At 33.0% G+C, this 62341-nt stretch overlaps 6 protein-coding genes across 10 annotated transcripts in view; 4 read left to right on the forward strand and 2 right to left on the reverse strand.

Annotated features, from left to right (window-relative positions):
• Positions 1-16809: 16809 nt before the first annotated feature.
• LOC111470486 (putative two-component response regulator-like APRR6) lies at positions 16810-18654 on the forward strand. Its single transcript, XM_023116040.1, has 4 exons — positions 16810-16895; positions 16973-17542; positions 17645-17718; positions 17792-18654. Exons 1-4 carry the CDS (start codon positions 16817-16819, stop codon positions 18545-18547), a joined length of 1479 nt encoding a protein of 492 aa, XP_022971808.1. The 5' UTR covers positions 16810-16816; the 3' UTR covers positions 18548-18654.
• A 3317-nt stretch (positions 18655-21971) lies between these two features.
• On the forward strand, positions 21972-29304 carry LOC111470463. Its single transcript, XM_023116017.1, has 9 exons — positions 21972-22326; positions 22480-22557; positions 22962-23669; positions 23833-23935; positions 24836-24936; positions 25099-25273; positions 28204-28374; positions 28446-28546; positions 28691-29304. Exons 1-9 carry the CDS (start codon positions 22057-22059, stop codon positions 28748-28750), a joined length of 1767 nt encoding a protein of 588 aa, XP_022971785.1. The 5' UTR covers positions 21972-22056; the 3' UTR covers positions 28751-29304.
• A 1162-nt stretch (positions 29305-30466) lies between these two features.
• LOC111470462 (receptor protein kinase-like protein ZAR1) lies at positions 30467-33216 on the reverse strand. Its single transcript, XM_023116016.1, has 2 exons — positions 31676-33216; positions 30467-31413 (listed from the first exon to the last, which is right to left on the reverse strand). The coding sequence occupies exons 1-2, from the start codon at positions 33084-33086 to the stop codon at positions 30737-30739; spliced, it is 2088 nt and encodes a 695-aa protein (XP_022971784.1). The 5' UTR covers positions 33087-33216; the 3' UTR covers positions 30467-30736.
• Positions 33217-36662: 3446 nt separating this feature from the next.
• LOC111470464 lies at positions 36663-41507 on the reverse strand. Its single transcript, XM_023116018.1, has 6 exons — positions 40762-41507; positions 40130-40341; positions 38697-38985; positions 38498-38583; positions 38317-38408; positions 36663-37525 (listed from the first exon to the last, which is right to left on the reverse strand). Exons 1-6 carry the CDS (start codon positions 41083-41085, stop codon positions 37293-37295), a joined length of 1236 nt encoding a protein of 411 aa, XP_022971786.1. The 5' UTR covers positions 41086-41507; the 3' UTR covers positions 36663-37292.
• Positions 41508-45694: 4187 nt separating this feature from the next.
• LOC111470493 lies at positions 45695-46283 on the forward strand. The gene has a single exon (XM_023116056.1). It carries the CDS (start codon positions 45817-45819, stop codon positions 46255-46257), a length of 441 nt encoding a protein of 146 aa, XP_022971824.1. The 5' UTR covers positions 45695-45816; the 3' UTR covers positions 46258-46283.
• Positions 46284-59070: 12787 nt separating this feature from the next.
• Positions 59071-62341, forward strand: part of LOC111470492 (chaperone protein dnaJ 15-like) — a 32734-nt gene continuing 29463 nt past the window's right edge. For 3 of the 5 annotated variants that reach the window (XM_023116054.1, XM_023116050.1, XM_023116052.1), the window contains exons 1-7: positions 59072-59178; positions 59420-59592; positions 60553-60676; positions 60924-61006; positions 61082-61193; positions 61283-61387; positions 61534-61584. In XM_023116054.1, coding sequence (XP_022971822.1) covers positions 59462-59592; positions 60553-60676; positions 60924-61006; positions 61082-61193; positions 61283-61387; positions 61534-61584 — 606 coding nt within the window. In that variant the 5' untranslated portion in view covers positions 59072-59178; positions 59420-59461. Of the gene's footprint in view, positions 59179-59379; positions 59593-60552; positions 60677-60923; positions 61007-61081; positions 61194-61282; positions 61388-61533; positions 61585-62341 lie in introns of all 5 variants that reach the window. The other 2 variants (XM_023116051.1, XM_023116055.1) reach the window with 2 other exon arrangements.

Below are 62341 nucleotides of genomic sequence, written 5' to 3' on the forward strand. Positions count from 1 at the left end.
AACATATAAAAACAATTGGAGTAAATCAAATAACAGAAAAACTTATATAAAAAAAATAAATAAATAGAAGGATTATAATTACAACTCCACTTCATTTTATTTTTAGTTTTAATCATTTTTTAACCCAAACTTTCTTGGAATATTATTTGATCCATTAGTTCAAACCCTAATTTAATCTTATTTATTCGTTGATTTTATTATTTATCACTATTCAAATTCAAAACCAAATTTATTTTTATTAATAGCCTAATAGAAATATTAAAATTAAATAAATTTAAGAATAAAATAAAAATTAAATTAATAAAAATATGTGAGCGCTTTATCTCACAATTACTCCAAACTTTTTAAGGTTTTAAATTACTAACTTAAACTAAAAAAAAAATTAAAAAATAGCCTTCATCGTTAGTACTCTTTTTAACTCCTTAAAAAAATTCAAAAATATTCATATGATTAATACTATATTCAAAAAAATACTCATGAAATTTTAAACGTAGCATTAACATCTTCACCCTTGTAAGAAAATTTTAATTTTTTGTATCTTCTATTGACATCTCATTAATTATTTCCAAATTTTTAAAAATTCAAGGGTACGTTTCAAACATTATTTAAAGTTTAATGATATTTTTGAAACTTTTTATTGGAAGTTGAAGGGTATTTTTAAAATACAAATGATGAAAAGTTTTTTTTTTTTTAATTTAAGAGTACTTTTGAGATTTTCTTAAAAAATTGAAGGGGATTATTAAAACTTATTAGTTTAAACAAAATAAAAGTTAAAAGAGAAATTTTATTAATTTTAAATGAGTGGAAGAAAAAAAATTTAAATTAAAATAAAAAAATTAAAAGAGTTTTGAATCTCAACTAATTTTTGAATAGCGTGGGATGAGAGAGAAATCAAGAGAGATCTTGGAATAGGGGCACGACAAACCCTATTGAGGTGAAAGTTAAAATGTAGTTCAATCAGTTCATCTGGCCATATAATGCTTCATTTCAAAGTGAGAGAGAAAGCAAGAAAGAGATAGAAAATTGTGAGATTAGAAAAAGAGAGTAGATGAAAATGAGAATGAATTGAGTGGAGGGTACACCAATGGGGTATCCTCCCCCTTCCTCTCCTTTTGTCCTCTATTCTCGGTTCTATGGTGATCATCACAAAAAGTTAGGCATTGTTCATCTTTATCTATTTAAAAATTGGCATAATATGTGCTATCTCACTCTTTTTTATACTTAGATTCGTGTAGCCACCAAGTATTCTTCTTTAAACTCAAACTCACCCCCACAACTTCCTACTTTGTCATTGCCCTGTACGTGTTTGATGAATGTCTCACCTCCCATGTTGTTTTTGGGAGCGGTAATGTAAGGTGTTGCCCATTCAACCTCATCTTTTGCCTTTACCAATTATTGGAAGCTCTCAAATTTAAGGTCTTACTTCCTTCTCTTTTAATGCCTTTCCATTTCAGATTTGTTCTTTTTCATTCCTTCTTTGTTCTCATCTATTTATTCATTGTCACTTGATGAATCCCCAGTTTCACTAAGCACCAAGCACAGTTGTTGACTCTTTGTGTGTCATCTTCTGTGTATGTGTCTTTGCATGTTAAGCTTTTAGCTTTGCCTCTACTCTTTTTGTGTTGTTCATCTCTCTCCCCCAAAATTTGCCCTCAACTCCTCTCAAAACTAAAAGTTTGTCTATGCTCTTTTTAGGTTGTTTATCTCTCTCCTCCAAAATTTGCTCTCTTAGTTTCCTTCAAATCTAAAAGTTTAATCTCCTTTCTCTCCGACTCTTCAAAGAAAATTTTGGAGGAAATGGGTCATTGGGTATTGGCTCAGTGATTCTCTCCCTAGTTTTGTCAAAAATCATCATATCTTGGTGGTGGATCATGAAACCTTATCTCTCAAGCACTTGAGTTCATTGCTTAGGTAGCAGTCTTACAATGGTACATAGTATCATAGTATTTCCATTAATCTCTTTCACCATCCTAATTTTAATTTTTTTTAAGCAACTGTCTAAAGCTAATGTTATGCTTCTTTTTGGTTTTTTGTACCAGGTAACATGTTGCAATCCTTAAAAGAAACTCCATGCATTTTAGTGATAGATGTATGATGGGGTTTGAGCTTATGAAATTATTATGGATCGATGGTGTGATCTATCAACAACTTCCCAAATAGAAAAAAAAAAAGTGTTCACTTGATTTCTTAACTATTTTATTAGTTTTTGATAGTTGTTGTGATGGTTTCAGTATTAGGATATTTTCTTAATCTTTTTCTGAAAATTAGAAATAAATTCATAGCATAAAAGGATAAGATATGAATGCATTTCTTGTTTATGTGTATCTTATCTATTATCTATCCATTTTCTCAAAGTATAANTTGGAAAGAGGGTCAGAAGTAACCACAAGAAGACTGAGATGAAAGTCAAATGTGCAGAGATCAGTTCATCGCTGCAAGGCACTAGTTTCAAAGTGAGAAACAAAGTCATAAAGAGACAGAAAATGGTTAGATTATAAAGAATAAGGAGATGAAACCGAAGACTCGAAGGGGAGGGGTGTGTACCCTCCCCCTTCTTCTACCTCTATCCTCTGTTCTCTATCCCTGTACCGTTATGTTATGGATATCATCACAAAAAGTGTAGCCTTATTCATCTTTATCTATAAAAAATTTGGCATAATCTATATTGCCTCCCTAGCATTTCTACTATTCAGTGTATCCACCAAGTATACTTAGTTGAAATTCAAACTCACCACAACTTACTACTTTGTCATTGTCATTTAGGTGTTTGATGAATGTCCCCCTCCATGTTTTTGCTCTTGACAGGTGTTGTCCATTCAACCACATTTTTTGCCTCCTCCGTGTTTCAATTCCTTTTGGAAGCTCTCAAAGGTAAGATCTCACTTCATTTTTTTTTAATGCCTTTCCACCTTGGATTTCTTCTTTTTTATTCACTATTTGTTTCTTTTGAAGCACCCATGTTTGTGGTGGACGTAAATTTCAATTTCAACTAAGACTCTTTTAGCTCTGGGCTACTCATATCTATTTAGCAATTGTTTCTGCATGTTAAGCTTTTAGCTTTGTTTCAGCTCTTGTTGGGGTATTCATTTCTCTTCTCCAAAATTATCTCCAGCTTCTCTCAAATCTAGAAGTTTAATCTTCGATCATTGGGTCCTTGTTTCTCTCCCTAATTTTGTAAAAAATTTTGGGGTGGATCATGAACCCTTGTCTCTGAAGCAAAAGAGGAAAAAGATTTTTATCGAAAAAGAAAGGAAAATGTTAACATAGAGGTAAAGTCATTTTTGCTCAAGGAGAATTAGAAATAAATTGTGAGTATATATGAATCCCTTCTTTGTTTAAGTTTCTACCAGGCCAATTATCTATCCTTTTTCTCAAAGAAATAAAATTATTATAATTATTATAAAAAATTAAATAATTAATTACAACATCACCGTCTAGTCACACCCAACCAAAACCACAAATAAATAGAAACCCATTACAATGATCCTAATCCAAAGGCCATGATCCAATAAGCCAAACTCCAGTCCATCAACTTCCCAAATAGTGGCCCAAGCCCATGCACACCTTCATCTCATCACAACTATCCGGTGTCGTCTAAGTTTCATGTGGCTCATGTACGTCTTGCATCAACTTGTGTGACTCGTTGTAGTCATCTATGACTCGTTGTAGTCATCTAACTTTCAATCATCTCGGTCCAATTATTTGAGCTTGAGTTCAATTAATTTTACAAAATTAGATTTAAAAATTGGAGAGAAAAATTGGATTTGATTAGTGTTGAACTTAATTGAAGCACAACAAATGAATCTGCATTTAAAAATACTCATTAAATTTTAAAAGTAGTATTAATATCCTTTCCCTCTATAAGAAATTTTTAATTTTTTATTCACTGTAGATAGTGGGTCAACATCTCATAAATTATCTCCAAATTTAAAAAATTCAAGGGTATTTTTAAAATAAGAAATTAACAATTTTCAAGAGTATTTTTTTTTAATTTAAAAATATTTTCGAGATTCTCTTAAAAAATAGAAAGGTAACAACAAAACTTATTTGTTTGAACAAAATATAAAGTTGAAAGAATATTTTTATTAATTTTAAATGAGTGGAACCGATAAAGTTAAAAGAGGTTTGAATCTCAACTAATTTTTTTACACCATTAGTTCAAGATTTGAATTAGGTGGGAGGAGAGAGAAATTTTGGAATAAGGGTTAGAAGTAATGGTTCAAAGTGCATAACAATTCATGTATTGCATAAGTTTCAAAGTAAGAGAGGATGCATGAAAAAATAGAAATCGATCATTGCCAAAGCTCATGGAGGTGTATCCGTATTTGGAGGAGTAGGTGAACGTACTCGTGAAGGAAATGATCTTTACATGGAAATGAAAGGAGGAATTCGCCCGAGGAGGGGCTCGCGTGAAACAGAGGACCCTGGTTCCTCTTCCTTTACCCCATTGTCTTCTGTTGTATGTCTTTGTCCTCTTACCATTATCTTTGTCCTCTTATAGTTATTGTTATCATCACAAAAAGTAGGACCTTATTCATCTTTATCCATCCAAAAATTAACATAATATATACTGTCTCACTGTCATTTTTACTTAGATTAGTGTACCCACCAAGTATTCTCCGTTGAAACTCAAACTCACCCCACAACTTTCTACTTTGTCATTGCCCTTTTCGTGTTAGATGAGTGTCCCTCTCCATGTGTTTGCTCCTCATATTGCAAGGTGTTGTCCATTCAACCCCACTTTTTGCCTCCTTGTTTCAATCCCTTTTGGAAGCTCTCAAAGGTAAGATCTTACTCCTTTTTCTTTTGATGCCTTTTCATGTCATTTTTCATTCACTTTTTGTTTCTTTTGAAACACCTATTTTTGTAAAATATAAATTTCAATTCCAACTAAAACTCTTTTAGCAATAGGCTCCTCTCATCCATGGAGCAATTTGCAGCTTCTCTTCTTACTTTTTCCTTGATGAAGCCCCGTTTATTTAACTAAGCACAGTCATTTACTTTCTTCTTCTTCTTCGTCTATGCCTGTGTATGTGCATGTTGAGCATTTAGCTTTATCTCTTCTTCTTTTCTCCTTTTTGGGTGGTTCATTTCTCTCCCCAAAATTTGCTCTCCCAGCTTCTCTCAAACTCTATGAATTTTTAAACACAATTTATTTCATATCCATAAATAGTTTTTAGAAAATTTCATAAATTTAATATAAATAAATTCATAAAATATTGGTGGTAAAAAAAAAAAAATCAAAATATGAAAACTTAATAACATATAAAAACAATTGGAGTAAATCAAATAACAGAAAAACTTATATAAAAAAAATAAATAAATAGAAGGATTATAATTACAACTCCACTTCATTTTATTTTTAGTTTTAATCATTTTTTAACCCACACTTTCTTGGGATATTATTTGATCCATTAGTTCAAACCCTAATTTAATTTTATTGGTTGATTTTATTATTTATCACTATTCAAATTCAAAACCAAATTTATTTTTATTAATAGCCTAATAGAAATATTAAAATTAAATAAATTTAAGAATAAAATAAAAATTAAATTAATAAAAATATGTGAGCGCTTTATCTCACTAACTAACTAAAAAAAATTATTTAAAGTTTAATGATATTTTTGAAACTTTTTATTGGAAGTTGAAGGGTATTTTTAAAATACAAATGATGAAAAGTATTTTTTTTTTTTTAATTTAAGAGTACTTTTGAGATTTTCTTAAAAAATTGAAGGGTATTATTAAAACTTATTAGTTTAAACAAAATAAAAATAAAAAGTTAAAAGAGAAATTTTTTTAATTTTAAATGAGTGGAAGAAAAAAAATTTAAATTAAAATAAAAAAATTGAAAGAGGTTTGAATCTCAACTAATTTTTGAATAGCGTGGGATGAGAGAGAAATCAAGAGAGATCTTGGAATAGGGGCACGACAAACCCTATTGAGGTGAAAGTTAAATGTAGTTCAATCAGTTCATCTGGCCATATAATGCTTCATTTCAAAGTGAGAGAGAAAGCAAGAAAGAGATAGAAAATTGTGAGATTAGAAAAAGAGAGTAGATGAAAATGAGAATGAATTGAGGGGAGGGTACACCAATGGGGGTATCCTCCCCCTTCCTCTCCTTTTGTCCTCTATTCTCAGTTCTATGGTGATCATCACAAAAAGTTAGGCATTGTTCATCTTTATCTATTTAAAAATTGGCATAATATGTGCTATCTCACTCTTATTTATACTTAGATTCGTGTAGCCACCAAGTATTCTCCTTTAAACTCAAACTCACCCCCCACAACTTCCTACTTTGTCATTGCCCTGTACGTGTTTGATGAATGTCTCACCTCCCATGTTGTTTTTGGGGGTGGTAATGTAAGGTGTTGCCCATTCAACCTCATCTTTTGCCTTTACCAATTATTGGAAGCTCTCAAATTTAAGGTCTTACTTCCTTCTCTTTTAATGCCTTTCCATTTCAGATTTATTCTTTTTCATTCCCTCTTTGTTCTCATCTATTTATTCATTGTCACTTGATGAATCCCCGGTTTCACTAAGAACCAAGCACAGTTGTTGACTCTTTGTGTGTCATCTTCTGTGTATGTGTCTTTGCATGTTAAGCTTTTAGCTTTGCCTCTACTCTTTTTGTGTTGTTCATCTCTCTCCCCCAAAATTTGCCCTCAACTCCTCTCAAAACTAAAAGTTTGTCTATGCTCTTTTTAGGTTGTTTATCTCTCTCCTCCAAAATTTGCTCTCTTAGTTTCCTTCAAATCTAAAAGTTTAATCTCCTTTCTCTCTGACTCTTCAAAGAAAATTTTGGAGGAAATGGGTCATTGGGTATTGGCTCAGTGATTCTCTCCCTAGTTTTGTCAAAAATCATCATATCTTGGTGGTGGATCATGAAACCTTATCTCTCAAGCACTTGAGTTCATTGCTTAGGTAGCAGTCTTACAATGGTACATAGTATCATAGTATTTCCATTAATCTCTTTCACCATCCTAATTTTAATTTTTTTTAAGCAACTGTCTAAAGCTAATGTTATGCTTCTTTTTGGTTTTTTGTACCAGGTAACATGTTGCAATCCTTAAAAGAAACTCCATGCATTTTAGTGATAGATGTATGATGGGGTTTGAGCTTATGAAATTATTATGGATCGATGGTGTGATCTATCAACAACTTCCCAAATAGAAAAAAAAAAGTGTTCACTTGATTTCTTAACTATTTTATTAGTTTTTGATAGTTGTTGTGATGGTTTCATTTAATACTATGTTAGGATATTTTCTTAATCTTTTTCTGAAAATTAGAAATAAATTCATAGCATAAAAGGATAAGATATGAATGCATTTCTTGTTTATGTGTATCTTATCTATTATCTATCCATTTTCTCAAAGTATAATTGGTTTGTTGATTCATTTGTGGGACTAATTACAGTAATATCATTCAACTTTAAGCTTTTGTTTTTCCTTTTCTATGAACTTAATGTGCATGACATGATTTTATTTTTTTATTTTTTATTTTTTATTTTGTAATCTTCAATTACGACCACTAGACTAGGATGTATTGCTCTATATAGCATCAATAAGACGACTCTAGAGGTAACTTCTTCTTGTGTATTTTATGAAATTCAGTTCCCAGATATACATCAAGCTGATGTAGCTCAGCAACTAGAAGCAATGGAATTTAGTGGCACGTCAAAAGGGATTCAGTTAATGTCAAAGAACATCGCTTTACCTGATTCAACTATCTTGGACAATATTGTTGCAAATTTAGGAAATGAAGGAAGGCAACCACAATTAGTAGAATATGATTATCTCTTAAATATTTTAGAAGATGATCCACACGACTTTGGCAGCGACTTTAATCTAAGTGATGTAGATAAATACAGCGAGTGGCTAAGGAACATTGTTCTCGAAAATGGAAGTGGTCCAAATAGCTTTATCAATAACAATGCATAAAACTTTCGAGTTGAAATCAATCAATAAATATGTATGTTTTACTTCTGCAATGTTCTCAATGTTCTTAAAAATCTTCGATAAACTAAAAGTTAAAGATTTGTTCTTAGCAACAGGATGAAGGGTCTTAAGAAGCAAGATAAACTGTTTAACCCTCAAACCAAATATATATGAGATCTTCAAAATTGAAGAGTCAATCTCGAGAACAAAGAGCATATGTTTCATTAAAAAAACAATATATATATATATTTAAAAATATCTAATAAAAAGATATATGCAAAAATATTTTCAAACCATTCAAATATATAAAAAAAAAAAAAAAAAATTATTCTGGAATTCAAAATCATAAAATAGTTATAATTATATTTTATTAAAAATTCAGTTAAATAAGTAAATACAATTTATATCTGTTAAGGATATTTAGTAATAAATTATAGTTAAACATATATATTATATTTGATATTTTATTATAAGGCAAATATTAGATATTTGCCTTATTATCATAGGTATCTTTCCATTGTTATTTCCATTTATTACTATTTTCATATCCTTGTAATTCATTTGATTATAAATAAGATAACTCTCACACCATTTAGGAGTGGTGGATTAATCAAACATTCACAATATCATATACATTAATTATTTTTTAACCCACACTTCCATATATAGAGGAAAAGAGTTGGATCCATCTAAAGATATTGTAATTACTTTGAAATATTTTTAAAAGGTTAATCCTATTGTTGATTTTTTTTTTTTTTTTTTTTTTTAAGTTTTAAGTGTATTTTTGAAAAAAAAATTTAAGAGTATTTTTAAAATTTTCTTTAAAAAATCTATTTTTAAAACTTTTTTTAAATAAAAAATAAAGTTGAAAGAACATTTTTATTAATTTTAAATTTAAAAGAGGTTTGAACTCAATTATTCTTTATGGTGTGAGACTGAGAGAAAATTTAGTAAGAGAACACCAATCTAGTTCATGGCCTATTAGAAGTAGAAGGCGCTCTGTTGGGATTGGGATCCTCACGAACAGAAAAAGATTGCAGTCGATTTGATAATGATCGAGTGACATTGCTTCTTCGGCCCGAACCCAGGAATCCCTTAGATATGATACAAAATGGATCTTGTTCTATCGTTGATCAGAGATTTCTTTATGAACAATACGAATCGGAGTAGTAAGACGAAAGAATGAGGTGGAAGTTAAGGGTGCCGTACAAAGGGTTACCAATGCATGTAAGGCCCAATTTCCAAGAGAGAGACACCTTCCTCTACCTTTGTTCACACTTGGTGGGGTACCCTCTCCCTTCCTTTAACTTTGTCATTTCTATTTAAATTGGTGAAGTATTCTGCACTTTCAATAAGTAATTTCTAAATAAATTTGAGAATAAAATAAGGACTAAATTAATAAAAATACTACTTTTCATAAAAAAAAAATAATAATACTCTAGACGTTAAATAACAATAGTTTAAAATATAGTTGATAGTTAAATGATGTTTCAAAAATATCATTCATTAATACACTTCATTTAAAAAATAGTCATGAAATCGTAAAAGTAGCATTAACACTCTTCCCCATTTAATTTTTTTTATTATCTATTAGCTTCAAATTTTAAAAATCTCAAAAGATACTTTTGAAACATTTTTTTTTTGTTAATTTAAGGATATTTTTGAAAAAGAAAATTAATATTTTCCTTCCCTACTCGCATCAACCCTATATTTTTTTTTTTTTAAATTTAAAGTATTTTTTAGATTTTCTTAAAAAATTGAAGGGTAACATCAAAACTTAATTTTTTAAACAAAACAAAAGAGTAATTTTATTAATTTTAAATGAGTGGAGCATGAGGAATAAAAAGTTAAAAAGGTTTGAATCTTAACTAACTTTTTATACAAAATTATGAGTGGAGCATGAGGAATAAAAAGTTAAAAAGGTTTGAATCTTAACTAACTTTTTATACAAAATTAGTAAAAGATTTGAATGGTGTAGGATAAGAGAGAAATCCAAAGAAATCTGGAAATATGAGGATAGGAGCCATAAGCAAGTTGAAAGTCAAAGGTTCATTTCATCTCTGCATGTAATGTCCAAGTTTCAAAGTGAGAGAGAAATTGTGTGAGATTAGAGAGGAATGTTTCAAAGTGAGAGAAATTGTGTGAGATTAGAGAGGAATGTTTCAAAGTGAGAGAAATTGTGTGGCCCCAAGTTTCAAGGTGAGAAATTGTGTGAGATTAGAGAGGAATCTGGAAAAGGGGTGGAAGTATAGACGGAGGGAGGTTAGGTTGACTCAATTTATCATGGCATGTAACCCACGTGGAGAAATTGAGAAAGGGGCGAAAAACACGTGAGAGAGGAATATGGAAAAATGAAACAAAACGGCTGAAAACACATGAGAGAAATATGGAAAACTGAAATGAAAGGGTCGGAAATACGTGAGAGAGAAATATGGAAAACTAAAACAGAACGGTCCAAAACACATGAGAGAGAAATATGGAAAAGGGACGAAAACACGTGTGAGAGAAATATGAAAAACTGAAATGGAAACTGAAACACCTGAGACACGTGAGAGAGAAATATGGGAAATGAGTAGGAAACACGTAAGAGAAATATGGAATGGGCCATAAATAACCCAAAAGAGATTGAGGTGAAAGTCAGAGATGCATGGAAAAGGAGCCACCCATTAAACTTTTGGGTTGAGTAAAAAAAAATTCTTCAACCCAACCAAATCGATATACACCTCTAATATTAATAACTACACTTAATTCTATTTTTAGTTTTAATCATTTTTTAATCCAAACAATGTACACTCCTAATTTAATCTCGTTATTTATACCTAATCAAATTCAAAATCAAATCCATTTTTATTAATAGAAAATTGAAATATTAAAATTAAATAAATATTAAATTAATAAAAATATGCTAATATTTTATCTAAAAAATACTCTAGTTTAAAAGTTTAACTAACAACTTTAAACTAAAAAAAAAAAAAAAAAAAAGTTAAGAAATACTCTTACCATTAGTTATGATCTATGGACATCTCATAGATTATCTCTGATCTATCTATTAACATCTCATAGTTTAACTCTGAATTTTTAAAAATTTAAGGGTATTTTTGAAACATTTTTCGAAAGTTTAGTGATATTTTTGAAACATTTAAAAAAAAATTAATGTTTTTCATCTAAAAGTATAGCACTTTTTTTTAATGTAAGAATATTTTTTAAATTCTCTTATTACTTAATATTTTAAACAAAAAAAAAGTGTATTTTAATTATTTATTTATTAATTTTGAAAGAAAGAAGTATTTTTTATTAATTTTGAATGGGTGGAGTATTGTAAGTTCATAAAAAAAAGTTAAAAGATGTTTGAATCTCAACTAACTTCTTTTTACATAATTATTGCAAATATTTAAATTGGGTGGGTGAAAGTCAAAAGTGAAGAGTCTATCACATGTGACAAGAGTTCATCACATGTAATGCACATTGGCTAATTGTTAGGAGGCTGTGTTCCACGTTGGCTAATTTAGGGAATGATCATGTGTTTATAAATAAGAAATACATCTCTATCTCTATTGGTATAAAGTCGTTATGATAACTTATACTTAAAGTGGACAATATTATATTATTGTAGAGATCTTGATTCATGACATGGTATTAGAGTTACGTCCTTAACTGAAGTCTCTACTTTTTTTATTTTATTAATAAATTCAAAACAAAATTAATAAAATTAGTTTTTTTTTTTAATTAATTTTGAGTTTTTGATTAATTTAAGTTAACAGAAAATCGATTTTTTTTTTCTCATTTCAATTCCAACTATGACTCTTTTATTCGGGTACTACTCTCATCCATTCAGCAATTGTGAACTTCTCCGGTTGCTTTTGACTTACGAAATCCCGCATGATCTCTCTCTCTCCTTCGTCACCCTGTTTCACTAAGCACCGAGTCTCTCCCTCTCCTTCATCACTCCCTCTCTTTCATCATCTGCGTTTGACTCTCGCTCTCTTTCATCATCTGTGTCTAACTCTCTCTCCCCTTCAACATTTGTGTCTACTAACAAATCGTCTTCTTCGTCATGTGTGGAGCTTTTAGTTTTTTCTCTTTTCTTTTTGGGTTGTTCATCTTTTTCCCTCAAATTTATCTCAAATCTAGAAGTTTAATCCCCCTTTCTGACTCTCTATGGGATATGGAGAAAATGGGTCATTGGGTCCCTGATTCTCTCCCTAGCTTGGCCTAAAATCTACCTATCTTGCTAGTAGATCAAGAATCCTCGTCTCTCAAGCACTTACTTCATTACTTGAGCTAGATAGCATTTCATTAATCTCTTTCACCATCCTAATTTTAATTTTTTAAACAATGGTTTAAAGTTAAAGTTAATGTTAATTTTCTTTTTATTTCCAGTAACACATTGAAATATGTGAGTGTAATCTTCAAAGAAACTCAATGCATTTTAGTGGCAGATCTATGATGGAGTTTGATTTTATGAAATTGTTATAGATGGTTGTTAGGGGTGTACATTCAACCCGACAACTCGGACTAACCTAACCCAAACTATAAGAGTGGGCTCGTTGGATTAGCATTTCGAGTAGGGTTGGATTCATTTTTCTGAACCTGAACTGAATCGATTCGGTTTCGGATTCGTGGGACAAAACCTTCGAATTGACACAAGCTAAATAAAAATATGTAAAATATATTAAGAAATTTTATATATTAATGGGTTTGTTAAAGTGATACTCTATATTTTATTTCTTTTATATTATTATTATTTTTAATTTCTTTATTTAGTTTCTTTTAGGTATATATATGTTTTTTTTTAATTCCTTTTATATTATTTTGTTATTTTATTAATTTATTCTTTTTAATTTTTTTGTTTAGTTCTTTATATGTTTCTTTTTATTATTTTTTTAATTTCTTTTATATTATTTTGTTATTTTATTATTTTTAATTTGTTTATTTAGTATATATATATATATATATATATATGTTTCTTTTTATTATGGGGTATAATTTCTTTTATATTATTTTAATTTAGTTATTTAGTTTCTTTTATATACCTCTATTTTAAAAATACTTTAATATTTTATACTATTTTAAAACCCATTCGAATAACTAACATACATTTTTTATTATTTTTAAATAACTATCACACTTTTATATTATTTAATTTAAGAATATGATTTTGGATAAGTTTATTAATTAGAATTTATACGTATATTGAAACAAATGTCTATAACGTTAAATGTTCATAAATATATATACGTTTATAAAATATATATATATATAAATAATTTTAAAGTACATTTTAAATTCCAATGGGTTTATTATCTATTAATTTTAAAATATATTTTAAATTCTAATGTATTTATTATTATTTGTTGCAACATTATTGTATCCAAATTTATATATATTTTTATTTTTCTAATAGTTTAGGATTCTTTAAAATCACGTATAACTAAACATATTTAATTAAACTAATTTATTGTTTATTTAATTTCAGACCTATCTTTCATTTTTGTTACTCTAACCAAGGCCCATGATCCAATAACTCCAGTCCACCAACTACCCAAATAGTTGCCCAAGCCCAGGCACACCTTCTATTTTCATGTAGCTGGTCGTAGTCATCTAACTTTCAATCCACTTGGTTCAATTGTTTCAATTTTGGTTTAGTCAATTTAAGCTTTTCATGTCCAATTCAAATCTATTTTAAGTCGGTTGATTCATTTAAGTTTAGGATATTTTAGATCAAAGTAAGTTTGATCCAAGACTTTTAAAAATTAGGTTAGATGAATTGTTTGACGCATAACTCTACTGATTAAAATTATTTCGTTTATTATATATGATTTATTTGATATGTGTATTTTCATTTATGATATGATGTAACTTTATATGATTAATATATGTTTATATCAAACACCCTGAACTAAAGATGTTGTACAAAGTATGATAGAAAGACTTTGAGTACGAACACAAATCATCTGAGACGTTGTATGATCATGGAGTCATGAATTACTTCTCCAGTCATGTACTGTACGATTATTCAAATTCCTTTCTTTTCTATCGGTTTCAAATGAGTGAGTATGCGCTAGTCTATAGACAAGTCTAAGGAATATGCTAACGAGCTCACTCAGTAGGTCCAGGTGTATGTGTGTGGACCGTGTGTCAAAGACATTTATTTATTTATTTATTTATTTTGACTAAGTTGATAAACTAAAAGTTAAAAATTTATCATTGATTGAAAAGTCATAGGAAGCTAAAAAAACAGTTTGACTTTTAAATCAAATATATATATATGAGTAAGAACTAAAAAATGTATTGACTTTTGTCCAGATATTTTAAAATAAAAAAAATATTGGTGGTAAAATAAAATAAAAATCAAAATATGAAAATTTAATAACATAATAAAAACCATTAGAGTAAAACAAATAAAATAAAAACTTATCCTAAAAAAGAAAAGAAAATGTGGAGAAGGATTATATTAACAGGCAAACTTAATTCCATTTTTAATTTTAATCATTTTCTAACTTGCGTTTTCATTGGATATTATTTATAGAGGGAAAAGGGGTTGAATCCATAAGTCAGACTCCTAATTTCATTTTATTTATTAATTAATCTTATTATTTATCTTTAATCAAATTTAAAATTAAATCGTGACAAATTTAAGAACCAAATAAAGGTTAAATTAATAAAAATACTTCTAGAGTTTAAATAGTAATTTTAAATTTATAAAAAGTTCAAAAATATCCTTACATTAGTATTTTATTTCAAAAATAACCATGGTTCAAAAATATCATTCATTAATATTATTCAACTTTTTTAAAATGTTAAAAAATACTCTTATAATTAGTACTATATTTTAAAAATAATAATTAAATTTTATAAGTAGCATTAACACTCTCCACCTTTATAAGAAAATTAAATTTTTTTTATCTATGTCACATCTCATAAATTATCTCCAAACTTTAAAAAATTTAGGGGTATTTTTGAAACATCTTTAAAAAGTTAATGATTTTTTTTTTTTTTTTTTTTTTTTTAAGTTTAAGGGTATTTTTTAAAATAAAAATTAACTATTTTTATCCAAAAACTAACATTTTTTTTTAATTTAATAGTATTTTTTGAGATTTTCTTAAAAAATGAAAGAATAACTTATTTTTTTCAAACAAAATACAAAATTTGTGTGGAGACATAAAAAGTTAGGTTTCTAATCTCAACAAATTTCTTTATACAAAATTAGATCAAAATTTGTTTGAATGGATGGGATGAGAGAGAAATGGAGAGAGATATGGGAATATGGCCAGATGTAAGGAAAAGCGAGATTGAGGAAAAGAGAGGAGGGAAAGTCAAAGATACAGTGCAGAGTAGTTCATCCCTGCATGTAACGGTGGTTCAAAAAGAAACAGAAAATTTGGAGATTAGAAAAAGAAAAAGAAAGGAGATGAAAACGAGGACCGCGAGGGTAGGGTACTCTCCCCCTTCCTTTACCCCTTTGTCTTATGTCCTCTTACGGTTATGGCGATCATCACAAAAAGTTGCATAATATATGGTGCCTCACTGTCACCTCACTGTCACAGTAGGATACTCACCATGTATCCTCCATTGAAAATCAAACTCACCCAAGTTTTTTTTGTCACTGCCCTCAACGTGTTTGATGAATGTCCCCCTCCATGTTTTTACTCTGATAGTGCAAGGTGTTGCACATTCAACCCCATCTTTTTCCCTCCTCCTTGTTTCAATCCCTTTTAGAAGCTATCAAAGGTAAGATCTTACTTTTCTTTTAATGCCTTTCCATTTCTTTCTTTTTTTCATTCCCTCTTTGTTTCTTGTAAAATACTCAATTTTGTAAAATTTGTATATAAATTTCAATTCCAACTAAGACTCTTTAGCTATGGGCTACTCTCATCCATTTAGCATTTGCCAGCTTCTTCTCTTGCTTTTGCCTTGTTAACAGCACCCTCCTTGACTCTCTCTCTTCTTCATCCTCTTCATCTTCTTCACCTCCTTCATCTCCTTCTTAGGCCTCTTGCATGTTGAGAATTTAGCTGTCTCTTCTCCTTTTAGCCTTTTGGGGTGGTTTATCTCTCTTCGCTCTCTCAGTTTCTCTCAATCTCCCTCCTTTCCCTCTCTGGGAATTTAATCTCTCTTCTTCCAGACTCTTCTCCGGTAAATGCAGAAAATGGGTCATTGGGTCCCTGATTCTCTTCCTAGCTTTGCCAAAAATCTTCATATCTTGGTGGTGGATCATGAAACCTTATCTCTCAACCACTTGAGTTCCTTGCTTAGGGAGCAGTCTTACCATGGTACATAGCATCACAATATTTCCATTAATCTCTTTCACCATCCTAATTTAATTTAATGGTCTAAAGCTAATTTTATGCTTCTGTTTGTATCGGATAACATCCTAATTTTAATTTTGTCAGTAATGATCTAAAGCTAAATTTTATGCCAATTGTTTGTATCTGATAACATGTAAAGTTTATTTCTCAAACAGAAGAAAAAAAATTGGGAAATGTTAACTTGATTTTTTAATTATTTTATTGATTTTTTATTCATTTGAAAGGAAGTTCATGAGTGATTGTTTTTATTAATACTATATTTCCATATAAAGATATTTGATGAGTTGCTCAATTTCTTCTTTTTCTGGGAATTAAATTCAAAGCATAAAAGTATAAGATAGGAATGTCTTCCTTGTTTAAGTTTCTACTCGACCAATTTTGTGTATGTTGGTTCATTTATGGGACTAATTACATGAGTATCTTCAACTTTAAGTTTTTGTTTTTCCTTTTCTATGAACGAAACGTGCATGACTTGATTTTTTTTTTTTTTTTTAATTTTCAGTTACGACCACTGTATTGGGATCTATTGCTCTATCAATGATTCAAGAAAAAAGTGATGAGTTCGACCTTGTCATGGCTAACGTTAGCATGCCCGACATGGACAGTTTTTCATTCTTGCACGTGCTCCTTAAGATGAAAATTGTTGTCATTTGTAAGCTCAATTTTTCTCTACAAATCTCATTCAATTAAATGTCTTCATTATTCTCAAGCTATTTTGTTGTTGGGCAGTTATGTCATCAGTGATGAACTTGGACGTGGCTACGAAAGCATTGGCTGAAGGAGCGTGTTATTTTCTTCAGAAACCTATTTCCAAGGATGATCTCAAATATGTATGGCAACACGTGTATCGAAGGAACAGAAACATATCAAAGCTAAACCATGAAGCAAATTGCGTAGAAAAAGCCAAATATGGAAAAGAATCTGTCGGCATCCAAAACGACGACACTGTTGTTTTGTCTCAGCCCACCGATGAAGTTAGTATTAATAATAACGGTAGTATTAACTATCAACTTATGAGCTATAAAGAAGAAGGGCAGAATCAACCAACTAATTCCCATGATACCCTAGTTGCTTCATACTTCGAAGGAAAGAGATTAATGGATGACATAGAAGGAACAAGCAAGGAGAAGAGAGTTATATATTACTCAACGCCTACCAATTTTGGAGATACAAGAATTGATGAGGATAATAGAAGAATGAAGGAATATTATATTTCTAGTGATAACAGATCACGTGTCGTTTGGAATGTGGAACGACGTCGCAAATTCTCCGACGCTCTCAACAAGCTAGGAGATAAATGTAATTTCGCCTCTCTTTCCAGAGTTATTTTTATTTTTTTAGTATTTAAATTCAATAATGCATTTTTAATTGTTTTACTTACATTTTCTTCTTGTTTTGAAGGTCGTCCAAAACTTATACTGAAATTGATGAATGAACCATCCTTGACACTGCGCCAGGTAGCTAACCACCTGCAGGTATTGTTCATTCTTGTTCGCATAAAATAGAATTTGGTATTAGATTTGTTCTAACCATGCATTATCCTATCAGAAATACAAAGCACAAGTAGAGTCCATGAAAAAGGGGAGAGAAAATAAATTAGCTCCAAGGAGGGAAGCTTCCAAATTCAATTTCTCAGTCAGGACTCAACTTCCTCTTCCGTTGGTACCAAAGCACCCTCACGATGAGGCAAACAGCTCTACAAAGGGAAGTTTAACCTCTTTTATAGGAGGGGAAAGATTCCGACTTATTGCTCCTAAACCTGTGCCTAGTCCTAAACTGCCTGTTAGCGCCAACTTTGCAAATCATGGTCTCATAATGCTTGGCCAAAATTTTCAACCTGTTGATTCAAACTACAATTCAGTTCCATATATCATCAATCAGACAACTCCAAAGGTAACTTCTTCTTGTGTATTTGATGAAACTCAGTTCTCAGATAATCATCTTGATGTAGTACAGCAAGATTTGACTACTTTCAAGATTGAAAACCAAGAAGCAATGGGATGTAATGGCACTTCAGAAGGGATTCAGTTGATGTCAAACAACATGGCTTTTCCTGATTCAACCAACTTGGACAATATTGCTGCAAATTTTGGAAATGAAGGAAGCCAACAACAATCAGCCGAATTTGATTATCTCTTAAATTTTTTAGAAGATGATCCACACGAGTTTGACAGTGACTTAAATCTGAGTGACGTAGATAAGTACAGCGAGTGGCTAAAGAACACTGTTCTTGAAAATAGAAGCGGTCCAGACAGCTTTCTTGGTGACAGTGCAGAAAACTTTTCAACTGAAAACACCCAATAAATAGGTATGTTTTATTTCTCTAATGTTCTCGAGGTGTTTAGAAATGTACATGACTGAAAACTCGCCTAAAACTCTACATATTTTGCAATGTTAATTATGTTGTAACTTATGCATCTCTTCTTTTGAATCGTATTTAGCTATGAGATCTTGGTTGAATGGATACCATAGGATGATGAGGGCTATCATGTTTATGCTAAAATTGACATGGCTTCAACTCTTTGGAAATGCATGTCGTTCTAGTCAACAAACCATGATTTCAAATCTTCAAATAATAATACTTAATTTTTTAAACTCGATTTGATGTTAGAAAGACAATAAAAAAGAATACATTATAAGTTTAAATCATATCGATTTCAAAAATCAGTAGTCAAGTTCTTGGAAGCAGCAAGTTTGTTATAGATTTTCAAGACGAACTTTGCATCAACATGTTCACCATCACAAGTAGCAAGAGAAACTTGATTACGAGGTTTTGGTATCCTCTTCCCATTGCCAAAAGCTCCAATGGCATATATATTCCCTGCACTATTTGCTACCCTCATCATCATCTCAACATACGCGTCGTGAAACTTTGCCAAAAGTTTCAACGGTGATGCCATTTTCAACTGCACCTTTGAAAATTGTCGTCTCATACGCAATAGTTGCCAAATCTTGAAACTCCTTAAACTTGTAGGGCGAGTATCACTTCCTAGCTTTTGGTATCTTCTTCTTCTCCATAGCCTCCTCATGCCTTGAGCTGATGGGGTTGCAATGATATCCATCTGGGGTTCTTCTTATGAGTGGGTATAAGGGGGAAAGAGGAAGAGTTTATATAGAGGTTATTATTGTCAAAAACTAGGGGGGTTTGAAGAAAGACTTGGTCTTTGAGATTAAAAGCTTTTTTTAAAAAAAATTGGATGAGTTTTGGCGAAAAAATTATTTGATAATTATATATATAATTATTGGATCATTAAATTGTGGGGTCTCTTCTAATTAATTTTTCATTTCATAAATTATTTTCCTTTTTTCTTTTCTTATAATTATTTGGTAGTTGTAACTTGCTTCTTGTTTTAAAAAAGTTGTAAATTTTGGAATATTCAAAACTTGTTTTTTTTTTTTTTTTTTTTTTTTTTTTTTTTTTTTTTTTTTTTTTTTTTTTTTTTTTTTTTTTTTTTTTTTTTTTTTTTTTTTTTTTTTTTTTTTTTTTTTTTTTTGTTTGTTTGTTTCTTATTATTGACCATTCCATTTTTTATATAAAGACATGCACAATAAATATGTTAAAACAAATATAAACAATAATTTAAGTTATTTTATTCAACTTATTTTTTTTTTTAAAGAAAAAGGGAATTATAAATATTATATATATATATATATATGGAAAAGAGGAAAAAAAAAAAGACAAAAAATAAGAAATAGAAACATTTCTAAAACAAATATTAAAATGGTTGCCTGCAAAATTAGAAAAAAAAAATGGTGGAGTTTTTGATGGGATGTGTTAGGAGACTTGGTCAATTAATTGTAAAGGGGGAGTGAATGGTCAAGTTTACAAGTGATCCATGCAACTCAGAATAGAGAGTTTATAACTCAATCTCGGTTAGATTGTCAAGTTATTTTTTTTTTAATTATTTAAAAAAATCATACTTAATTCACTCGGTTACATTGATAATTGGATCATTCTTTTTTGTAACTTGAATTGGATAATCTGGTCCGATTATCAAGTTCGTTCAATGTTAAAAAGGAAAAAAAGAATTAATTTACATAATTAAATTAAAGTGTTTACAACAAGTTAAGGTATTAAAAAAAATAGAGAGATATGGACAGCAAATAAAATTAAAATTATTAGCTAAATTCACATAATTCTTATAAAGGTTATGATCCAAACATATATTATTAGGAATTCCGAAGAGTCCGAAAACATTAAATATTAATTATATATTTAAATAAATTTAGTAGGCTTTGACCCGCTCCCATCTTATTGTTATCGAAATAAATATATATTAAAATTTAAGGTTGTCAAATGCTTAATAAGAATTATTCATTAAAGGAACCAGCACAAAAAAAATTAATTTTAGTTCTTTTTCTTTTTTATAACTATTTGGCAAAAAATAAAAAAAAAATTAAGTTTCTAAAATAATACTTGGGGCTTTATAGGAACCAACATAACTCGTTCAATGGTCTCCTTATGTTACTGCTATATTATTATGTTATCAAGTTATCGCTTCATAACACTCAAATAGTGCAATTGTGAGGTTGATATTAGAGTTGAGTTGGTTCCTAGAAGTGGAATCAATAAGCATGTGCACGACTAAGCAATTTGATAAGTCCAATGTTGACAGATGGGACGAGATTGAAAAATGTATGCTTTATTTGTTGAGATAAAATTGTCACCAAAACTGATTAATTAATATTTTTAATTACTAATAATTTTGAAGTATGTTGTGAAGTTTAAAATAGCAATGACAAAACAAAGAATTTATAGATGGACATCACGGATCAATCAAATCGTGACATGTGGAGTCTTAAAAGAGTGACAATTGATGGCTACTTCTCGTAGGTAGCTAAGGAGATAGTTTAGGTCAAATGAAGCTTGACAGTAAAATTGAATTGAGGAGTTAAGCTATTTAGGAATAATTATTTAAGATGAATGAATATATTAAGTATGATGGAAGTGGGATCACATCAACTATCTTTAATCAAACAACTTGTTCATATCTCGAACAAACACAAATGAAACTAATTTAAAAAGTTTTTCGAGTCATATTGAAGTTGAGTTTTGGAGGTCTAAAATGATGAACTTTTATTGGAATGTGAGGAAAGTGTTAGACGAACACGACTCTTCACAATGGTATGATATTGTTCACTTTGAACATAAACTCTCATAGCTTTGCTTTAGGGTTTCCCAAAAGGCCTCAAACCAATGGAGAGTGTATTCTTAGATTATAAACTCATGATCATTCTCTAAATTAACCAATGGGGGACACTTTCATCTAACAGAAAGATGGTTATTTTGTGTGAAAGTAGAAAATTGTTAACATTGTGCTTCTTGTCAAAATCACGATGTCGTACAGTTGAAAAAGTAGGACCGTGACACTCCTCGTCCACATCGGAGTTGATTTCATCCCATGAAATCTCTAAACTATCATGTGTCCATATCAAAATCGAATATCGTTTTTGTGGGTGTGTTAAAAAATTGTGCATCCATTAAAACTTTCAAATTTTGAGTTTATGTTTTTATCTGAGTTAAGACACTTGATGTCCGTTCCCGTGGGTGTCTATTCCATTTTCCCTTTCTTATTTTAATTCCATTTTCATAAAAATTTTAGAACTTATTTCAATATTAATAATAATATTATATATATAATATTAGAAAAAGAATTTTCTACTCATTTTAGGATAGGCATTCAATTGGTTGGTTGGGTAAAAAAGTAACGGTCCTTTATTTTACTAATTGAAAAAAGAAAATAAAAAAGAAAAGAAAAGGATTACGTAGGTCGGTGACGACGCTCCAGCTCCTCGCGCAATCGCCTCCGGCGATGCCGACAGTGCAATCCGACATTCGCTGTGCTTATCACATCGCCTCCTCCACCTTCCGCTCCCTCTCCCCTAGTTTTAGGCCCCGCCGAACCGCTGCCTTTCCATGTAAACTGCTCTTCCCCTCCTTCAAATTGAGAGCCTTCTCCACATGTGCTGCCGTGAGAGTTCCCGAGAAGCCGTCGATTTGTACGGCCGACGAGCTTCATTATGCCTCTGTACCGAATTCTGACTGGAGGCTTGCTCTCTGGCGCTATCGTCCCTCCCCTCAGGTGATCTTTAATTCCGTTTTGATTATGTACTCTTCGAGATTCGAGATGAGAACAATTTTTTTTTTTTTTTTTTTTTAATTTGTGGATTTGCGATGTGAATAAGTACGCCGCTTAGTTTTGAATTGCTTTTCTGTCCTTTACGCGATTGAACAGGCGCCTCCGAGGAATCATCCGCTTTTGCTATTATCCGGAGTCGGAACTAATGCTATTGGTTATGATCTTGCCCCTGGGGTAAATTTTCTTCCGCTTAGGATTGTAGCTGTACTTTGAAGTTTATTGAGAAGTGGTTTTTATTTTTATGGCCTTTTATGATTTGTAAATGCTCTAGGTTGCTATGACATTAATGTAGATTACTTATTATTCTTATTATTATTATTTGTTTTTGAGGAACATTTGACATAGATTACTGTATAATCATGTTCTCTCTGGTCCTTTGTCTGTCTATTTTCTTTCCTTGAGCCACAATGGTCATATTCCCATGCTATGAAAAGTTGCCTAGTCGTATTTTTCTTTATTCATCAGATTGTCTGTTCTAACGTATTCAAAGATGACATCATTCACTAAGAACTAATCTTCTAAGCTTCATTGGATTGAACAACCCATATATTCCTTTCTTTTATGTGCTATTCCTGCAGTGTTCTTTTGCGCGGCATATGTCTGGTCAGGGGTATGATACATGGATTCTTGAAGTTCGAGGTGCAGGACTGAGCTTGCAGGAACCAAATGTGAAAGAAATTGAGCATTCAGCTAAAGTTAAATCAGAAAAAATGGAAGCAATCTCTGAGAGCAAAATTAATGGAACTGTACATGTGGAAGAAGAGTCAACAAAAATTCTTGAAGATCTCTCAAAATCAGATACTTGCATCAATGGGAAAGAATCTGACTTTTCTATGGTTGAGGAAGAAGACTTCATAGGAATAGCAACAATTTGGGATGAGTCAAGTGTAGTTTCGGAGTTAACAGAAACTTTTATGCGTTTGTCAGAACGGCTATCTGGCTTTTTAAGTGAAGGCCAATCAAGGATTATGTCCGCCAAACTATTTGATCAAATTTCAAAACTTTTAGTTGATTCCCAATTATCTGAACGTTTTAATGAGGTAAGGGAAAAGCTTTCATATTTGTTGGAAACAGGACAGACCTCAGTCATTGCTGGCCAGATTAGGGATTTGAGTCAAAGGCTTGTAGAAATTATTGAAGAAGGTCAACGATCTGTTTCACCTCCATTATTCAATTTGCAAGATCGATTTTCTTCAACGATTGACGATTTTCAGAAACAACTTGATTTAATAGTAAAATATGACTGGGACTTTGATCATTATCTGTTGGAGGACGTTCCTGCTGCGGTAAGGTGACATTTTATCTTGTTGAAATGACCATATCTACAATCACTAATTGTGGCTAGTTTCTGAACTTAACTTCAACACTTTTCATCTTAGATTTTGATTAATTTTAAATTTGAATTTTTTATACTCACCAAGAGAAAAAATCTGTCATCTTCGACTTCAGATGGATTATATCATGGCTATAAGCAAGCCAAAGGATGGCAAATTGCTTGCTATTGGGCACTCCATGGGTGGTATCTTGCTTTATGCAAGACTTTCTCGTTGTGGTAAGTTCGTGTACTTTCTCATGCATTTCATGTTTCTGTGACTAAATGTTATATTTGTGTATCCTTTAGTTTCTGTGTCTAAATGGTATTGTGCTTTGTTTTTTGAATTATTGCAGCTTTTCCTCTCTCCCTCTCTCCCTAGCACACACACACTGCGCACACTAAACTCTCTTTGGTATTCGACCCTTTTTAGGTGGTTTTCTATGCCTTCTACATTATCTCTATCATACTTAATATGCTAGCATATGTAATATAGACTAGAAGTCCTTTGAAGTTGACAATGGAAATGCCATTAATCAAGTGACAGAAGAACTATCGGGAAAAAATTGGTAGTACTGTTTGTAGCATTTTCATGATTACAGAAGAAAAGTAAAACAGGACCTTCTCAAAGAAAACAAAGAAATGGGAAGGAAAGGTTTTTATGAAAGTATTATATCCCCTGTTGTGATGAAGGTTGATCCATTGAACATCTATTAAGTTTTAGAGTTTTGTTTTTTTATCAATTCTTTCTCAACAATATTGACTCTTACTAGTGCTGTTAGTCATGTTTGTTGATTTTTCTTGCATATAATGGATGACTGCTTCTGTTATGCCTCATTATAAATTATTGAAGTTGATACAATATTTGTGAAGTTCTTGAACATTACAGCTGCATAACAACGTTTTAGCTGCCACTTAAGAGTTTTTATATTTTAGTTGTTGTAAGATGTTTGATTTCTTTATCATCGTTATTTTATAATGTTAGCATTTGCTAGGATATTCCTATCCTGTAATAATCTTTAATACGTAAATTTACATATGGGAGTAAGAAATCCTTTACTATGCATTACTACCTTACGTCTCTTTTTCTTTCTGTTAGCTGGGAATAATTTTGTATGCATTTGTCTGCCCTCTTATAAGGTTTTGAAGGAAGAGACCCCAGATTGGCTGCTATTGTTACATTGGCATCATCTCTTGACTATACTTCTTCAAAATCAGCCTTGAAAATGCTATTGCCCCTTGTGAGTGAAAGCAAGTTTTTAAGCAAATGTTTTCAACTGAGTAATTAGCGAACGTCAATTGTTGGCAAATATCTTTGATGTTGTTTTCCTTTTGTTAGTCCAACACTTCACTCGTCATACATATCTTGATTATGCAGTAATATTACTGTATTTGGCTTACAGGCAGATCCTGCACAGGCTCTTAATGTTCCAGTTGTTCCATTAGGAGCTTTATTATCAGCTTCATATCCTCTTTCATCTCGTTCTCCTTATGTCTTATCATGGCTAAATAGTCTTATTTCTGCAGAAGATATGATGGATCCTGAAATGTTAAAAAAGCTCGTCTTGAACAACTTCTGTAAGTGATCCTTCTTGAGTTTTTCTCCGTGGTGAGATGCTATTAGCATTAAGTTAAGGGAGTCAGCCATGTCTAAGATATCACATGCATGAAATTTGTTTGTTTTTCGTCTTGTAGCAAGAATGATATAATGCATGCTTGCGTTATATGGTATAGCTTACAACTTAGAACCGTCTGTTTCAAGTCAACTAGTCTATCAAAGGGGAAGGAATTGTTTGAGTTATCTTTACTTTAAAAAAGAAAAAAAAAAAAAGAGAACACCCTAGTAAAATGAGACCACCTCAATATATTGAATTGAAACGGTGTGTCATTTGCGCACAAAAAAAAAAGGGTACTTATACTTTTGATTTCTAAGTTTTGAGTTTGGTTTCTATTTAGTCCCAAAACTTGGAGAATAATTTTAAATAGTTCTTGTACTACTTAATCACTAGTTAACCTATTGGAAAGATTCTGGGGCAGTTAAGTTGGCTAATTAGATTATGTCATGCTCAGCTTGCTGCGAGTTGGGATAACGAGCTCAACAATTCAATCAACAAAAAAAGAAATGATATGTTAACATAATTCAATCAACAACTTAACCGTCATATGATTTTTTTTCATTTGGTCAATAGTATTCTTTATCTACAACACTATTAGGAATTACAGCCTATCAACTTGTGACGAATTCATGAGGGTCAACTTTCTCACGACACCTTTACAAACTGATTTAGCACAAAATAATATAATATCCAGAAAACAGTACAGAAAGCAACACAAAAGAAAGAAACACACATAACTTCTCTCAACTTCCTATTCAAACATTCAACTCAAATAACCAACTACAACTAAACCTTCTAATCTACGTTCGGAACTAAAGTCCCCTGTTACCTTTTCTTAGAATCGTGATTGGAGGTCTAACAGTCAACTATCAGTAAAATTGGACTTTTTAGTACTAATTTTTGAATTTTAGGGACTAAACTGTTAATTTTAAAACCTCTAGGATTAAATAGAAACCAGACCGAAACTCATTGACCAAAAGTGTAATTTGTCCCAAAAAAAAATTACCTTTGAGTTACTTGTTCAAACAGGGAGTATTTGTTTTTTTAATTTTTAATGAGAAACCAATTTCATTATAGAATGAAATAACAAAAAGGGGGAGGATAACCCAAAAATCACGTGCAAGGTCAGTTTGCACATGGAGAAGATAGGCTGTAAGTACTGAAAGGAGCTTAAAATTTACTCCAAGAGAGACTAATAAGGTGATTGAAGAACTTCCAAAAGGATTTGGATTTCTTGTTGAAGACTATCATTTCTCAAGCCTTAGACACTCGGCTGCAACCCTACCAAGATAAGTTAAGCTGGAGAATTTCCTTCTTTGAAAACGGATGGGGTTCAAGGTGCAGAGATTAGGCTTCTTGCTTCTGGATCTGTTTAGGTGGACAGTGTACCAACTGAAACGTTGCAAAAGGCGATTCCAAAGTGGAGCCCAAGGAATAGTCACGAAAGATAAGGTCCTACCATAAACCACGATTGCATTTCTCGGACTCCAAGAGTGGGGTTACTTATTTTTAAATACTCAAACCACATTATTATTTTTCTAGGGAAAAATAAGACTCCAATATATGGATGACGATACCAGCTAAGGAGGCCATGGAAATGAAGTCTGGACAGTTAAATTGATGCATATGTTGTAGCCTTAGGTTAGGGTAGGGCAATTGCTTTTATTTTTAAATTTTGATAGGAGAGGATGTTTTCCCAGTTTTCAGTTATACTATTTTCTATGATGCTACTAATATATTTGAAATGAATTTATGAATATTTAAGTCCATGGCAATGTTTAAAGCGAACTGTTTAAAAGAAAAAGTATTCTTTAATACCATCTTGCATTGTTATTATCCTGTCCTAAGTTCATCCCCCTTTGATACTTGATGCCTCCAAGAACTAAAGTCCTTTCAAAGACCTTAATCCCCTTATAAGACCCTTTTTCAAACCACCCTTAGCATAATTTGGCCTATTGGTAATAGCAAGTTAGAGGAAATAGGTTTAAACTATTGTGGTCACATACCTAAGATTTAATATTCTAAATGGAGTATATGGAGTAGGATCATGTGGTTGTCATCTAAGCATTGTTGTGGTGCACGCAAGCTAGCCTAAATACTCACAAAGGTATATCAACACTTCTAGAAAATGGGGGAGCGATAGCTTTTCTGGCAGTTATGTTTTTCTTTAAATGATATTTAAAAGAAAAAGTTCCGGAATTGTATGGTGCCTGGTAAATATGACCATCCACTGTCCAAAGTCTTAAGAGATTTGGAGTCAAGGTTCCTGGCTTAACTGAAATGGCCTATCACTGTTCGTCCTCTCTATCGGTAGATTTCTCCTCATATTATACATGCTCCAAATCCCAAGATCTCATCCCAGCAAGCCTGAACACTCCTAATCGTGTTCACGGACACAGCAAACACTTTGAGGAGAACAGAACACACTAGGGAAGCATTTACGAAATAGAATTTGGATGTAGAAAAGGACTGAAGGTAATGGTGCTGATAAAATTTTTGGGTCACATATTGAAAAGTCTTGCTCAACTTACATCAGAGGATTGAACGTGCATTAAGGTATCCGAAGTCAATTATGCAAGGATATACTTCTGTAAAAAACCACGACACCTCCTTGGCCTTTTCAATGTAGTTTGTAGATCTGTTTAATGCCAAGAAGTTTCTAAATTTTCACTGCAAGTTGAAGTAATGTTAAAAAAAAAAAAAAAAGTGTCTTGAGTTGTAAGTCTGATCTCTACTGTCAGTTCCTGAAAATTTAATTCTCTTGAGAACCAACCAATGAAACCATGTCCAGCCAATAACTTCATCTTCCTATTTATTGTTATATTATTATTTTCTCGTGTTCATAATATATAATTACTATCTTACATAGCACAAATTCAACTATGAGTGTAGGTACCATTCCTGCTAAACTTATCTTACAACTCACAACCGCTTTTCGAGAGGGTGGTTTGCGAGACAGAAGTAATACATTTTATTACAAGGACCATTTACATAAATGCCATGTCCCAATCTTAGCGCTTGCTGGAGACCAAGATCTAATCTGTCCACCTGTAGCTGTAGAAGGTACATTCATTGTGTTCATGTGGAATATAACTACCTTTTCCATCTTACTTATATTGATTTAATTGAAGCAGAAACAGCAAAGCTTATTCCCGAGCACCTTGTTTCCTATAAATGTTTTGGAGAACCGGGAGGTCCACATTATGCACATTATGATTTAGTTGGAGGACGCCTGGTATTATTTTCTTCCCTTCCGCCGTCTATTCACTATCATGGACTTTTCATAGTAGATTCGAGTTATATTTAATGGGAAAATTTTTTATTTTGTTTTCCAAATCTATTTGATGTTGCCATGATTGAATTCCTCCAAAATATGCAGGCAGCGGAGCAGGTGTATCCATGTATTATCGATTTTATTAGCAAGCATGATGCAGTTTGATTATCCGCATCTCAATAAATTTTGTTTTTGCATGATTCATTCAAATGTAACACATCCTAGTCGATGTTGGTTACCGTTCATACATGCCTGGGGATCGAAATTTCCTTGCAGAACGTATAAATTTTGGTTGATTGAGATCCACATGCAGAGAGGGTTATGGAGACTTGAGGACTCCTTGTTCGTGCAAGCTTCATTAACCAACGCTGAATCAAGATCTCCTTGTTCTGGTTTCAACGAAAATTATCCTGGAAAAGGTCAAGATAATCAATATGTACGAGTTCCGGATCACACAAAATAACATGAGATATGTATATATATATATATATATATAAATGCTTGGAGAACTTGAACTCTTTTCAGCGTTTACACATCACTAGAATTTGTAGATTACTATGATTTTCTTTGAAGGACCCTGAGTTGGTTCAGTAGTCAAAGGAATACGTTGCAAATTCAAGTATCTTTGAGGTAATTAGCTCAGAACCAAATGGAGTTTGATGGGCCGATTTAGACTATTATGAAATAGACTAGTTTTTTTTTTCTTTTTTTTTTTTCTCTTTTTCTCATTCTTCGTATCAGGACTGTTTTCTTGTGCTTAAAAAGCCCATATCTTCCCGACTTTTTTTTTTATTTTTTTTTAATTAGTATTACTATTCTTTCAATTATATAAATGTTTCAACTCGATGCTGTGATAACTTAGCATTAACATGATTAACGTTTGATTTGATTAGATCTAAAAGATCGACATTCTATCAGGTTGATTTTTTGTCTACGTTCTAACATATTTTTTACTCTACTTTAGGAATACTTATATTCTTTTTTTAATATAATACATTTCTTCCTCAGAAAACACACAAGAAAGTATTTTTTTAAGAAATGGAGAGAATAAAGGTGAGAGGAGGAGGCAGAAGAGGACACAAAAATGGACAAAGTTGAGGTGTGTTGTTTGGTTTGGCATCTTTTAGGAAAAAGATGTGTCGTTTCAGACATTATCCCATAATGTCCAAAACATAATACAAAAACTCACATAATATTTGCTCTTCTTCTCCTTTTCTCATTGTCTTCAATCATGATGCCTATAATTCACTATTCCCATATTTGTTTTTACTTTTTCTTTTTTGAAATTCATTTTGTCATTTCCGGTCACTCACGGATGATGAATTGTTGATTTGAACTATCAATGACGGTTCATAATTAATTTAAAATAATCTTTAGTTCGAATTTTCAAGTCTCAAGTTGTCTCGTTGTTGCTAGGTTAAGTTTCGTTAACTTGAACATAGTTCAATTGATTAAGACAAATATTATGACCAAAAGAATTAAAGGTTTGAATCTCTACCTTACAATATGTAAGGTAAAGTTTTCGTCTTCAATTATTTTCATCAATGAAAGTATAAAAATCTTCCAATCCAAGCTACGAGACCAGTTCTATCTCAATTAGTGTCTAGAGGTCTTTAAATGATGCTCTGATTTCTATGTAGCCAATAAAGTTGGAACAATAAACTTTAATCATGTCATTTTGGATTAGAGATTTTCTAAAGAAGTAGCAACGGTTCTTTACAACTTATTAAATTGATGCATCAATAGTTGATATCCATTCGAGTTATTTATGGAAAAGCCCATACGGGCATAATTAGCTTAAAATATTAAATTGTAACATTGTATCATTACTTCCATTACTTATTATAATAAAAGAATATTTAGCATAACAATAAAGTAAGATGGAGCAAATAATAGAGAAATGTCTTTATTGAATGAGAGCATGAGGATGCCAAAGGTCTGCAAAAAGAGCAAGAAGAAGAAGACAACTTCCCACCATAATCTAAACATTTTTTTAATGAAACCTATAAAAAAAAGCATGCTCTTAGGGCAGACCACACAGCTAACAAAACACAACAATCTTAAAAACATCAAAATAAAGTCATTACTATCTTTATCCTGTCGTCTTAACCAATACACAAACTTTCATCTCTATTAGAACGGCTCGGATTTTTAATTCCTCGGTTCAAACGATACCCTTTCGAGCGCGTCCGAGATGTGTCTCATGGAAGGTCTCCTTTCAGGGCTTCCATGAACACAAGCCATTGCAAGTTTTAGTACCGAGACGATCTCTTCTTCGTTATCTACATCTCGAACTAGAAATGGATCAATGACTTCTGAAATTGGTTTTTGTTCTTCAATGCAGAGTTGGATCCAATGAACAAGATCCATTTCAGAGGAAGAACTCACTTGGATTAGTGGGAATCTTCCAATGATCATTTCAAGTAAGATCACACCATATGAGTAAACATCCCATTTTTGAGATGGTTTCAAGACTTTGAGTGATTCAGGAGCTTGATAATAAGTTCCAGTGTTGGAAGATGAACTGCAAATGATCTCAGACGTTACGGTTTTCGATGGCTTTGGATCTAACGGTTTATTTGATGCCATTCGATTCGATTGTACGGTCGGGGTTACTCCAGCTATGTTGGCAAGTCGAGCTAGGCCAAAGTCCGAAACTTTGGCTTCCATGTTCTCACTGAGAAGTATGTTGTTGGGCTTCAAATCTCCATGAACATACTTCTTGGGGCTGAATTCATGGAGATAAACCATTCCTTTAGCAATTCCTTTCATGATCTTTAGCCTTACAGACCAAGATAACGGCGTGAAAGCTTCCATTTCTCGCTTTCCTGTCGATATTTTAAATAATATGGAACAAACAAGCATATAAGTGTTACGATCGTACAACAACGCATACACTCGATCTAAATGAACACAAAGAATATAAAAGAGAAAATGTAATGAGAAATATTGGTTAAAGGTTTATATGGATGATTTCAGGTAACACAGTAATAAAGAATAAAGGCAGAAAGATAGATTTACCATATATATAACTTCACTACGATCATTCATTTATAATCTTTTGTGCACAAAAAGTTGTGAAAATTTTACCATGAATGGCAGTGGCCAGGTTTTGATTTGGCATGAACTCATAAATGAGCAGCTTCTCATCAACAGACCAGTAATAGGCTCTAAGAGTGACAAGATTAGGATGTCTTAGCTTTGCTATGGCTTCTACTTCTGTCTGAAACTCTTTGAGCCTTTGAGAACCGCCTTCACCTAATCGACGCACGGCCAATGTAACGCCGTTGTCGAGCACCACTTTATACATTATCCCAATCCCACTTTTGCTAAGAATGAATGCAGATGCCTTGAGAAGTTCATCAAGATCAAACTCAACTTGTTCATCCAATGCCACGAGATCGAGCTGCTCGACGTTCTGTGAAACCGTCTCGGATTCATCCTTCCTGAAACATAAACATTCTCTGCTGTTTCTTGGATTGAACAGTTTAGAATAACAATATGAGATCAATAACCCAACTAAACATATGCCAATCATATCACCAAGTACTATAGCAATCACAGCACTCTTACTTAATCCACTAGCCTTCTTAGCGTTTTCACCATAAGTCCTTGGGAGAAATGGCAGCAATGATGGTGAAGAACATGTGTTCTTCAATGGGGAACCACAGAGCCCAGGATTTTCAATAAAAGCAGTGGGTCCTCTGTTCATAAGAGCACCATTTTGGGGTATTGGACCATTCAAATTGTTGTGGCTGAGATCAATGTAAACCTTTTCTGGTAAGTTCCCAAGGCTAGAAGGGATTGAACCAGAAAAATGATTATGAGACAAGTCAAGAGTTCCTTGTAAGCTACCCAAACTCCCCAAATCATTAGGAACAGAACCATCGAAGCTGTTGAATGAAAGATCAAGTTTCTCCAAAGAACTCAAGCTAGTTCCAAACCCATGAGGCAGTGAACCAGTGAAGTTATTCTGACTAAGATCAAGGGTTTTAAGCCTCTTGCATTGAAGAATCGAAGTGGGTAAGGAGCCATTAAAGAAATTTTGAGATAAATCCAGAGTTTGAAGGAATTTAAGCTTACCAATCCCATTTGGAACAGACCCAGAAAAGGAATTCCCATAGAGAACCAAGCTTTGTAGGCGTTGAGCGGAAAAGAGCGGTGAAGGCAAGCTCCCAAACAGCCTATTGTTCCTGAAATTGACATGGCGGAGGCCAGCAAGAGCACCGAGAGAGGAAGGAAGAAACCCATATAGATTGTTCTTAGGAAACGTAAGAGAAACAACAATTTGGTGTATACAGCCAACGCCATTCCAAGAACAAGGGGTTTCATCAGAAGAATCCCAATCGGTCAAAGCCCCATGTGGGTCTTCGAAAATGGAGTGCTTAAATGACAAAAGCATAAACCCTTCATGATTCAAAGAACTTACAAGAAGACAATGAGAGGAGGAGCATAGAAGAAGGAGAAACAGAGCCACATTTTGGAACGAGAAACAGAGCATTTCCAAGCAACAACACTAACTTACAGTCTAACAAACTGAGGCTGCAAAAGGTGGAGAGGAAAAGAAATGAATAACAGAAAATGGAATTGGAAGCATGCAACCTCCACTTCCATGGTTTATCAAACTCCTCCATGCCACTCCATAATAGGAGGCTCGCTCCCATTTTCTTATGAAATCTTAGTCAATTTTTGTTAAGCTTTCGAGGAGCCTGGACTCCTTTTTCTTTTGGAATCTCTTTCATGGCTAAATTCAGAGCAAATGGCTAAGTTTAGGGCATGATTTTGACACCATATTAGATGAACACAACTCTCATAATGGTATGATATTGTCCACTCTAAATAGAAGTGCTCATATCTTTGATTTAGACTTCCACAAGAGACCTAATACTAATGAGATAGTATTATTTTATTATAAACTTATAATCCTTCCCTAAAATTAGAAAATTAGCATAAGTCTTTCATCCAACGGGAGAGAAATAAAGAATTCATGACTAACCAATACTTTTCTATCCCTATCAATTTATTTTTATTTAAACATCAATTTTACTGCTTTTTATTTATTTATTTTTGTACTTTAATAAATCTAAAAGTTAATCCGAATCATGATAAATTATTAATAATAAATTTTATTAAAAATAGAGAGATATAATAGAACCATATCAAAAAAATAATAATCGAAAATTTCCTTACTTTCAAATAAAATATTAGTTGTTTGATCTTCTTAAATTTTTTAATTTATTTTATTTTGGCATCTAAAATTCTAAAATTTTAAAATATTTATTTTTGTTGAAGAATTCTCATATTTATTAATCTCTTTTATGGTAAATATATAAATCCTTGACTTTAGTTTTTATTTTAAGAAATTAATAATATAATTTGAAATATATGTATTAATACAACGAGAATTAAATGAGTATTTTAAAGAATTTAAACACTAAAATATATAAATATTTAATAATTGGAGATTGTTTTTTATATACATTTTTAGATTAAATCGAAAGATTATCATAAATTTAGAGAAAAAAAAAAAAAAAAAGAGATGGTCCCAAAATGGATAAGTGAGAAAAGCAATGCAATATTAAATAATTAAATGGTAATTAATGATAATTAATGATGAGTGGCACCAACACACATACATCAACTCTTCCAATCTAAACCTAACAACCAACCACACACTTTACATACATTATCATAACCCTAATATCTTAATCATTTTCCCTTTACTCCCCTATTCAATATTTCAACATGGTCCCTATTCCTTTAACAATAATATTTCAATATATTCGGTTAATACGTTTGTATTTTTTTTTTTTTTTTTTTTTCAGGTCAACTCGACCAATNCAAAAATTGAGTTACAACCCAACCCTACTCTCTATCCTACTTTTAAGATTATTGTGAAGATTAAGAATATTTGATGTTTGTGACTGAGGTTAGTGATGTATTATGACGTGTAAATATTTGATATTTGAGTTTTATGAGATTTTAATTATTAATATAACATATATTTGTGAATAAGTATGGCTTTTTAAAATAATTAAAAAAAGAACTATCTGACACCCCAATCCAATCCAACCCAACCAACCAATTCGTGTACATCCTAACAGATTATTTTAACTAAATTAAAATATTTCAATTAGTTTTTAATTAATGTAAAATCAATTTGGAGAATTCTATTTTTTCTAAGAGGACTTGGGCATTCACATGTGATATAATGTAATATTTTTAAAAATAAATTAAAAATGTTTAATAATAGAGGCTAATTTAAAAAAAAAAAAAAAAACTTAAATATTAAGTACTATAATTTACGTATCTTATATTTATCTCTATTTAGCTTTTTTTATATTTCCTATAAGCAAATTACGAACAAAATTTTAAGTCAATTTAATTTTTAAACAAAAACAAACAAATAACGAGTTTTTCCCCCCTAATCTCGCGATATAATGAAGTGCGAGGTAAAGTACGATAAATTGGCACGTGAAGATAGTAGCCGTTAATTATTGGCCAAATACTCAAGAGCGGGGAGGGGCAAATCAGCAAATTTAGAATGGGTCAGTTACAAATTTAGAACTTTTGAAGTGACTTAACTGCAAAAAAAATAATAATAATAAAAAAAATAAAAATGAAAAAGAAAATTAGGTAGAGTAGTAGTAGCTGAGGGACAATAAATAATCGGAGGCTTTTTCAATTCCAATCATATTCCCAAAACGCCCTCAACTATTTTTCTATTTTAGAATAAAATATCATTTTAATTCTATACTCTCAATTTTATTAAAATTTTAAATTAGTTATTTGAAGTAAACTTTTATTAAAAATTAATTAAATAACCATCCTAATTTAAGTTAAACTATTTTTTTATTATTAACCGTTGACTATAAATTCAAGGTAGAGACCCTTTTTTAAGATTTATAAAAGATGTCCCGAACTAAATTTGAATATTGGAAAATACAATAGCTAAAATAGAATATAGAATAAATTTTACGGTAAGAACTAAAAATAATATTTTAACTTTTTATTAAAAAATACTACAAATTATTAAATTAAAAATACTACAAATTACCAAATTAACCTTTATCCGACTCGCCATTTTCATTGCTTAAATCAATAGTTATGTTATGTTATATAATTTATGCTAAAATAGTTAAAACAAAGTTAAGAGGGTGTGTTGTGTATTGTGTTTGAGATAGTTTTATGCGATTATACATGACTCTTTTTCCAGCTCAATAACTATGAGGGGGAGAATTTAATCTTCAATACTTAACGTAATTGATGTCTTATCTATTAAGTTATGCTTGAATTAACAATTTGATATCACGAAGATAAAATATGTTATATCTTTACACTATTATGTCTTTCTGTTTAGGATCACCATATTGTTTTTCTTTCATTTTAGTTGTTTTTGAATTGATGCCTGGAATTGGCTGGTCTATGAAGTGGATTCATATCATATACATGTCTTGGATGTTGAGTTACTCTGCAACTTTTGATTTGAGTGAGAATTGTAAATATAAGAGCACTTTTCTGAAACAATCAATTTCTACAAAGCAAAACATGATTCCCCAAATCTTCATTCAAATTCAGTTTGAATAAATTTGAATAAATTCTTACACTCATCCGTAAAGGACCCTTTCCCTTGGTAGCTTTACATCAAAAATCCAAAAATATAATACAACCAACTAATTTAATTTTGTAGACCTAGGTTAAAAACATTTCAACAGTGCATTCATCAAACATTTTTCACCTCTCGGATAACTGCGGCCTTCCTTTCATTTTCATTTTGTAAATCTCAACCGATGAATTTTATAACATGTTAAAGAAGTCATAACTCAACTTGTAAAGACATATCTTCTTGATCAAGAAATGAGGGATTCGAACCCCATTTCAACCAGAAAAGTAAAGTTAAAACTTAAATGAAACAAACACACAACTCTCGATCAAAAAGAATCCACAGAGCATGGACAGCGCGCAAGTATATGATACCAGATATTACTGCTAGTGATCCATTCAGCCATTCGATACAACAAGTTTGAAACACCAAAACAATGCATCAAACCTGCATAAACATTCATTGATAACGAAGGAATAAAACGATGGAGCTTGAATTAATGGTTCGTTGATAACGAAGCTCTTCATAACAAATTATACAATTTTCGATAGTAACTAAGGCACATAACAAGCATCCAAATACATTGGGGAGGGGGATCCATAGCTTACTCCTAACATAACCTTCCTATCAAAAATCCCCTCTCCATACTTTACATTCTAAACATCCTCAGGACAGTAAAAAAGGCCTGTTTCTTTTTTCTTGCATTTCACCTACGGTTAATAACTTATTAAAGAAAAAACTTTCAGTAACTTAAAAAGAGGAAAAAGAGAGGATAAAACCTGCTATGCAGCAAAAGCACCAAGTTCGTCCGACTTTGAGCAATGGTTTGCAACAACTTTCATCCAACTGTATTTTTTGCTTTTCCCTTATTGCTTCTTCCAATTTTGACCTTTGATTGAGCCTTGTTTAATTCAACATCCACCATCCTCCCCCACTTCCAATTCCATCCCAAATTGTTCTTTTCCTTTTTCTTTTTTTTTTTTTCCTTTTCCTTTTTCCTTCCCATTTTCCAAAATTAGAACAGTGCCCACAAATCACAACATGGTACTGAATACTATGATGTCTTGATTCCCACCTTCAGATTTCGTAGACGTTACGAGAACTTCACCGTCGCCTGAAGAAGAGGAAGTCGGGGTGGTTTACTTGGCGTTGTCTTAACCAATCCTCAGCATCCTGCAAAAGTGACTTTGCCAATTGCCACTCGTATCTGCCATTTGGAGTCCATAAAGACCCTCTAAACTTGTATGAAGCTAGACCAAAAACTGGCAGTGACATCTTAGGGATACCATCTATCTCACTGGGATACGTTAGTACAGGACCTTGTACACTGCGTCCCCCTGAAAATAAAATAAATGAAGAATCAGTACCAAAAAAATTTAAGATGTAAGATGTGAAGAGGCCAATCATTTTATCAACAATCTGGATACAACTTGCCCACATGCAATTATATTTGTAAATTCGCAGAGTGGATTGGAGCACTAGAACTTGTTTTAAAGTTACAACCATGATGAGAAAATTAACAGTTTATTACCAGCTTATTACAAATGCATACGCAACAAAATAACAGCCAAGCCATAGACAAAAGCCAGAACTTATTGGATTAGTGCACGCTGGTTTGTGTCAAAACAGTTGCAATGTGCGGGCCAAATCTTCTATATATAACTTGGTAAAATATAAACCATTAGTCTTTTGTTCTTAAGATACCAAGTCATCCATGAATACTTGAATGAAGAACATAAATTTATAAACGAAAACCATTTTAACAGAAAATCGGAGACCAATCTCCAATAAAAGTTGGCGTAAATAACAAATACAGACAATAAACTTAGCAGTGGAATTTGTATTCCTTAAGATGGTTTCAGTGAAGAAAAATATGAAAATGAAGTTGTGAAACATAATAGAGCGTTGCTACACAAATAATCCCTAATTCCAAGCATTGTCAAAGTACTGTTTGAAGCTGCCATCAACCTCAGTTAAGACAGTAGAACAGAGAGACAGAAAAAGTCTTCTATATACATAAAGACAGGTAAAAACATTATGTAGCGCAAAAGAAAACAAGGAAATTAAATGAACTACACCTCCACACAAAATATTAGACATTTAAGAAGCAGAGACAGAAATAGACTACCTCCCATTGGCGTAGACAAATAATGAAAGGTGAGGAAGCAGGCATCCAGATCCTTTAATGTTGGTCCAGTTGGAATCCTGTAAATTGGATACCTAGAAATGAACCACCAAAACACAATAAGTGATACATGCAAGTAAGGAAGTGTCCAATTAATCCAATTAGCTTCAAGGCTTGACAGTACCATGCCACAGAAAACCAGCTGGAAGGCAATAGATCACAACTTCGTAATGTCCTGAGCTCAGGGAACTGGAAGGCAAGATCTGATATCTGGAGAAAATATACTACAGTAAGGGTTATGAGGGATAAAAGGCAAGGATTTATGTATTTTATTTTCTTCTGATTTCAACAGGGGAAAGGGTTCTGTTTAAGCATTTACATGCCTTATCTGCTAAAGGTTCACGACTATAAGGCAAATCCCGTTCAAGATGCTCAAATAGTAGCTGGCCTTGAGGATTAGGAGATTCAGCCTCGTCACTAGAACAGTCTTCTTGAAGTCCAATTAGCTGGTCCCGCAAAGATATCCTATCCATTCTACGAGAAAGCTCAGAAGATAAGTTGTGATGATTGAGTTGTTTCTCCATGTATTTTAGAGCTCGTTCAGCTTCTGAATCACTACTACCATCACTACTAGAATCTCTGAAATCACTATCACTGTCCTCACCTGGTTGCCTACATCACATAGAAAAGTCCATGCTAAAATACCAAGTATTCAGTATATTGAGTACCAACTCAATGTTAAACTTTAAACACTTATTTAGTGAATCAAAATACGCTATCCTTCAAATTGGTCCAGTGAACTTACGCAAGGCTTTATTTGGTTAATTTTTACATCAAACCAGAGAGAATTTATCATAATCTGTCAATAAAATAATGCTTGGTTTTTACCCCTTCACCAGGCTGCATGATACAGAATAAGGCAATCTACTTCAAACTGCATCAAGTGACCTTTCAATTATTCTTAGATAGGTTACAAACTTTTGGTTAGCTAATTAAAATATTAATTCTCGGATTTAAGAACATTTATTATTATTATTATTATTATTAGAGAATTATTTTTAAGGTTATAAGTTACCATTAGCTAGTGATCATTACGGTATTGATGAACATGAGAGTTACAACCTTTCAATTGACCATAAGTTACTCTCAGGTTTACTTTCAAGGTTATAAATAATCATTCATTTTGTTGCTTTAATAGGAAGATTTTGGATATTAAAATGAAAGTACCCTATTATGCATTTTAGGTCATAAGTTTTTTACTTGAAATTTCTTATGTTTAGATTTACATGCTAGAGTCATTCAAGTAGCCTTGATGAAGCTATCTTGTGGAGTGATTCGAATCATGAGTTTAGAAACGAGTTTTTTTTACTCTTGATCTTGACCATCAAAGTAATCCGTTCCAAAATTTTCCCTTGGCTTGATTCCTTATCGTTTTTGAGATTCTTGGATAATTTATAAATAAAGGTCTTATTCTTCCTAGACTGTTAGATTGAATCCTCAAGTGTTACATAACATATATTGCCGAACTTAATACAATTTATAACATCATCGAACCAAATATTAGCTATCAACTCCTCAGTTCTTTTGCCCAAGAAACATTCTTGAATAGTTCGATAATCTTTCTAATGATTGGATCAAGAATACAAGTATGCATGATATGAAAAAACAAAAAAGACATCCACAGAAATTGACCCTCACTTGAACATTTGGCTATATTTCACCAATAAATTCATCAAAACAGCTTATCAGAAATAATTTAGAAAAAAAAAATGCAAGAATTGTACAGACAAAATTTATTTCCAGTTAACGAGAATACCTTAACTTTGCAGAGGACTTCAAGGATTCACCATATATCTGTATACCGGATAAATATGGTACATAATACTGGATAACACTGTCACTGTCGTTTAGTACAAGAGGCACACCTGCACCATAAGCACTCCATTCCTTAAAAGACTCCCACAAATCACCTAGGACAAAGTATGGTTGAAATTCTCCGTCACAGGTTCTCCAACCCTTTACCGTTGTCTGCAATGAAAACAAATGAAGACCATATCAGAGGAACAGTTAACTATTGGGATCATTAATTGAGACTTTAAAGTTGATACTAGCTATGAAAAAAAAAAAAAATAACCCTCATTCGCTGATCCTTCATAAACTTGAGGCGATAGAAAAAGGAAAGACATTAAAATTTCAACTGCAATCTGTATATTATCCCTCGAAGCAATTCCCACAACCAAACTAGCTTTCTTCTTCGCATAATCCCTTATTTGTTATATGGTTCAGAATTGAACCGAAAACTCAAATATCAATCCGCTTATCAGAATTAGGAGGGCCATACTGATAGCCGCAAAAGGTAAAGACTTAAAACATTTGATAATCGACTTTTTCACACTAAAGAAAAGAAAACATTAGCAAATGGAAGAGAAACTTCCGATCGATTCAAACCTTTGAGAGGTACTGTGCAGGTACAGATGGCGCGATAGACTGCAAAAACCGCTGCAGATTACTCAGCGACGATACCACTGGCTCAAAGGCCGACATCGAAATAGATTTGGGGAGCTCATCACACGCATCTCCGCTCTCGGTTTCTCTAGTCACCGAGGAGACCGTAGTCGGTTTAACCACAGGAGATTGACCTGCAGAAACGTCGCTCTGAGCTCTACGGAGCTGATCATTTTGACGTCCCTGATGCACCTTACGAGCTTTCGTCGAATTGTAAAACCTATCATCACCACAACCACGACCAAACTGCAAGCCAGCACCTAACATTATATTTCGAAAACCAAACGAAAAACAGCTCCGGAAAATCGCAATCCGCAGTCCTAAAATCCACAATAAAAGTCAAGGAAATGCACAAAGTAACAATCTCGCTAAAAACCAATCAGATTGGAATCAAAATCCCGAAGCACAGAAGAGTAACGATTGATTGCGAGATAGAATCAAACAGGCAATCGGGTTCCAAAATGTGAGAGAGACGAAAACAGAGCCCTCCTGTGTTCGCCAAAAAATCCAGGCAAATCGAATCGGAGAAAACAAGTTTGAATGCAAAAACCTTAAACAGATTGAGACGCAATGGATCTAAAACACAGAACGAGGGTTTCAATGGCGTCGTGGAAACAGAGAGAAGAAAAGAGAGCAATGGAAGAGAAAAGGAAAGAGATGGAAGCGAAGCAGTACGCTGGTTTTTCCAAGGAAGAAAATAACCACTAAATTGATTTTAATATCATTTTATTTTTTGTTATTTATTTTATTTATTTGAAAAATACATATTTTTAATATATTTATATTTAATGGATAATATTATGGCCTACCCCCAACCGTCTTCAAGCAGTCAAAATGGGCGTCCTATTAAAATTATGATGAGGAGTAGTAGGAGTTTTAAATGGAATAGATAAGATAGAATGTCGACTAAGGCCAATCAAGTAAATGATTTTACTATCGATATGACTAGAAGATTTGTGTTATGCATGATGACACATGCTCAGTGGCCCTACATATATCATATGTTTGACATGTGTGTTTGTGTTTGTGATATGATATGTTGAATGATATGATATGCTGCATGACATGATATGTGGTATGACATGGTGTATAGTACAATATGACATGTTCTGATATGATATGGATTGTTCATGATATGCCTACATATGTTCAGCAACATTATAATACAAATAGATGTCACATTATATCGGAACGAATTATGATAAGCTATGAAGTGTCATGATATGCTGTAACATTTATGACATGCGAGAAATATTTTGAGATTAGAAGCTTTAGGACAAACAACTCAGCATAATGTGCGTTCACATGCATTGAGATATTTTTCCTTATAATGAGTAGAGACGCGTACGTTACGAAAAGGAAAATGATCATCATGTTTAACATGATGCTACGACAATCGCTATTCCTTTTGGATGTCCAACAACAGCACCAAAGACACTAGCCCAACTAGTATGATGCCCATGGGGTGTGCGAACTGCCTATTGGATCCATATTTGCATGTATGGGTCGTGTGTAGAGTAGTAAATACACATTCGATGATCCGGACTAGAAGGCCGCTTAAGAGAATACACTTTAAATGATAGGTCGCATTCATGTTGCTTGTGTTTGCATTCCTAACCTCAACAGTGGGGTCACTCAGTGCGTATTTCTAAAAACACATGCTACTTTTATATTTCAGATAAAGGCAAGACACTCCTATATGGTTGACGACTACATCACATCAAAGACCGAGATAAATCCCCACGTAGCCCTCCTTGCAGGTTAAACGATCTTTTCTTGAAATATATATATATATAATATAGTCTTATAAATTAATTTTGTATTAAAGAAATACAATTATGTATGAATGAGTTGTTTGTACAAACGTAAATTTTACCAAGTGACATAGACTTAAATGTTTTTGTCTCTTAGCTCTTTTTTTTCATCCATATTTGGAATTACATTTTCGGACAACCCATTTACATTCATTTTACCAACTACATTTCTAACTATACCTTTTCACATTGGCCACATATTTAACTATTAATTTATAATGCAACTTCTTTTTTATTATTATATAAAACTTTAATTTATTATATATTTAATCAAAATTATATCCAAAATTATATTTTTCTTGCCATAGGTATGAATTTATTTAATTTATAATTATTTTATTAATTACTTATTCTCCCTAAACTCTTTAGATTTAGATGGTAATTTTTAAAAATATATATTAAAAATTAATTGCAAATTTTAATTAAATGTGAAAATAAATAAACCCATGTCTTAAAAATTAATATTTTAAATTTAATAAAAATAAAAATTTGAATAAATAATGATTCGTAAACTTTAACTTAAAAAAATTTATAATTTGATTGATTTGCCTTCGTAATTTAATTTAGGTTAAAAAAATTTACCCAAACAATTACAAAATCAACTTTATTAATTATATGTATATATAAATATATATTAAAAAGTTGAGGCCAAAATTAAATATATTTATATACAAATTCTCTCTTCGTAGCATATTTTATATAAAGTATGATTAATACTTAAAAAATTATTAATCTACGTGGAGGTTAAGAAAAAATGGCTAAATCAACCAAACTCCCATTTTTTTAATATATTAAATACTCTTTAATTCCAATTTTCAACTCACCTATCAAAATCGATCACAAATTGTTTAGTTAAAAATGTTTTTTTCTAAATTTAATTTCATATAATTTTAATCTTTTAACTCCCAATAACCTAAGTTTTTTTCTAAAAACAATATATTTTAAAGGTTTAAAATATTGATGCCAAAAAAATATTCAGATAAAATATTAATATTGACAATTTTTTTAAAAAAGATATATAAAAAATAAATAAATCCATAAACTTTTATAATATTATATTTACATCATGTTCATGATTATTCAAAAATAATTTTTTTTGTGGGAATAAAATGGACTCTTAATTCTTATTTTTATCTGGTTGACCTATTATATTATGGTATTCGTTGCGTTATTAATAATGATTTTGTCGTGTTTTATATATATATATTATTTATTTATTGACAAATTTTCTGATAAAATTTAGAGTGCTAAGTTTCAACACTTTCAACCTTCATTCATTATCGTCAAAAAGAAAGAAAGAAAAAGGGAAAACTTTCATAGACATCCACGTTTTAATCTATGGGTACCGGCCTAAAGTGAGAAAAGTAGACTTGGTAAAGGACTTTTTCAGGGGTAAAAAGGTAACCTCTCTTTCAATTCAAAGTTTGAAGGGACACCAAAACAAACAAACAAACAAACAAACAATCTAATGTGTTAACGTTATGTAAAACTATATTTTGATCGCATCAATATTTTAAGCTCCCTTGTCGACCTTGACTTGAGGCCAAGGTTAACCTACCTAAGGATCAATTTCATATGAGGTTCGTGACTAGTGTCACAATCGTACTTTTTCAACCGTATGATGCCATAATCTTGATATGCTCATGATAAACCTTGAGGGGAACTCAAGCCTCATCTGACTTTGTGGCTTCATAGGATCTTAGATGAGATTTGCCTTTGCCAATCAAATACAGCTTGTGCAGAATCCAAGTTTATTCAGTTACACATGTTGCCCGTGCGTGCATGTTCAATCGTCTGCGACTCTAGTTGACTTGCCTTTACATCAGACCAAGTCATCCGACTTGACCTATCTGCTTTAGACCAAGGTCTCTCATGTGCAACGTCGCATCTCCATCATCATCTTGGTTCCCATCGACCAACCCATGCTTTTGTGAGGTCATCCCATGTCTCGAGATAACTCGGCCATCTTGGCTTGCTCAAACATGTCTATCAGACCAACTCATGTATTGTTCATCTCATCAGGACATCCTAAACATTCATTCATCTAGGTTCTCATCAATGCATGAACCCTCCTGTGTCTATGCTTAGTCATTTACGGAATCCATATTGGATAGCAGGTGCATATACCAACCTTTGGGGATAGGGCGCAATGTCGACACACCCATATTGTCTGACACGATCATGTAACAATTGTTACAGTTTGGCTATGGTGCCAACTGTCCCAATCATATTCTTCAATCTGTGTGCTGTCACGATTTTATCATGATCATAACCAAACTCTAAGAAAAATTCAAGCCCCATTTAAATTTTTCATCAAGCTTTGTGATTTTGTCAAATCTAGGTTCTCCTTCATCAACCAAACATAACTAATACAAAAACTAAGCTTCATTCGACCTTTCCTCTACACTAGGTCAAGGTCCTTCAAATGCAATATCACATCTCATTTGTCATTGTGGTTTTCAAAAACACGCCCTACACGCTTCTACATCACTGTGTTTAAACCCTTCATTGGGTCAAAACAACCTTAACATTCTCAACTAGAGTTTATAGGTGATTTCAACACTTACCGGGACCTATCGAGGCATTATATCGCTTATTAGTACATATTGGCTCAATATAATGTTAATCGAGAACTCTTAAGTCCCATCGATGCTTCATGATGTCATCCCAAGACCTTAAATGTCATTGGCCTTTGCTACTCGCTACGATACACTCGAGAACCGATCCATTAGTCAACTTTTATAATCGAGACATCTCAGACATCCATCTATTTGAATACTATTGAGGCATGAACTCTCCCGTATCCATGTCGAGTCATTTTTACTTACCATATTAGAGAACGACTGTATATATTGTGTTTGTGAAGAGTCGAAGGACATCAGCCAATTAAGTAGGGTTGGATGTCACGGTCTAGTCGCATGCCCATTTTAAATCCTTTTTAATTGTGTTCATGTATAGTTAAGTCTTTACTTTTACATCTAGTCGAGAATAGCATGGATATCCGTAAAATGTCCCAAAATTGACCAGAGAGAAAAGAAAATTCCTAAGTGCCATCAAAATCGTGTTCAAATTCCGGTCTTCAATCATTTACCATTTTTTTCAAATTCCAAGGCCTCTCTCTCTTTCTCTCTCTGTAACTCCAAATACGCACACGATCGATTCGATTCATTCTTAACCTTTTTCCATGGCGTCGCTTCTCAAATTCAAGCTCCTCCCGACCCACTGCGGCGTCGCTCAGAGTCCCACCTTGAGCCCTAGGACCAGCCCTCTCGTTCACCTCCGCCGCCGCAAAACCACCCTCCGGATGCTCCTCACTCGGAATTCCGCCCGCCGCCGCGCCTTGCCGGATAAGAAACGAGACGACCACAAGGATTTATCACGGAGCAACACGTTGAAGGATTTGTTCGTGTCGTCACCGCCGTATGATGAATCCGACGGCGAGATTAACGAGACCGTTGCGGCGGCTCCGATCCGGAACGTGACTCCGGTTTGTAGGGAGGAGGATGGTGAGATTGGACCGACCGGTTGGCATCCAGGTTCGCCTAGACCGGGTTGGACCGGTTTCCGATACAAATACTTGCTCCGGAAAACCTGGCGGCCACTGCTCGCCGGAATCCCCGAGTAATGGATGTTTTTTTTTTCCTTCCTTTTTAACCCGTTCTATAAATGATTTTTTTTATAAAAAATTATGTGATAAATATTTCTCTGTGTTTTTAGTATAGTTTAAAATTTTCTTTTAACTTAAAATAGGGATTAGGGAAAGATTAAGATGTTAATTACAACGGGTTTTGAGAAATAATTTGTTATATGGAAATGATTTTTGTATCTGAAATTCTAAATAGATTTTTGTTTGATGGAGGATGATAGTCCCACCTCCCTAATTTAGGGAATGATTGTGGGTTTATAGTTAAAAAATTCTCTCTCTATTAGTACGAATGCTTTTGTGGAAGTCAAAATCAAGAGCGTACGATCAAAGTGGACAATATCATACTATTATATCATGTTCATCCAACTCCCGTTAGTTTGAAAATAGTGAAGAGATTGAGAGTGGTAGTGGCAATAAGAATATACCCTCTTCCCTTTTAACTTTTTTGAATAGATTCTTGCAATGTTCAAGAGTTAATGGCCTATACGTGGGAGGGACACTCTTCTTTTTTCTTTATTCCTTCAGATTTAGTTCTATCATTTAGGACTTAATATCCACGAACCGATCTTAGATTCAAAACGTTAAATTTTGAAAAAAAAAGATTTAAAATTCTATTAAATAACGATGATAAAGTTGAAGATAAAGTTGAAGATAGTACTTAAAATATGATAATGATATCAAACAAAGAATAATCGAGATCTGATGGGTATTAATGTGGTTGTTATTGGGACTAGGAATTTGGACCAGATATGCAAAAGCATTCACAAATAAAGGCCAAATTTCACTTCACTCCTAAAAAGCAACGCCTCCCACTTTACATAAAATCATCAACTTTCAAATTTTTGTTTTAAAAGAATGAAAACATAAATAAACCATAATCATATGAATGTGTAACATAGAAAATAGTAAATAAAGGATGATATGGATTTAAACTTTTCAAGTAAAAATATTTAAAACAACACAAAAATATATAAAACAAAAATAAATGTTGTAACGGCTTAATCTGACCTAAGGTTATCAAATAGACAAAATGTAAGTACCCTATCATTGGTTCCATGACCTTCATCACGATATCGCTATCATCCGTACATGGATGTCTTATCTTTACCTAAAATGCAAGAGTTAGTACATGGTTTGAGTATTTTATTTTAAGAAATACTCCGGTAAGTAACTCACTGTTAGAGTATAAAAATGCAAACACATGTAATTTAGTAAGACCTATCCTTTTCACATATCATAGCATGACCTTAGCCAGCTTTCCAATTCAGATAAAGGTGGATGTGTAGTACTTCTCTGCACGTGACCCACACGTGCAAGCATGGACCTACTAGATGGACTCGCACACTTTATAAGCCTGGCTCATCAAACTAGCACTCGTTAATGGACAACACCACGGAGGTAAAGACCCTGCATAACATCATGATGAACATAAATGTAAAAACTCCTCAGTCGTAACATACGCGTTGAAAGCATATGCATGAGGTCCCCATCATTTATAATCATGTCATAATATATGATGCAAAATAAATCTACATAGACTTATTATGCTTCCATAATTCCTATACATTCTTTAATACATTGCATAGCTTTCATGGCATGATCTATGAAAGTTTATGCATCATAGATTAACAATTTCATAATAATTTTATACCACATGAGATGATCACAAAATAGCATACCTTTATTAAATGACATAGATTATCATAGCATAACATGACATAACATAGCATAACATAACATGACATAACATATCTTAATATATCATGCATACATACGACACATGCAAGAGAACGGGGCACGCGTCATCATACATAATACAATTAATCCAACGAAGCTAATAGTAGAACTACTTACAATTTTTTTTTTTTTTTTATAGAAATTATTATTAGTTTTCTTGTCATGCCAAGTTCCATGTTGTCGCCCTTCTTTTTTAAGCAAATTTATTATTTCCATTCATATCTAGATTCTTTCTTTTTCTTTATTACCACACGACCAGCAAAGTTCTAGGAGCTTGATGAGAAACTCACTGGAAACATGAAGCTTTGTGATGGATCAATTGTATCGATCTAAGACAAAGGATCCATCTTGTACGAATGCAAGAATGGAGATCAACGTCTACTGACCAAGGTATATTATATCTCGAGTTTGAAGGCTAATATTATTAACCAAGGTCAAATGACAAAAGAAGGCATTAGAACAAATTTAGTCGGTTCGTTCCTCAAGATATTCAACATAAAAGGAGCCTTGTTGAAGGTAAAACGGTCGCAAAATCAAGATACTAATGAAAGAACATCAACATCTTCCATAATTGGTAGCAAGAAAGGAAAAAAGAAAAACTAGAGTGTCGAGAAGAAGAAACGAAAGAACAGAGATAAGAGCAACCTACAAGTCGGTGTACATCAGACTTATCATCTCAACCAATGAAGCTTAAAGGGAGGCCACCAAAGTGTAAGAAATGAGATATCGAACTTGTCACACAATCAAAGAGGCCCAGAGACAGGCTTGAAAAGAAACAAGAATCCAACAACAATAAGAGAAGTTACAATTACCAACTTGTTCCGATCCTTTCTATTGAATACCCAGTTGGGTTATCCAACTTGCTTGACATTGATGGTGTCTCCAAAAATTTGAAGAATTTAGAAGAAGTTTGTAGTCTTGGGAAGCAGGGTTGACTTTCAACCGAGAAGTACCTTACAAGAAGTTTCTACATGCAATTATGATGGTGAAGTTCCGGCATAAAAGAGAGGAGTCGAAGAAATTGCATGTTGCAGAATTGGAATTTTTTTGCAAGAAGACGGAGTTGATCAAGGACCAAGCAAAGTTGACACTAGAGAGCAACGTAAGGATAATCTCACCAAGGCCCTAATAAAAGTCAAATTTATAGAGATGCGAAAGTTGCTCATAGTGAAGAATCTCGAGCATTGTCAAGCTTTTGTGAGTCTACCCTACTCATTATATTTTTCACTTCTCTTTGTTATTGTGAATAAAGCAAGTTTCCTAAACTTTCCTAAACTTGTTCTAGAACCAAGGCTAACAATTCAATAAATGAGTCACAAATGCTACCGATGAAAAAGAAATATAATCCATAAACAAGTATGTCGGTAGAATCGTTAATATTAGTTATCACCCATAAAAATCAAATATATATCAAATAATGGATTTACCAATTTAAAATAGAACATTTTCAATGAAGCATTGACTTACACGATTAATTTTAGACAAGAAAATAAAAATAATATAACATTTGAATGCGAAAATGAAAAATCGCTTATCAATTACTAAATGAAAATCAATGCATATTACTATCCTATCTTGTCTTTCATGACCATCCTAGCATTCACCGTCATTCGTGCAATGATACTTTACCTTTACCTTAAAAACACAAGGGTAGCATGTGGTTTGAGTATTTTAAGAAATACTTAGTAAGTCACCACATATATGCAATCACATGCATATAATGGTGGGACCTATCCTTTTAAACAGTAACATGACCCTTTTCAGTTTCGGGCATGATTGGATGTGTGGTACTTTCTCACACGCATGCGCACATAGACCCATCAGGTGGGCTCGTATACATACCCCTAAGCCTAGCTTGGTCGAACACAACGCCTAAACACGTTGTCAGACGCCATAGAAAAAAAAAGCCTGCATGATATCATGTCGAACATAAATATCGAAGGTACGCGTCCAGACTAATATAACATAACGGGAAAGTATTTCGATGCACATGACATACATACATGCATGAGGTCTCCATGAGTTACATTCCTAGCATAACATTAACATCATTCTCTTTCTCCTTTCATCCATGACATATTACATATATGCATCATGTATACATGACCATCGTCACATAATCCATCACATAGCTTTACATGACAAGACATAACATGATATACATAACATTTCATTTCATTCACAACAAGGGGTAATTGATATTAAATGCATACATAGTATAGCATCCTATGCCATTACATAGAACACATAAGCATAACATAAAACAATATGGTGCGTGGAGGAGCCACAAGACATGCACCTTCATATATCATTCAATTTATTTTTTTATTTTATTTGGGCTAATACATCATATACGTGTAAAAGAAAATATTTTCGAAAGTGATTTAATCTTAGAATAACTCAAGTTCTTGTCTACAAGGAGAGATTCTAGAGAATATATCAAGTCAATCTAAGTACTTTTGAAATATGGATATGTGACATATGTTATATACTGCAAAAAGGGGATTGTGGTAGGACTCATTTGTATGTCACTGGTCTGATCCAATCTAGAATGTTGAAAGGTCTGATATTAGAAGCATGGACATAGCTTGCAGTTTCATCTGAACTTTAGTATGTTGTTCATCGAGGCCATCTTCAAGCATACCTTGATCAATTCCTTATATTCAATAAATAGTTGCATGGTCTGATCATATCCTCTTATCAAAGATAATGTGTTCAATAGAAAATACTAAGGTGCCAGTACTAATGCTAGAAAATCTCGAATACTTAATCGAACCTTAATTCCCAACTTTCCCACTTCCACCAACGTGACTTGTTTTCTTCTTTTAACATTTTTTTTATAGGGTTGACCCCTTTGTTACTTAGTTTTGTTGCAAAGATCTTGAGTTCTTATCATTTAAGACAATTCCCCTTAGAGACCTGTGGGGCTTTATTGATAAGAAAAGGAACCACTACAAGGGGAGTAAGATTCGGATTACCTTGTTGATCGAATATCTCAAGGCAAGAACATTGTTTGAGATTCGAATCACTCCACAAGCAAGATCGATCATGTCTAGCTTGAATGATTCTTGTTGATCAAATATCTCAAGGCAAGAACACTTCCATGAGATTCGAATCACTCCACAAGCAAGATTGATCATGTCGAGCTTGAATGATTCTACATGCAACCTAAACTACATAGAATTGCAAAGAAACTTAGTCATTGGCTAAAGAAGAGCACAAATGCTTCTTTTTACTATATTTTTCAAGTCCCTTACACATACAACATACATGGCTTTATACAGCCTCAAAATGAAACTACTAATGTCATTCTAAGAGTTGTAACATTCATACTTAATGGCCATAATTAACCATTATGTAATTGTAACCTATAGTAAATAAAGTCTTAAAATACATAAATGAAATACAATAACTCTAAATTGTAACCCACCCAAAATTTATAACAATCAAACTTCATTCTTCTTCAATGTGGCATGAATTGAAACATCTTTTGATAATTTTGACAACCTTTTCTTCACATCTTCATTGAAGTATATTGTATGATTGATGTCTTTTGGTTCATATCATTCTCCACTTCTTCAAGAGGATTCGTCCTCGAATCTATTTGTGAAACTTTGCTGCAAAAAATAAGTTATGGAAATACAAAGGACCTCACAACACTCTCTCACGTGTATACACTCAAGGAATTTTAGGCCACTCTGTTTGCACTCATTTACACAAATGAATCTCTCATCCTCACCTCTCAAATTTTCTAGTAGAGCCCAGATTTGTTTTTTTTTATTTTGGGTCGATTAAAAACTAAAAAGATAAAAACAAATTGAAAAGAAATGCAAAGGAAACATATATCCGATCTTGAGCCTGAAGCTCTGATACCAAATGATAAGATAAGGAACCACTACAAGGGGAGTAAGATTCGGATTACCTTGTTGATCGAATATCTCAAGGCAAGAACATTGTTTGAGATTCGAATCACTCCACAAGCAAGATCGATCATGTCTAGCTTGAATGATTCTTGTTGATCAAATATCTCAAGGCAAGAACACTTCCATGAGATTCGAATCACTCCACAAGCAAGATTGATCATGTCGAGCTTGAATGATTCTACATGCAACCTAAACTACATAGAATTGCAAAGAAACTTAGTCATTGGCTAAAGAAGAGCACAAATGCTTCTTTTTACTATATTTTTCAAGTCCCTTACACATACAACATACATGGCTTTATACAGCCTCAAAATGAAACTACTAATGTCATTCTAAGAGTTGTAACATTCATACTTAATGGCCATAATTAACCATTATGTAATTGTAACCTATAGTAAATAAAGTCTTAAAATACATAAATGAAATACAATAACTCTAAATTGTAACCCACCCAAAATTTATAACAATCAAACTTCATTCTTCTTCAATGTGGCATGAATTGAAACATCTTTTGATAATTTTGACAACCTTTTCTTCACATCTTCATTGAAGTATATTGTATGATTGATGTCTTTTGGTTCATATCATTCTCCACTTCTTCAAGAGGATTCGTCCTCGAATCTATTTGTGAAACTTTGCTGCAAAAAATAAGTTATGGAAATACAAAGGACCTCACAACACTCTCTCACGTGTATACACTCAAGGAATTTTAGGCCACTCTGTTTGCACTCATTTACACAAACGAATCTCTCATCCTCACCTCTCAAATTTTCTAGTAGAGCCCATATTTGATTTTTTTTTTTTTTATTTTGGGTCGATTAAAAACTAAAAAGATAAAAACAAATTGAAAAGAAATGCAAAGGAAACATATATCCGATCTTGAGCCTTAAGCTCTGATACCAAATGATAAGAAAAAGAACCACTACAAGGAGAGTAAGATTCGGATTACCTTGTTGATCGAATATCTCAAGGCAAGAACATTGTTTGAGATTCGAATCACTCCACAAGCAAGATCGATCATGTCTAGCTTGAATGATTCTTGTTGATCAAATATCTCAAGGCAAGAACACTTGCTTGAGATTCGAATCACTCCACAACAAGAATCATTCAAATTTAATATTACTTTAATTTGAAATTAATAATTCAAATTGATTGTTGAATCAAAATGAAGAAAGTCAAAATGGTGACTTCATTTAATGGAAAAATCGATGTTAGTGGAATTTTGAGGTGTCAAAATTTGGTTTAACCGAACTTGCATGTTTGCCAAATAAACCCCACAAATTTGAGTGGAATTTTGAGTGTCAAAATTTGGTTAACTCAAGCATGCATGCTTGCCACATAATCCCAAACATTTGAGTGGAATTTTGAGTGTCAAAATTTGGTGATCTCACATTTGCATGAACATGCATACATGACTCTATAAATAGAGTGATCATGGTACATGGAAGGTTGACTTTTAAAAAAAAAACCTTGAGAAAAACCTCTCACAAACTCTCTCATCGTATATACTAAATCTCTCCCAAGTTTAGTCACTCACCGGGTTCCACAATCCCGTTCTAAGGCCGAAGAAGAATGGAGAAGACTAGTGGTGGTTCAAAACTGGTTCGTGAGGAAAAAGAAACTTGAGTGACAAAAGGTTAGTATTCAAACTCATTGAATTTTAATGCTTTTGAACATGCTAGCTAATTCACTATAATTGATGTACTTAGAGTGCCTAAGATCCAAATTGCTTCCGCATGTGTTATATTAACACCATCAAGAACATCGCCATGGACTTTATCGTGGGATTACCGAGGATGACCAGAGGCTACACAGTTATATGGGTTGTGGTTGATAGGCTCACCAAGTCAGCTCACTTCCTACCAGGAAAGTCCACCTATTTCGTGGATAAATGAGTTCAGTTGTACTTGAAGGAAGTAACAAGACTATACGGAGTACCGGTATCCATTGTGTCAGACAGGGATCCTCGGTTCACATCAAAGTTTTGGAAAAGCCTTTAGCAAGTGTTGGGTACACGACTAAAGTTTAGAAAAGCATTCCACCCACAGAAGGATGGGCAAACTTTAGTTACGGGCCTGTATGTTGGACTTTGCCAATAGCTGGGATACACACTTGCATCTCATAGAGTTCGTGTATAACAACAGTTATCAAGCGACGTTGGGTATGACACCTTTTGAGGCCTTATATGGGAATAAGTGTCGATCCTCAGTGTGTTGGGATGAAGTAGGAGAACGTAAGTTGTTGGGGTCCGATTTAGTGCAAACAACTAATGAGGCTATCTAGAAAATAAGGACTAGAATGCGCGACCCAAAGCAGGCAAAAGAGTTATGCCGATGTGAGACGAAGGGATTTGAAGTTTGAGGTGGGGGACAAAGTATTCCTTAAGGTAGCTCCCATGAAAGGCGTTCTTAGGTTCGGGCGCAAAGGAAAGTTAAGTCCACGCTTCATTGGATCATTTGAGATCTTGGAGTGAGTGGGACAAGTAAGCTTACCGGTTGGCCCTACCACCTGTACTTTCAGGAGTCCACAATATGTTTCATATATCGATGTTGCGACTGTACATAGCAGATCCATCGCATGTGATAGATTTCAAACCCCTACGGATGGATAAGGGTTTGAATTATGAGGAAGAACCAATGCGAATTGTGACTAGAGAAGTGAAGACCCTACGCAATCTAGAGATCGCGTTTGTCAGGGTATTATGACGGAATCACCATCTAGAAGAAGCCACTTGGGAGCAAGAAAAGAAAATGATGATCAAGTACCCTAGGCTCTTTCAGAGTGGAAGGTAAGTAGCGCAAGCCTTGTGCATTTAAGTGAAGCTTTCGAGGACGAAAGTTTCTTTTTGGAGGAGTATTGTAAGGCCCCATACAAAATAATAATTATAAAAATAAGTCCTAGGGTTCAGCCATTTGAGCCAAGCCGTTAGCCAACAACCAAACTCTTTAGTTTGCACGAAACTAGAGGCAAGTCAGCCACAACAAACCGTAAGTCGACCGCTGCCCTTCCTTATTTCTTTGTCATTTTCTTCCTTAAGCCGCTACCACCCAAAGTTCATGTCGTCCCGCCACCGACTATTTCCCACATCACCCTGCACCCCTCCGCACATCAGAAAACTTCCGCCCAACACCCACATCGCATGCATATTGTGTTTGTTGGTGGCGATAGTTAAGGGACTTGGGTAATAGTTACACGCTGTGTGTTTTGGGTAACTGATCACTAATAGTCAATCACCTTCGGTGATGATTGTAGAAAATGAGTATCAAGGCAAGAGTTACACACTATATGTTTTAGGTAACCAGTCGTCGATAGTCATTTTGAGGTAATAAGGAGGGATGTTGATTTTCTCGTGGTAATGGTTACATGCTATGTGTTTCGGGTAACCAGCCAAGGATAATCATTTTAAGGAGTGAAGGCGGGCGTTGATTTTCTTGTGACAATAATCACTCGCTGCATGTTTCGGGTGATTAACCACTAGGGTCCCCACAATTTTGGTCGGGTTGTGACTATTTATATATTTGACCTCATAAGGGAGTTCCTTACTGATTATTTTAATACTCACCTTGTTTTTAAAATGGTTTTCAGGCGAAGCTGTGGCACATAAATAATGAGTGGGATGCAAAAGTCAGTCATGGGGCCACTCAAGGATTTTATGTTTTTTTAGTTTTATCATGTTGAATAGACATTTTCGCACTTTTGTTTATTAATTTAAATTATGTTTGTGGACACATAGTTTGAGGACTAGGCGATAATACTGGATTTTCTTTTTATTTTAATTTACTACATTGTCTAACATTTTTAGGCCGCATGTTTTTAATCTTTTAAAGGATACCCCGCACCTATTTTAATAAATGATATTTTTTTTTTTTTTTTTTTTTTTTTTTTGCATAGTTTTTTTTAATTTTTNAATAAAGCAAATTATTTTTAGTAATAGCCCTGACCGCTACTTAAAGGATAAGTCGGGTCGTTACGACTGCTACTTAAAAGGATAAGTCGGGCTGTTACACATAGTCTGTTTCATGGGACCATGTTGCACTGCTCATCGGGAGATCTTTAGGACATCTTGAGTTCTCGTTAAGAGTTTTTTTTTTTTTTTTTTTTTTTTTAAGTCTCACAACTAAGGAAAAATTGTTAATAAATACGCCCGAATCCATATGAGTCATAAACATTTCTTAGCATGCATAGCTATTTCATAAGCATTTTCTCACTCGATATTCATAAAAACTTTGATTTCTTATAAAGTGTCTTGAGGGGTAGTTAAGTACTTTTCCTCTCGATTCATATTCCAAAGTTGTCCTAACCCTCAAGATTTTACATACTTACCCTTAATATCATAACGAGCCTCATATAAATTTACATAATATTTTAAAACTTTCACGGTCTTGAAAACATCTTAGAGTTCTCTTAAAAAAAACTTTAATATTTCATATTATTTTTGAAAAATTATTTGTGATATGAAAAAACTAACAAACTACTCTCATATATTTTATACTATTTTTAAACACGAAAATAAACTAACAAATAATTATCCATAAGTTTTGCCTTAATTAAGGATATGATTTATGATAAGTTCACAGTTATTTTGAAGCAAAAAATATTGTGTTCAATGTCATAGATTAGGTATATATTTGAGTAGTTTTAAAGCATATTGTTTTTCTTTTATGGATTCATAAATGAATTTTTGAAACTAAAAACTTTTGTTTTGGTTGGAAAGCAACTCGAAAAGTTCATTTAGGATTTTTTTACTTTCAATCCATCATTTTCTTTATCGGGCTTGGTCGAAAGTAAATGAATATAAATTCCAAATTTTATAAAATAAATTGGCCAAAATGATTCGATAGTTATAGTGTCTATTGTAGCTATGTACACAAAATTGGATTGGTAAAAAAATATCATCATTACATCTTCCTCAAGACTTTAAGATTTTGTTCTAAAATTTAGACAAGTAATTTAAGTTCTACCTTTTTTATTATCTCTTTATTGAAATCTACAAATTATTATGTCACGGTTCATATTTTTCTAATTTTTCAGATAATTTAGGGCACTCGAGCTCCATCAATGTCATACATAAATAAGCCTCTTTAGTATATAATGTGTTTAGTTTTTATTTTGTTATGCACTATTTTTTTTTTAAATTAATTATTTTTATTACTTTTAAATTTCAAGATTCATCCTCGTTTTTCTTTGTGAAACCAATTGCTCAGAAAATATTTGTATTTATTTGTCTTCAGTTCTATGTCAATTTGAAGTATGTTAGTATGTTACAATTCTAGCATGGTGTGGAAGAATTTGTTTGTTTGGATGATTATATATTGTTTTTTGTATTATTTATGAACTTTTAATATCATTTATCTGATATTGTATTGAATGATTATGTCTTGTCTGTAAATAAAAGTTTTTAAAAATAAGAATCCGACCCCAACTCAAAAATAAGAGATTGAATATTACATGAATATTTTTGGTTGATCCCCAAAAGGGGATGTACACGAGGCGGTGTACCAGTGAGGATGTTGAGCCCCAAATGGGGGGTGGATTGGGGGGTCCCACATCGATTGGAGAAGAGAACGTGTCACCGAGAATGCTGAATCATTAAGGTGGCGGGGTGGATTGTGAGATCCCACATCGGTTGGGAGGAGAACGTCCCAAAGGGGGGTGTACACGAGGCGGTGTGCCAGTAAGAACGTTGGGCTCTAAAGGGGGGTGGATTGAGGGGTCCCACATCGATTGGTGAAGAGAATGAGTGCCACCGAGAACGTTGTGCCCTGAAGGGGGTGTGGTGGATCGTGAGATCCTATGTCGGTTGGGGAAGAGAATGAAACATTCTTTGTAAGAATGTGGAAACATCTCCCTAGTAGAAGCGTTTAAAAAACCTTGAGGGGAAGCACGAAAGAAAAAGTCCAAAGAGGACAATATTTGCTAGCGGTGGGCTTGGGCTGTTACAAAGACTTAGGTCAATGCGTTTTTTAGTGGACCGATTACCCTACGATTGTGAGCGCTAATTAGAGGTCTAGACTTGAGAGCACCCAAATTCTCGAGGAGCTAGTCTCGTGCGTCCTAGACATGCAAGATGAGATTTAAGAACCTAGACGCCCTAAGAACCTAGTAAACCTCCAAGACTTCTAAAAGAAATTAAGAGAACTTACAAGACTACTAACAGCTTAGTGGTACCAATTGAAGAGTCACTATTGTATATAGAAGTGGATCGAGAGCCTGGAAACCAACCTTTAGAAGGGATGAGGGACTACATAAGTAAATGAGCTCATGGTAAGTGTCACTATTATGTGTGATAACAGTCAATGGTCCCTTAAACAAGCTTGTTGTACTGTAAACCTACGTTGAGAGGGGCAAGGAACCACGAGGATAAACTAAGTAGCTAGTAGGCATTACATTTGTACAACTAGGCAGAAGGGAGGCTCTTTCCTTCATTTAGATCCTTTCGCTTAAGTTTGAACAAATTGGAAGGGACTTCTCCTTTTTATTCAGGGTCGAACATAGCTAATTCCCATTTTCGTCATATTCGAATGGAAGGAAGCTCCTCTCAATTCAAACTTCTCCTTTCTAAAATGTCGTACTATTCTTTAAATTTTAAATTTTTATTTTTTTACTTTTAAAATGCATAATGTATGTAAATACTTCAATGAAACATACACCTAATAAACTAAAAAGGAGTTAATATAACTAAAATTATTTAAAAATGAATGCGATACTTACCTGCGTACTCTAGCAAATATTAGGAGTGTACGATTTGGTTCGGTTCGGCTCACTTGGCCCGGGTTCAGGTCTCAAGAAATGAGTTTTTTTTTTTTTTTTTTTTTTTTTTTTTTTTTTTTTTTTTTTTTTTTTTTTTTTTTTTTNTAATTTATTTTGACGAAAAAAATGCTAAATAAATGAATTACTTATTTAATAATTTTATTATCTAAAATTAAATAATGTAATAAAATTATTAAAAATATTATCTTGAGATATTTTGGGAAGTCCAAATCAAATCGATGAGAGTTTATGTTCAAAGTAGACAATATCATATTATTACGAACCGTCGGTTACCTTTACAAGAAATGTTTTTTTTTTTTTTTTTTTTTTTTTTCTTGTCGTTTTTTGTATTTTGTTGTCTGAAGGGTAGCGGTAGAACGGACAAAGAAAAATGAAGGAAAAAGAGGGAAACAATTAGGAATACACCATTCGTACAATAATTCCTTGCAAAAATTTCTTCACATTCTCTGCAAATCTTCAGAAACCCCAGGTCTCAGTTGCTTTTCCATGATTTTGAATCATTTTGTGTATTAACGCCCCTTGTTTGTGGATTGGATCCTGACTGACGGATTATTACTTGCTTCCTTTAATCTTCTGAAAATTTAGCTCAATCCTAAATAGGCTTTGACGTTGATGCATTTTTTTTTTAATAGTTTTCACACAATTTGTTCTTCCGCTCTTGAATTTCGAGATTTTCTTCTTGAAATTCGGTAATTTTCCAATTCTTGCAGCGATTTGAGAGGATACAGAACTTTCCCCCGTTCATAGGAGAGATGAAGACGGGTTCAAAGTCGGAAGGACCTTCCGCTCCAGCGCCTCGACGGGACCCCTATGAGGTTTTAAGCGTGTCCAGGGATTCCACTGATCAGGACATCAAGACTGCTTATAGGAAGCTTGCTCTCAAGTAATTCCTCTTGCTCAACACTTCGTATTACTGAAATTTGATCGTCTTTAGTTTATATTTTATCGTAATTCTTGCTCCCCTTCAATAATGAATGGGAAGATGATGTATGCAAATGCCCAAGTTGAGACGTAAGAAGCTTATTAATCTGAGTTGGTCTAATTTCAAAGAACATAATGATTATTATGGTTAACTTGGTTGGACATTTTGTTTGAGGGTAATATCTGAAATATGGATGGAAGATGGAATTTTCTTTCTCTTCATCTTTTCAGCATGTTTGGAGCTCGAGTGGTGATTGAAATTCAGCTCTGTTATAGTTCAGCTAGGCTCTAGGTGCATTAACATTAAATTACAAATTGCTGCGAGTGGTTACAGAATACGATTTCAGCTAGGCTCTTGTTGTATTAATGTAAGAACCCAAATCAGTTGGGGAGGAGAACGAAACACCCTTTATAAGGGTGTGGAAACCTTTACCTAGCAGACGCATTTTAAAAACCTTGAGTGATAGCCCAAAGAGGACAATATTTGCTAGCGGTGGGCCTGAGCCGTTACAAATGGTATCAGAGTCAGACATCGGGCGATGTGCCAGCGAGGAGGCTAAGCCTGAAGGAGGGTGGACATGAGGCGGTGTGCCAGCAAGGACGCTGGGCCCCGAAGGGGGGGGGGGTGGATTGTGAGATCTCACATCAATTTGAGAGGAGAACGAAACAACCTTTATAAGGATGTGGAAACCTCTCCCTAGTAGATGCGTTTTAAAAACTTTGTGGGAAAGCCCGAAAGGGAAAACCCAAAGAGGACAATATCTGCTACCGAGGCCCCCTGCGCCGTCACAATTAAATTGAGTTACACATTTCAATTTCCTCCCTTCCACCTTCAAATTTTTATATAAAAAGAAACAAATTTGTTTTCATCTTTTAAACCATCTGTCTGCAAAGTGATTCTTACCCCCAAAAAATGTGGCAGATATCATCCAGACAAGAACGGAAGTAACCCTGAAGCTTCAGAACTTTTTAAGGAGGTCGCATATTCTTATAGCATCCTATCTGATCCAGAGAAGAGAAGGCAATATGACAGTGCTGGCTTTGAGGTGCTTGTCTCCTTGTCACCATCAACTTGTTATGATGCGTTGTTATGATACGTTGTTATGATATTTAAAGAGATGCTTCATTATTTTCAAATTCAAGATTTATATACTTTTGTAGGCCTTATGTGGCTTACACATATTTCCATCTCATACATAGTATTTTATTTTTCCCAATCAAAGCTTTCTCTGAGATTCAAATTGAGGTCAAGATTGTTAATTCACTCTTCCATTGTGTAATTAATGTGTTCAGGCCCTTGATGCTAGTGGCATGGATATGGAAATAGACTTGTCCAATCTTGGAACTGTCAATACCATGTTTGCAGCTTTGTTCAGGTGCACATTTATTGAGTTATTTACTGGTCTAGTCGTCTAGATTTTTCTTGATCACTTTTATTATTTATTTTTTAGTAAGCTGGGTGTTCCTATTAAGACTACAGTTTCTGCTAATGTTCTTGAAGAAGCTCTGAATGGAACTGTTACAGTCAGGCCTCTTCCTATTGGAACATCAGTTAGTGGCAAGGTGCATCATATATTGCTTACATCAAGATGGTAGAACAGCAGCAACATTTCCAGTATTTCTGATATCTTGTTATGTTTGTTTTATTATAGGTGGATAAGCAATGCGCTCACTTTTTTGGTGTGACAATTAACGAAGAGCAAGCTCAGGCAGGAATTGCTATCAGAGTTACTTCAACTTCACAAAGTAAATTCAAGGTGTAGTTTTTCCAGTAATTTTCATCCAAATGGTCTCTTCTGATATGTGCAAATTTTCTTGATTCTTGGTCTTGTTCTCCATGTGCATCCGCTTTGTAAGCCGTTTCATGTTACTGATTTCTGTGCTTATCCTTTTTTTATTCCAGCTGCTCTTTTTTGAACATGATGTCAGTGGCGGTTATAGTTTGGCCATACAGGTATCACCTTTCAAAGTGTATGTGTAATTTTCTCTATTTGTTAATTGATATAGATGAACTTGTGGGTACATTGCCCTGTTGATGGCAATGTCATTAACATCTAGTGTAGGTGTTATCATCAAACATGGCAGTTCTAGCATTTTCTTGCACATAACCAATTTATTTGAAGAAGCACTTAAACAAAAACTAGGCTTTCAATAGAATCTTTATAGAGATTGAGAGGCCTTGGGAGAATATGTGGTCCTTTGTTAGGTTGCATGCTTTTCTTTGGGTTTGGTGTAAATCCTATTGGTCTTATCTTGCTTAGTTGAAACCTTTTTTATGCTTTATTTTTGTATGCCTCGTATTTTCTTTCATTTGTTTCCAATTATAAAATTTTTTTTTAAAAAAAAAAAAAAACACAGAAAAAAACTAAATCTTACAATTTACCTTTTCCAAATTTGGTCAAATCTGTATGTCATTCTTATGGTTCTTGAGCACCACAGCAGAGTAATGGTGGAAGTTCTTGAGGAATCAAATTGTCCTTGTCACTAAGCAACTTATTTTATTTAAAATTGATTCATAATTTAAATGAGGTTATTTTATGAAGATAGCTAATGAAATTTAGAAGGAAGATGAATTGTTTATTCCTAAAGTTATTTAGTTGTCCTTGCCCCAAGTCTTTAATGCCAATTGTCCAATGAGCTTCTGTATGGCTATCTCTAAAGCTGGATGGATGAATTTTTTCTTGTTCAAAAAAAAAAAAAAAAAAAAAAAA

The sequence above is a fragment of the Cucurbita maxima genome, unplaced genomic scaffold (assembly GCF_002738345.1).
Source record: "Cucurbita maxima cultivar Rimu unplaced genomic scaffold, Cmax_1.0 Cma_Scf00045, whole genome shotgun sequence".
Taxonomy (NCBI): Eukaryota; Viridiplantae; Streptophyta; class Magnoliopsida; order Cucurbitales; family Cucurbitaceae; genus Cucurbita; species Cucurbita maxima.

What these genes read in the sequence shown, in the direction of transcription:
- LOC111470486 (XM_023116040.1), top strand. Translation starts at nt 16,817, where the DNA reads ATGGCTAACGTTAGCATGCCCGACATGGACAGTTTTTCATTCTTGCAC. An exon ending in GATGAAAATTGTTGTCATTT is followed by an intron (nt 16,896 to 16,972) that starts GTAAGCTCAATT and finishes GTTGTTGGGCAG; the next exon opens with TTATGTCATCAGTGATGAAC. An exon ending in CAACAAGCTAGGAGATAAAT is followed by an intron (nt 17,543 to 17,644) that starts GTAATTTCGCCT and finishes CTTGTTTTGAAG; the next exon opens with GTCGTCCAAAACTTATACTG.
- LOC111470463 (XM_023116017.1), top strand. Translation starts at nt 22,057, where the DNA reads ATGCCGACAGTGCAATCCGACATTCGCTGTGCTTATCACATCGCCTCC. An exon ending in GCTATCGTCCCTCCCCTCAG is followed by an intron (nt 22,327 to 22,479) that starts GTGATCTTTAAT and finishes GCGATTGAACAG; the next exon opens with GCGCCTCCGAGGAATCATCC. An exon ending in ATTTAGTTGGAGGACGCCTG is followed by an intron (nt 28,547 to 28,690) that starts GTATTATTTTCT and finishes CAAAATATGCAG; the next exon opens with GCAGCGGAGCAGGTGTATCC.
- LOC111470493 (XM_023116056.1), top strand. Translation starts at nt 45,817, where the DNA reads ATGGCGTCGCTTCTCAAATTCAAGCTCCTCCCGACCCACTGCGGCGTC.
- LOC111470464 (XM_023116018.1), bottom strand. Translation starts at nt 41,085, where the DNA reads ATGTTAGGTGCTGGCTTGCAGTTTGGTCGTGGTTGTGGTGATGATAGG. An exon ending in AAGTCCTCTGCAAAGTTAAG is followed by an intron (nt 38,986 to 40,129) that starts GTATTCTCGTTA and finishes TATGTGATGTAG; the next exon opens with GCAACCAGGTGAGGACAGTG. An exon ending in TTTGTCTACGCCAATGGGAG is followed by an intron (nt 37,526 to 38,316) that starts GTAGTCTATTTC and finishes TTTTATTTTCAG; the next exon opens with GGGGACGCAGTGTACAAGGT.
- LOC111470462 (XM_023116016.1), bottom strand. Translation starts at nt 33,086, where the DNA reads ATGCTCTGTTTCTCGTTCCAAAATGTGGCTCTGTTTCTCCTTCTTCTA. An exon ending in CCTGGCCACTGCCATTCATG is followed by an intron (nt 31,414 to 31,675) that starts GTAAAATTTTCA and finishes AAATATCGACAG; the next exon opens with GAAAGCGAGAAATGGAAGCT.